Raw genomic sequence first — 72,089 nt, 5'->3', positions numbered from 1 at the left:
GACAGTAAGCTGATTGGTCTGTATTTTTTAAGGTCCTTAGAGTCCCCTTTCTTGTGAATGAGGATAATGTTTGCATTCTTCCATGGTTCCGGTACCGTCGATGACACCAGGCACTGCGTATACAGGGTGGCCAGTTTTTCTAGCACGATATCCCCCCCGTCCTTCAGCAAATCTGTAGTTATCTGATCCTCTCCAGCTGACATATCTGCGGCCAGCAGGCTAATAGCGGGCCGCAGATATGTCCGCGCTGCTAAAGATGAAAAAAATAATTTTAACAACTACTAATTGAATATTTATTGCGGAAAATATCCGTTTGAGGTCTAAGATGTTGCGCATAACTGCATGGCTGATCACACAAGACCAGTAACATCATTCGACAAAAACTGTGAACACAACAACGCGGTTTCCCAACTACGCTTGCTCCAGCAAGCATAGTGGGAAACTGCGTAGGCTGATGCTTTTTTTTTCTTTTTTTTTTTGAAATGTATTCATTGAAAGTGACTGAAGCCTTTGGAGTTGTAATGGGCCCTGCATAATAATCGTTTGCAGATTTAGCGGCAAACAAGTAAGATGTCGCGTTCCGAAGCGTGTTGTTCTGCATATAAATATAAAGACACTGTTGGTTTTAGTCCAACAGTTGAGAACCTACTTCATGCAAATATAAGCTATCCATATATGTGTTCTTCAAATATTATACTCGCCTTTACGAACTTTCTGCCTTGCTGATCTTTTTTCAATAATTTCATTCAACTTTTTATTTTGTTTCCATATCGTGCTGCAGTGACGTATGTATTCCATAACACTTTTGAATATCATTGTCGAATTTTTAATGAACTTCTGAGATTTGCTGTTTGCTCCTGCTATGTTGCGTACGGGTTTCCTTGGCCTTTGTCAAGCTGTTTGTGTACAGATTTTAGCCCAGGCGGCCATTTACTTGTTAGAAAATATAATTTGATTTGATTTGATATACCTCCACCATCTCTATCTTCTACCCATGTGTCTTAGATGTCTATATCTGGATAAGCATATGCAAGTCTCTCATTCACAACCCTGTGAGCACCTTTGCCTGCCGCGACTTGAGCCATGTAAGCCTTACAGCCCTGGGCGTCGCATCGTGCAGTGTCCTTAACAGCCTCATTTGCGATCTATTTATCCTTTTCCAGCCTTTACATTTCAATCGCCAGGATAGCTATTCCTAAGAAGGCTGCAGATGTCGAGCTGAAAACATTTAAGCCTCCCCTGCCAATCAAAAACATGTTCCTACAAGTGGGCACGTAGCCACATAGGAAGGGATTTCAGAGACAGTCCCAGATTCTTTTTTTTTCATTATTGCTGCAAATTTGGTATCTTCCAATTATTTTTAGAAACATTTTGCCTTTCTACTAAAATCTATCAAAATAACAGTATAACGTGATGGAAGAATTTTCAATTCCGGCGGTTATTTAGAACGCAGGTTGCAATGAACTCGCTCTAAAGAGAATGAACAATGAAGACCAGTTTACCGCACGCTGTTACTTCTGAGTCCTATATTCATCACGATAGCGAAGCTTGTAATGGTTACATGCACGAAGGTTCTCGGAAAAAAAGCACAGCTGATGTAGTGCTGTACACCTTATGTTTCTTTCACGTTATTCTGCACTGAGTTCGAAGCATTTGCAATATCAGAGAGAAAAGGACAGGTAATACTACCCAGAAACTTTGTTAAGAACACTGGGCGTGATACGCCGGGCCGATGTAGCGAAATTAAAAGTGAAAGGTAATGTTTCATTTCATACCTTAATGTTATCGACGATAGTCTCATTGTAGGCGACGTCTTTATGGATGGCGATCAACAGATCCTTGTAGCCGCCGTCGGCCGGGTCGATCTCCAGCGAAGCTACATTTATCAGCAGGAAGCAGAACACAGCTGCTACAGGCAACCGGCCATCCATTATCTCTTTGTACGCTGCGAAAGGGTGCACAGAAAGCATGAATGCCTTGGCGATGTGCGTACCAGTGAGAATAGTGTATGGGGCGGCAGTCGAAAGTTTTGTAGAGCAGTGTGGCTTTTAAGCATTTCGTTGCATGATCATAGTGAGATTGTAGTGCAGGAGAGGGAGATTACACAAGAAGAAACAAACATGAGCTCTAACTTTCGACAAAGTTTATTAGTGCGAGAGCGCTTATTCGAATGGTCGGGGCCTATCAAAATCGTTTAACGCGTGTGCCGTCGCTCTGATTAGATAAGCTTTTCGTGAGGTCACAAGCATGCGACCTCGCACATGTCATTCAAACTCAGTCCGCTGTACCGGCTCCAACAAGGAGTTTCTCCTACGAGTCTTTTAAGCTCGCCAAACAACAGACACCGATGGACCTTCTCAGTCATCACACACCAAAGCCCAATATTGGGAGTCTGTTGGCAATATCCGGCCCTACACGAGCACATTGCCAACAATGTGTGTGTGTAGTCTGCATTCCGTTGGCAATGTTCGGCCCTACATAAAAATACCTCATTGCCAGCAAACTGCAATATTGGGCATATGGTTTTGGCCGCCTGAGATATATGACTGATCACTGCTTGACTATGATCACTTGTAGTAATTTCATGCGAAGAAACTATCGGCATAGATTCGCACTGATCGAGATCGAGTCAGGATACTCGGTTTCAGTAGTCGAGCGTCCTAGTCACTTAGCCACCGCTGCCTTTTTTTTCACTCATTAAAGCAGTTTAAAATATTGTTAAACTTCCTATATTTCACGCTGGGGCCCTCATGTGACACCATAAATAGGGATACATTTATGGCCACCGCTATCAAGCGCGCCGCTGTACCACAGCCAATCGGTAAGGGCTGTGGATACACCATCGCTATTTCACGCGCCGGCTACCAGATGGTGCGACATGTAATGCGGAAACTGCAGCGCGTAATGTTGATAACCGCAGAAAATTTGTGCAGCCACGCTTTCAAATGGCTTTCGAATCCTAGCCAATATTCTCAACGTCCTATTTTCATACTTCCAGCCCATTTACACGACAAATGCACACTATCACTTCTGCTAATACTACTGCTGCCTTAATATATAATATATAAATATATATAAAATAAATATATAACCGTAGTGACGTCTATCCCCAATGCATTCATCATTTCAGCTTCAATTATAAATTGCGCGGTCGTGAAGTTACTTTTTCTTATAACAGTTTCCTCAAGAAATGGCTTTCAATTTGTTGATTCGCACGAAAACCGTGGTCAACGAGAGATCATAGTCATCAACCCTTAACGAGAAGTGCGTACTCTATTAATCGCGCGTTTTGACGTCTCTTCGTCTGGTCGATGTACCGCTCCCCGCATTAAAGTGTTCCTCATATATGACACCTTCAATGCAAGTAACATACACCTTCTGCAGACGAGCCATACGTCCGCGTGCTCCATTGCTGTTCGCTTTTCGAACCTTACACAATGTGACGAAATTCTTTGGGGCCGAAAATACGACGGATGTTTTCGCCCGTTGCCCAATTCCTTTAGATACTGCTTTATTTTCACGCTGTGAAATTGAATCAACTGAGCTGGTTTTGGCGGACACATATGCAAGCTCAAGGCATACAAACTTCGCACATTCGCTAGCGTTAGAATTTCTAGCGCGACAAACTTAAATGAAATTTTCACAAGAGCCGAAGCAGAAAGAATCAGTGGTCTTGTGGTAGACCATTCACCTTGCATATCATAGGCGTCAATGATGCGATACCTAAGACCATGCACCGGGCGCACATTGCTTTTCGAATGAATACTGAGATATGAGACCTTTTTTTTAATTTATATCTTAACCTTATAGAGCTAAAATGTTTCTTCCTGCAAAGAATCCGACCTTGTCGGTGCTGTGGGCGGAAAACTATGGGCATTGCTCTAGCAGGTGGGAGTTTGCACGCGGGTGGCTTATCACAGACTGATGACGTCACGAGACCGGACGGCATGGAAGGAGTTGCCAACTCCGGCTCTTCTTTTGAGATAGGTTGGTGCGATGGGAATTGACTCCATGAGACTCTTGGATCATGTGTCAAGCATGCTATTCTTAGACCATGCAGCCACTTCCTTACCGCTTGGTTCAAGCGGGACTTTTTTGTTTACGTCGCTTGGCCTTCCATACATAGAGGCAGCCTAAGACTGTATGGTAACGATTATTTGGGAAATAATTGAGACATATATAAAAGATCAGAAAGAATGTGAGGAAAAATGCACATTCGTGAATAACGATCCTCAAGAGGAGAGACAGACGGGAGCGAAGAAAGCTAACACGCTATAACCTTAAAAGCTGAGCTGAAGGGTTTCTCTGCATTTTTATCTTTCGCGTTCTCTAACAGATGCGCAATTATCGTCAATAACGTTATAATTTCAGGTCATGTCGTTCAAGTGGGCCTGATAAGTATCACTGTTTGCATTACATCAGGAGCGCATGGGAAATATAGTTGGGCTCGTGAGGGCTTTAAAACATAATGAGAGTGGCCTCAAAGGGGGGGCGGTTGCCAGTTTTCATTAAAAAAGGACATCAAGTAGGGCGTATTAGCTGGGTGTATGTTGGGCGTACGTTGCTCACTGCATAAAATTTACCCTAGCATGAGAAGGCTGCGATTTTATTCAATAACTACTTATTCATTTTCGATGTGGAGTACCTGACCACAACCTCCCAAGTTGAGTTTAAGGTTGGGCCCAGTTAGGTCGGCAGTGACCATTGGGAAAATGGCAAAAACAATTCCAGTGAAAAGCGAATGAAGGAGTTGAATAAATAGAAATTTTCTAATCACCGTGATGTAAAAATATTTCATGACTAAAAACTTCGCTTAATGCAAGGTTGTAGGCTGTTTCGCGGAAGCAATTCTGTCTCCGTTTCGTTATCTAGTGATATAAGGGCTATTTTCGCGGCCTACTGCAGCTCACGTAACGCTACATCTCTGGTTAAAGAAATGTCAACTTCCCTAAAAAAGAAATGTTCCACGTTGGTCAAGAAGTAACGAGTGTATTCGAGCTCCGCCATTAAAGGCTTGATGGCACAGATTCAACTTACGTATCCAGGTTTGCGCACATGAATTTTCTTATCTGCTAAATCCCTACAAAATCCACATGTCCGTGGAATTGCATAAAAGGTTTGGGGGTGCGAACTGATTTCGATGAACAATTCCTAAAACGCGCTGGTTCCCCAGAACGGGATGTAGCTACCCTGGTGTAGCAACTTGGCACAGCCTCCTATGAATACTCCAATATATGAAAGAACCCGACAAACGTCAAAACTGCAGAGCTTTTGAAGGTAATCAATAATGCAAAGTGTCCGATATAAGGAAGTTTATATGGAAGAAATCGAGCATGCTCTAAAGAATGGTAGAAGTCTTAAAGCAGTGAAGAATAAATTAGGCATAGGCGAAAATCAGATTTAAGCGCCAAGGGACAAGGTGGTCATTCTGATCAATAATATGGACAAGATAATCAAAACAGTCAAGGAATTATATACTGACCTATACAACAGCAGAAGTAGGCAAGACAATAATTAGATTGACAGTAGCGGAGAGCAGCACTCAGACGTTCCGCCAGGAACGAAGGAGGAGTTTAAGAAAGCTTTAGACGCTACGAAAAGGCAAAAAGCATCTTGGGAGGATCAGCTCACTGCAGATGTGTTGACGGTGGAGAATAGACAATGCCTGATGACATTGACGGTACCAGAAGTTTGGAAGAGCGGTAACATTACATTAATACAAAGAAATGGGACGCTGAGCACTCGAAAAATTACAGACCAATAAGCTTAATATCCGCTAAGAACAGGGTATTCATTAATGCATTTTCTAATATAATCATTGCGACCTTAGACTTCAATCAACCGCAAGATCGAGCAGGTCCTCAGACAGGGAACTCTACCATCGATCATATCGATAGTATCAACCGGGTGTAAAAACTGCTTCGAATATAAGCTGCACTTATACATAGCATTCATTGATTGCGGAAGAACAGTCATGCTCGAAATCTCAGCAGCCATGCAGTCATTGCAAAATCATGGCGTAGAGCCGTATGTGAAAGTACTGGAAAATATCTATAATGGCTGCGCAGCGAACGCATTCTGCATAAAGAAAGTAATAAAATTCCCATAAACAAATGTTAAGCAAGGAGACACAATAAAAGCAGAACTGTTCACAGCTTGCTTAGAGGAAGTATTCAGAGACTTGGAATGGGATCAGTTAGGGATGATAGTTGATGGAGAATACCTCAGTAATCTGCGATACGCCGATGAGAGTACCTTGCAGCTATCTCAAGGGACACATTGAAATTGATGATTGACAACCTAGGCAGCAAAAAAGAAGGCAGAAATAATATTATGCAGAAGACTAACGTAATGTTCAATAGCCTCGGAAAGGAACAGATATTTACGAAAGGTAGAAGCATCGGAATCGGTAGGCGAATATGACTTTCTAGCACAGGTAGTAAGCACAGATTCGTACCACGAAAAGAATTTAACTAAGGGAATAAGATTGAGGGCGGAGAGCATCTGGCAAGTACTCGCTGATTATGACCAGCAGCTTATCGACACCGTTCAAGAGCAAAGTTTATAAAAGTTGCACCTTGCCGGTGCTCATCAATGAGTTGGAACTTGGAGCGTAACAAAATAAAGGTTCTACTTATTCTAGGACAACGCAAATATTTATGGAACGTAAAATGGCATAAGTGTAACGTTAGGCTATAGGATGCCTACAGACTGTTTCAGAGAAATAACTCGACCTAACGACATTCTAGCAAAATCAAAGAGTTGACATGGGCAGGACATGTATTGCGAAGCGATTTTGCTACATTCTAGCAAAATCAAAGAGTTAACATGGGCAGGACATGTATTGCGAAGCGATTTTGCTCAATGGCCGCTAAGGGTAACTAATCAATTCAAAGGAAAGGAAAGTTCTAGCAGAGGACCGAACAAAGTTAAGTGGGTGGATGAGGTTACGTTCACAGGGTTCAATTGGATGCAGCTATAGCACAGGACCGGGTCAATTGGAGGAATATGAGAGAGGCCTCCGCCTTTCAGTGGTAATAGTCCAGCAGATGATGATGATGACATTTATAATCATTTAGCTTGTGCTTCCATTACGTCCCGCATACGTATTCGCTTAAAGCCGTAAGCCACGACAATTTGTGACGGACTATCGACGTAGGCACAAAGTCCCGCTTTAACCAAGCCATATGAATGTGATTGCGTGGCCTAAGGGTATCCGATGTCTTTCTCGAGGTCCAGACGTCCGAGGTTCGACTCTATGCACTCCTTCGATGTTATGTGGTCTCCCGACACCGCACAACCAGCCGACAATCCGTTAGCAGTCATGTAAATAGCCAACTACCACCTGTCAGAGAGATTATTCGCTTATGACTCCACCAACGCTCTCGCCTGACTTTCGAAAGATTGCAGCGTTTGTCGAGGTCGGTTAAATAAATTCGGCTAAAGAAGAGTCGTATCAATTCAAACAGATTTGTTTAATCCTTCCAACGGTCGTTCAGCTTCTAGATGACGCTAAAATAAAGTTTTGATTTAGTTCGGTTTCGCTTCTGGACAAAAGTACGGCTTGCAATTCCGATTAAGGGTTCAGCTCTGACTTAAGTTCAGCACCTGGTCAGACACAAATATTTCTGAAATGATTTCGATTAACAGGAACTTTATGACGGCTAGGGTCGCGAACACGTCACTAAACAGGAGCACTTCGGAAGAAAGAGGGGCAGTTGCATTTTATTTTAGCTACAACTAACAAAGGGTGATTGAAATGAAATTGATATACTATTTCATGAAGCAAGTAAATAGAGCACTTCTGATTGAAGCTATCTCTAAATAGCGTCACGGCAGCCATGTATCTTTTGCCGGCGCCTGCCTCCTTTCTCCCACTGTATGGAAATCATTACAGGCGTCTCAAAATTCAAAGTGCTTTTAATATAAAGTGTACGTTAAATTCGAGGGATATACAGAGGTGGGCACGAGAATTGGAGCATTCACTTGTATAAAACTTCCTTCGCAAAGATAATGAAAATTAGTCTTTCGAACATAAGAAAAGTTAATTTGGTAACACATACCTTTCAAACTCTGGTGCAGACAAACTCAGCTTGCTCTGTGCGAATTCCTCGATGCCGCGCTTTTTAATCGTGACTCAGAAAGGGTTACTGCTGATCCTTGCTATATGAGAGCCAGATGACCCTTGATAACATTGTATTCTATGCAACCTCCGTGATAAATCAGCATAAATGACGACTATCGAATGTCTACGCACTCATGCGTATTCACGCCCATGGTACCCATACTTGCGTATAGGCAGACAGTTGCCATGAAGTGAAAATAGTTTTAAAACACAGTATCGTATACAGGCAAACACGTAACACATGTGCAGAGAAAGAAAACGAGCACTCAGCCGAATCTTTCCCACAAATGTGCCGATCAGCTAAGAGAACGCAATATTTCCTTCCGTGCATATTCAACCGAATAGTGTCATGTTTCAGCAGGGCGGCCTTTTCTCAATAACATCGGTCATACCGACTCAGCTCTATACGCCATTGCACGGACGTTTTTCGTATACATATTCAGCCGGATAGTGTCATGTTTCAGCAGCGCGGCCTTTTCTCAATAACATCGGTCATACCGACTCAGCTCTATACGCCATTGCAAGGACGTTTTCCGTATACATATTCAGCCGGATAGTGTCATGTTTCAGCAGCACGGCCTTTTCTCAATAGCATCGGTCATACGGACTCAGCTCTGTACGCCATTGCACGGACGTTTTCCGTACACATATTCAGCCGGATAGTGTCATGTTTGAGCAGCGCGGCCTTTTCTCAATAACATCGGTCATACCGACTCAGCTCTATATGCCATTGCACGGACGTTTTCCGTATACATATTCAGCCGGATAGTGTCATGTTTCAGCAGCGCGGCCTTTTCTCAATAACATCGGTCATACCGACTCAGCTCTATACGCCATTGCACGGACGTTTTCCGTATACAAATTCAGCCGGATAGTGTCATGTTTCAGCAGCGCGGTCTTTTCTCAATAACATCGGTAATACCGACTCAGCTCTATACGCCATTGCACGGACGTTGTCCGTATACATATTCAGCCGGATAGTGTCATGTTTCAGCAGCGCGGTCTTTTCTCAATAACATCGGTAATACCGACTCAGCTCTATACGCCATTGCACGGACGTTGTCCGTATACATATTTAGCCGGATAGTGTCATGTTTCAGCAGCGCGGTCTTTTCTCAATAACATCGGTAATACCGACTCAGCTCTATACGCCATTGCACGGACGTTGTCCGTATACATATTTAGCCGGATAGTGTCATGTTTCAGCAGCGCGGTCTTTTCTCAATAACATCGGTAATACCGACCCAGCTCTATACGCCATTGCACGGACGTTGTCCGTATACATATTCAGCCAGATAGTGTCATGTTTCAGCAGCGCGGTCTTTTCTCAATAACATCGGTAATACCGACTTAGCTCTATACGCCATTGCGCGGAAGTTGTATCGGTGGACAATTGCGAAATCGTCGTTTCTATAAGGGCACCTACTCTTCGAGCCTCAAGCTTACTGCGTTATTCATAGCATCACTCATGTTAGCGTTATTTAAAACCCCATATTTCGTCATTAAAAAAAATAATATTTAGTCGTCCAAACTTAAGGCCTATACTGAAAAAAGAGAAACAGGCTCTCTGGCCAAACGGCAGTAGATAAGCCTGAAAGTGCATTTTATATCAAGTTGTTTTGTGGTTTTGGGGGCTCACCTGATCCCTGAAGGTGAAAATCAGAGCACCAGATCACAGATCTCCGCGCCTTCGAAGTGATTTCTCAAATATCTTATACAAAGATCCAATGCCTTTTATATCGAACTTCCTCTCAATTTCATATTCAGCCCATCATCGGCAGTATCATCTTGCGATGACTTTTAAATTGCTTAACATAATGTACTTATTGTGAGAATTTTATATTCGCGCACTAAACGTTTACAAGGATATAATTATGGTTAATCTGCAAAGCAATTCGCAGCGTAGCGGCGATGAGCTCGTTCAAAAGCATGCACAACTGCGCCGCTCACACGCGGTCACGGGCGCATCTTGGTAGTTGGGAAATCAATCCCGCTGAGTTTGCAACTTTAACTTTACAGCAAACCTCTTGTGAGACAAAAGCGCACAGGCTGCATTTAGTAACAGGTCCACTCGTTTTCGAGTAAAGCATTGCTTTAGCCGAATCCTTGACTTCAACATCGGGTAAACTTTCTCCATACGTCTTAATTGGTTATTATTATTTATTTTGTATTTTTGACAGTAGTCATCCATACGTTCTTCCTACCCTTCTATCCGGTGATACATACGTGGGTGTCCTCTTCTGAAGGAATCAACTATCTCCAAATAACCCCAATCGGACAAAATGCGTCCCAGAATTTCTGCTTCAGCACCACTCATTGCACCCTGCGATTGTTCACGTCAATGCCGGATTACTGCCAACCGTGGTCATACGAAATAATTGCTGCCACTCGTGTTCTGTGACTGTCCCAAAAAAACAGCTATCTCCAGCCGCATACGCCTAATTCTAGTTGTCATGCAATTTCGAAAGCAAACAGTAACAGTCGGTTTTTTTCCGTGGACGCTGTACCTAAAGGAGCTTGCTCGTAGCGACGTGTTCTCTGGCTTCCAGATTGATCTTGCCAGCGCAGATGGATAATTTTCACCAAGCGAAGCAAGATGACTGCCGAACTTATTACGGAGCGTAGCCGTAGCATATCATGGGCACATTACAAGCCATGACTCAGAAGCGTTCGCACTTAGACGAGGAGAAAAAGAAATGACTAGAAAATTCTATGAAAAGGGAAGCGCACCTTTACGCTGAGGAAACAACAGAGTATGCCACTAAACGTGCTACGCTGATATATGCTCTTGGGAAAACGACATTCGAAATCTTGGCTGACATAACTAGCACCTGTGTTCAAAGCGCTATAGTGGCGAAGCGTGAACCCTGAAAACATAATTTAGGTAAGACGAAGCAAGTGAATATAAGGAAATGTTTGAAGTTGTACAACCAGTCAGCAAAAAGAAAGGTCCGTGCTTTTTTTCTATAGAGTGGAGCATCTTGTCCGGTGCATAAATTTGACCTTCAGCTTACCCACAAGGTCAAACACCACTTCCAACCCCTAGCAACTGCCAGCATTGCTTTGCCAGTCATGGGCGGTGAATCAGAGCTTACAATGCTGGGTATCGGCAGTATCGCAAACGAGAATGGAATCATGTAATACATATTATGCAGATCGTAAGAAAGCCAAATTGACAAGAAACGACAATGAAATCAAGAAAAGCGAGATACAAAATTATCAGAAGGGTGAGACGCTATAAGCTCTCAGTGAACAAGGAGGAAGTCCGTGAACCAAATCGCGCGAAGCGCATGGTAACGAGCGATGCTTCGTCAGATTAGGTTCAACAAGTTAAACAGTTGCTTTTTTATCTCTATCGCGACAAATAACGCAGAACTACGAATCCTCACAAGAGATACAGGTGCTTACAAAGTGGTGTATATTGTAACGGGTATTGCGCCAAACATCCAGGCAACGTCCTGAGCCTAGAAGACTGCCGAAGTCCGAGAGCGGTCCGAGCAGCGGTCTGAGCGCGCTTCCAGGCAACCAACTTCGTCTTCTACGCCAACAAGCAACCACTTCATCGTCTACGTCAACTAGCCACTGATTGTCTCTGCTTCGTCGTCAACTATAGTTTGTATCACTGCCCCCCTCCTCTGTAGCATCGACTCGATGCGACGCGGTGCTACTAGGAAGAAGTTAGCGAAAAGGTGCACAAAAGTGTCACAAGGACCCAGCGGCGTTGACGAAAAGTTCAGTCATGCACGATCATGATAGGGCTTCAGCCGAACCACGTGCACGACTTCAGGACGCTGTGGCCTTCGGGATGGAGCTGAAGCTACGGGAACAACGGCGTAGGTGACGTCACTGATACGGCGAACAATCTCGTAAGGGCCGAAGTATCGGCGTAGTAACTTTTCAGATAGGCCGCGATGACGAACAGGTGTCCACACCCAGACGAAGTCGCCCAGCTCGTAAGTGACGATTCTTCGGCTGATGTTATACCGAGCAGCGTCATTCGCCTGTTGTCGGTGGATTCTGAGGCGTGCTAGTTGCCTCGCTTCCTCATCACGCTGAACAAAGATGTTGGCGTCAAGTTCGGCGTCAGAGCCGCAAGAAGGACCAACTGTCATCATGGCATCCAACGGCTTGCTCACTTGGCGACCGAAGACAAGTTGGAACGGGGTCAGTCACGTCGTCTCTTTAGTGGCGGCATTGTACGCGGAAGTTATACAGGGCAAAATCGCATCCCAGGTGCGATGTTTTGCGTCCACATACATAGAAATCATGTCGGTGAGGGTGCGATTGAGGCGCTCCACCAGCCCGTTGGTCTAAGGGTGATACGCCGTCGCACGTCGATGGCTAGTGTCAATCAGAGTCATGACGAACCGGATTAGGCGACCCGTAAAAGCTGTTCCACGGTCAGTGATTACCACGGCGGGGGCGCCATGACGTAGGACAATGTTATGAACGAAAAATTGAGCAACTTCGGCTGCAGTACCTTTAACAAGGGACGCGGTCTCTGCGTACCGTGTTAGGTAGTCTGTTGCGACGACTACCCAACGGTTGCCAGACGAGGACTTCGGAAAAGGACCGAGAAGATCCATGCCCACTTGATGGAAAGGGGATTTCGGCGGAGCAATAGGCTGAAGAAATCTAGCGGGTTTGAATGGCAGAGACTTCCGACGTTGGCAGTCACGACATGAGCGTACATAGGCCCGCACCGATGGGAGTAATCTGGGCCAATAATACTTTTGACGTATTCGTGAAAGTGTATGGCTCACCCCCAGGTGGCCGGCGGTGGGTTCATCATGACAGGCACTCAATATATCTCGGCGCAACTCGGAGGGCACAACAAGATGAAACGTCTTTTCACTGTTAGCAAAGTTTCGCTTGTAGAGCACGTTACCACGCAGAGTGAACGTTTGAAGCCCACGATGAAAAACACGGTGAATACGGGTGTCGACGCCCTGCAGATAGTCGACGAGTAACGATGATGATGATGATGAATAGCCCCCAAAAAGGGAAAATCATCGGCCGTTTCTTCTGGACATATGGCGATGCGCGAGCGCGACAGACAGTCAGCATCTTGATGCTTTCGTTCTGATTTGTATACGACTGTTACGTCATACTCTTGTAATCTAAGGCTCTATCTAGCCAATCGTCCTGAGGGGTCTCTGAGGCTCGCGAGCCAGCATAATGAATGGTGGTCGCTTATAACGCGGAAAGGTCGGCCGTAGAGATATGGTCGGAACTTGGTGAGGGCCCATATTACCGCCAGACATTCTTTCTCAGTTGTTGAATAGTTGATTTCGAAGCGGGTAAGTGTTCGGCTCGCATAAGCGATGACCCGTTCTGCACCGTCTTGCCACTGAATTAGTACTGCACCAACCCCAACGTTGCTGGCATCAGTCTGAACGTCCGTTGCGGCGTTTTCGTCAAAATGGCCTAGTATCGGGGGATTCTGTAGGCGGCTGCGAAGCTCAAGGAAAGCGGCCTCTTGTTCACTTCCCCACAGGAACGGCGTGTGATCTCGAGTCAGTGTGGTTAGCGGTTCTGCGATGTGCGAAACGTCTTGCACAAAGCGTCTGTAATAGGAGCACAAACCTAAGAACCTTCAAACAGCTTTCTTGTCAGTAGGGTGCGGAAAACCAGAAACGGCAGCTGTCTTTTCAGGGTCCGGGCGAACATCTTTTGCGCTGACCACGTGACCAAGGAAGCGAAGTTCCTCAAAGCCGAAGTGACATTTCTCCGGTTTTATTGTCAGGTTGGCGTCTCGGAGAGCTTTTAACACAAGGCGTAACCTTTCTACGTGTTGGTCGAAGGTGGTCGAAAATATGACGGCATCGTCCGGGTAAACCAAACACGACTGCCACTTCAAACCGGACAGAACAGTGTCCATCATGCGTTGGAACGTGCCCGGTGCCGAACATAGGCCGAACGGTAGCACATTAAACTCATACAAGCCATCGGGTGTCACGAAAGCCATCTTCTCCGGGTCTCTCTCATCCACTTCTATTTGCCAGTACCCACTTTTTAGGTCTAGCAACGAGAAGTTTTGGGCATTTCACAGTCGATCGAGTGCGTCGTCTATGCGGGGGAAGTGGGTAAACGTCCTTTTTAGTGACGAGATTAAGTTTTCTGTAATCGACACAGAACCGCAGGGTGTTGTCCTTCTTTCTGACGAGAACAACCGGCGAAGCCACGGGCTTGTAGACGGCTGAATGACACCGTCGGAAAGAGTTTCGGTGACCTGTCTCTGAATCGCTGCTCGTTCCGTTGGAGAAACGCGGTATGGGCGTTGGCATACGGGGCGTGTGGTCTCGTCTGTTATTATACAGTGCTTGGCGACTGGAGTTCGGCTCACTTTGGAAGACGTTGCGAAGCAGTCTCCAAAATCTGCCATGACAGCCGAAAACAGATCCTTCTGAGCCGGTTATAACTCGGTGTTTATTTCGACAGGTGGCAGAACGTAACGAGGTCCAGTGTCGTCTTGAAGGGCTTCTTCCACGGAGCACAAATGTGGACACTCCGCGACGTCTTGGAGGAAGGAGATTACCGTGACTTTGACGAGGTGCTGAAATTCGTTCGAAAAGTTGGTGAGCAGAACGGTAGTGCAGCCATCCCGTAGGTGGACGATACCTCGGGCAACAATGAGACCCCTCTCAAGCAGCAGCGGGATATGACCCTCTGCCATGCCCTCAAAGTCATGAAATAGGTCATTCTGCATGCGCATTACGACACTGCACCGTGGTGCCACCGTGACATCATCCTCCACAATACGCAGAGCATGGCTACAGGGATCGCGGGGGCCGAAGCGTGCCACTGCCCGTTTAGTCGAGAATGTGACTCGTGCCCCGTGTAGGTCGATCATAGCACCGTTTGCCTGCAGAAAGTCGAGCCCCAGAATCAAATCTCTCGAACATTCGCGCAAGACAACTAATTCCCCGACGTAGACGAAACCGCAGATGCCAATTCGGGCTGTGCACCTTCCGGCCGGGCTAATGAGGTGACCTCCAGACGTGCGAATGCTAGGGCCCAACCATGGCGTCACAACTTTGCTCAATTCCTAGGCGAGGGCGCGGCTCAGCACTGAATAGTCTGCACCGGTGTCAAGTAAAGCGATCGTGTCAGTTCCGTCAAGTGTCACGCACAAATCAGAAGTAGCGTGTCGGATGCTGTCGCTATCCTGCCCCTGTGAGAAATCAGCGTATCGGTGTATCGGCGGCGGAGGATCTTCAATTTTTCCGACAGCAGCGGCCTTGCCTCCGGGGACCGCTGGAATTAGTTTTCCCGGTGTAGGCTGTGAGAACGCCGCCTCAGTATTGCTGGCGTCTCTGCGAGGGCTTGGGGAACGGTACCGCAGCGGAGATGACGATCCTGAGTCATAGCGCCTGTATCTCCCAGGCCTCTGACGGGCCGACAGATGAGTTTCAATTTCGAGCTGCCGTTCGCCGTTCCGTGGACAGGGCGCATCTGGTCCGAAGCCGCGAAGTCCCACTCGGCGATACGGGCATGCACGGTAAAGCTGACCGGCCTCCCCGCAGTGGTAGCAGATTGGCCTGCGGTCCCGCGTGCGCCACACGTCTGACTTGCGAGGGCGTGGAACAGGCACCGCAGCTTGAGCCGATGCGTCATACGGACTGATGTGGCTAACCACCGGTGTCCGGTCAATAGGACCACAGGCAGCTGCTTGACGTGCAACTAACGCGTACGTTCGTTTGTCGTCGACCCGTGGAGGCATGGTAGCGACAGGATCGTAGGCAGCTGCCTGACGAACAACAGATGTGTGCGTGGGCATTTCATCGACGCGCTGCAGTACGTTGGTGACCTGGAATTCATGAGCAGCCTGGCGTGCTTCATCTCTGATGACTTCGGTCAGTGATGTCACTGGCGCACTCTGAGGCAGATGGAAACGTTGGAGTTCCTCTCGAACAACCGACCGAATGAGGTCACGAAAGGCGTCCACACCGCCTCCATGGCACGAAGAAAAAACACCTGGGGCCAGGCTGCTCACATCTCAGTTGTACATCCGGGCCCGTTGTTGGAGCGTCGTTTCCATGGTCGTTGCCTCCGCGAGGAATTTAGCAACAGTACGCGGGGGACTGCGAACGAGGCCCGCAAACAGCTACTGCTTAACTCCACGCATGAGGTGGTGAAGCTTCTTCTCTTTCATATTGGTGTCTGCGTGCTGGAAAAGACGGGTCATGTCTTCACAGTACATGCGCACACTTTCATTTGGCCGCTGGTTTCTGGACTGAAGTGCAGCTTCAGCTTTCTCGCGGCGGTCGGCGTTGGGGAAGGTGGTCAGGAGTTCACGGCAAAATGCTTGCCAGGTGGTAAGGGCGCCCTCGTGGTTTTCGAACCTCGTACGCGCAGACTCTTCTAGGGCGAAGTAAACATTATTGAGCTTTCGCTCGTCACTCCAGCCGTTGTACCGAGCCACTCGCTCGAAGGTCGCCAGCCAATCCTCACCGTCTTCGAAGACGTCGCCGTGAAAAGATGGTGGTGTTCGCGGCGGGTGGCACAGGATCGGAGCTGAGAGCCTTGGATCAGTGGCCATGTCGAGGTGGCTCGAGAGTTGCGGCTGCGTGATCCTCGTAGGGGTGGAAAGGGGCCCAACTTCAGGCGACTGTCCGCGGAGGCGGCGACTGAGTCGCTGGTGAACCGGTGTCATATCCGTCGTGAAGCGTGTAAACGTGGGAAAGCGCACCCAGCACCTCCACCAGACTGTAACGGGTATTGCGCCAAACGTCCAGGCAACGCCCTGAGCCTAGAAGACTGCCAAAGTCCGAGAGCGGTCTGAGCAGCGGTCTGAGCGCGGTTCCAGGCAACCAACTTCGTCGTCTACGCCAACAAGCAACCACTTCATCGTCTACGTCAACTAGCCACTGATTGTCTCCGCTTCGTTTTCGACTATAGTTTGTATCAATATAGAGAGAGTAGTCTGCCAACCAACTAGTGGAAAAAGAATATTCGAAACAAAGTGTTCACGTTAGAAGAGGCAAATGCTCTAGCAATACACAGAGAGAATGGAAACATAAATTCACGTGACATAACCTGTCACGCAGTATAAAGAACTCCTTTCACGATAAGAGGTCTATCACTCCATAAGTCTATCAAAGATTGTCTTTCCCCTACAGGAGATTAGAGAGAATGGAGCGCTTATTTCTCGGAGTAAACGAAAAATGCCCCCGCTGTGGAAACTATAGGCGAGAGACACGAATGCTCCGACTCCGGAAACGCCAATGCTTCAGATGATCGTGAAGTAAAGCACCAATATTGTGCTATCAAAAGAGGCGTTACAAACTTGTGTACGTAACGACGCAGTTCACAAAGGAATCAAAGAACAATGGCCGCAACGCGTTGTGCGTCCGTTCAGTCGAGTTCAATGTAGACACCTGTACCTGTCATACAGTGGAGTTTTGCAAGCAATGGCCTTCACCTAGAGACTCAAATAGATACTTGCGCGTGGTTGACGGGCTTTCAGGCGCGATCTATGATACCAGACAATCAGGAGTGGCCTAGCGCGGTAGACATGGAGAGATACAGTTGTCCTGTTATCTCTGTGAACTAGCCGCTATCAACCAGAAAAAAAAAGCAGAGGGCAAGATAGCAGGTGCACGTGTAATGAGCAGAGTGAGAATACGAAGTTTAGAAATACAGTGGAGACTGCTCTCTCCGTACAAAGAGCCGCGGAGGGTAGAAATGTAGTTTAAAGTTTATATGGCTTAACGTCGGATATCGGCGCAGAATGCGCGGGCACCTTTCTTGTCGCTTTGAATTAGAAAACATTTTCCGCCGAACCATGCAGGCCACAAGAATGAAAACGAGGCACAGACGCCTGTGTCTCGATTTATGCTTTGTGCCAGAAGGCTCTGGTCCAGTGTACCCGAGCTCGCGGCAGTCGCCAATGGGCTCTTGTACTAAAGAGCCCACCTAGTGATTGTGATAGGTGGCCCCGGCCACCTTCAGCTTCCTCCCTACAATAAAGTTTTTAAGACAGACAGACAAGAATATAATCTATGATAAACAGAAACTGGAAAGACTTGGGAAGCAGCATAGAACCAGAGCTTCGCTTCTTGATTGTTTAAAATCCATGTAGGCAGCAAAAGTCAAGGAAGCACGGAATAACATTTTTAAACAGGCTTGAAGCATTCATGAGCTCGGACAAAAAATTCTAGAGAGCACTTTGGACCACTAAAACGCGATGCGGTGAAAGCCATTATAACGTGGTGGATCGCAGCCCTCCACTACGGAATTTCTATCTCCCTTTCTTCTTTCATTCCCACCTTTCTCCCTGCCTTTACGGCGTGTGTCCGTGGAGAATTGTGACCGATACTGCGCATTTGCTATCCTGTAAGTCAATTTAAAAGCCGCTGATTCGTGCTTTACTAACGCCTCCTAAACATCTGGGTCAGCTTCTGTTTGCTGTGTGGTTCGGCGCTCAAAGAAGCGGCAAATGAAAGGCGCCGCACGGACACCTGGATCGGACGTCCGGCAGCGTCAGCTTCGTATATGCATAAATCGCCTGGTGACGCCATGACTTGTCGTAACGGTACATCGCGCGCCCCTTGTCGAACACAACCAGGGCTTGAATCCCGGTCTCGGCGGCTGCGTTTCGTTGGGGGCGAAACGGAGTGGCGTCCGTGTGCTTTGCGATGTCAGTGCACGTTAAAGAACCCCAGGTGGTCGAAATTTCCGGAGTCGCTTTAGGACGATAGCCTGAGTCGCTTTGGGACGTTAACGTCCCAAAGCGACTCAGGCTATGAGAGACGCCTTAGTGGAGGACTCCGGAAATTTCGACCACCTGGGGTTCTTTAACGTGCACTGACATCGCACAGCACACGGACGCCACTCCGTTTCGCCCCCATCGAAACGCAGCCGCCGAGACCGGGATTCAACCCGGGAACTCCGGCACAGTAGTCGGGCGTCTTACCACTGCACCAGAGCTGCGGAACAAATGATAGTGGGATTCCGCGAGTGACAGATATTGCGCCTTTCCTCTCCAGTAAACGAATTATAGAACGGCGAACTTTGATGCGTTCAATGAAAGGGTTGGTTGGTTTGTGGGGTTTAACGTCCCAAAGCGACTCAGGCTATGAGAGACGCCGTAGTGGAGGACTCCGAAAATTTCGACCACCTGGGGTTCTTTAACGTGCACTGACATCGCACAGCACACGGACGCCACTCCGTTTCGCCCCCACCGAAACGCAGCCGCCGAGACCGGGATTCAAGCCCTGGTTGTGTTCGACAAGTGTCGCGCGATGTACCGTTACGACAAGTCATGGCGTCACCAGGCGATTCTTGTATATACGAAGCTGACGCTGCCGGACGTCCGATCCAGGTGTCCGTGAGGAGCCTTTCATTTGCCGCTTCCTCCAACGCCGAAACACACAGCAAACAGAAGCAGACCCAGATGTTTAGGAGGCGTTAGTAAAGCACGAATCAGCGGCTTTTAAATTGACTTACAGGATAGCAAATGCGCAGTATCGGTCACAATTATCCGCGGACACACGTACCACGCCGTAAAGGAAGGGAGAAAGGTGGGAGTGAAAGAAGAAAGGGAGATAGAAATTTAATGCCGTAGTGGAGGGCTGCGATCCACCACGCTATAATGGCTTTCACCTCATCGCGTTTTAGTGGTCCAAAGTGCTCTCTAGAAATTTTTGTCTGATCTCATGAATGCTTCAAGCCTGTTTAAAAAAGTAATTCCGCGCTTCCTTGATTTTTGCTGCCAACATGGATTTTAAACAATCAGGAAGCGAAGCTCCGGTTCTATGCTGCATCCCAAGTCTTTCCAGGTTCTGTTTATCATAGATTATATTCTTATCTGTCTGTCTGAAAAACTTTATTGCAGGGAGGAAGCTTAAGGTGGCCGGGGCCACCTATCAAAATCACTAGGTGGGCTCCTTAGTACAAGAGCCCATTGGCGACCGCCGCGGCTGGGGTACACTGGACCAGGGCCTTCTGGCACAAAGCATAAATCGAGACACAGGCGTCTGTGCCTCGTTTTCATTCTTGTGGCCTGCATGGTTCGGCGGAAAATGTTTTCTAATTCAAAGCGACAAGAAAGGTGCCCGCGCATTCTGCGCCGATTTGCGATGTTAAGCCATATAAACTTTGAACTACATCTCTACCTCCAGCGGCTCTTTTTCCGGAGAGAGCAATCTCCACTGTATTCCTCAATTTCGTAGTCTCACTCTGCTCATTACAAGTGCACCCGCTACCTTGCCTTCAGCTCTTTTTTTTTCTGGTTGATAGCGGCTTGTTCAGAGAGATAACAGGACAACTGTATCTCTCCATGTCTACTGCGCTAGGCCACTCCTGGTTGTCTGGTATCACAGATCGCGCCTGAAAGGTCGTCAACCACGCGCAAGTATCCATTTGAGTCTCTAGGTAAAGGCCATTGCTTGCAAAACTCCACTGTATAACAGGTACAGGTGCCTACATTGAACTCGAATGAACGAACGCACAACGCGCTGCGGCCATTGTTCTTTGATTCCTTTGTGAACTGCGTCGTTACGTACACAAGTTTGTAACGCCTCTTTTGATAGCACAATGTTGGTGCTTTAGTTCACGATCATATGAAGCATTGGCGTTTCCGGAGTCGGAGCATTCATGTCTCTCGCCTATGGTTTCCACAGCGGGGGCTTTTTTCGCTTACTCCGAAAAATAAGCGCTCCATTCTCTCTAATGTCCTGTAGGGGAAAGACAATGCTTGATAGACTTATGGAGTGATAGACCTCGTAGCGTGAAATGAGTTCTTTATACTGCGTGACAGGTTATGTCACTTGAATTTGTTTCCATTCTCTCTGTGTATTGCTAGAGCATGTGCCTCTTCTAACGTGAACACTTTGTTTCGAATATTCTTTTTCCACTAGTTGGTTGGCAGACTACTCTCTCTATATATACCACTTTGTAAGCACCTGCATCGCTTATGAGGATTCGCAGTTCTGCGTTATTTGTCGCGATAGAGATAAAAATAGCAACGGCTTAACTTGTTGAACCTAATCTGACGACGCATCGCTCGTTACCAAGCGCTTCGCGCGATCTGGTTCACGGACTCCCCCCTTGTTCACTGCGAGTCTATAGCCGCTCACTCTTCTGATAATTTTACATCTCGCGTTTCATGATTTCATTGTTGTTTCTTGCCTATTTGGTTTTCTTACGAGCTGCATAATATGTATTACGTGATTCCATTCTCGTTTGCGATACTGCCGATCCGCAGCATTGTGAGCCCTGATTCACCATCCATGAGTGGCGAAGCAACGCTGGCAGTAGCTAGGGGTTGGAAGTTGTGGTTGACCTTGGGGTAAGCTGAAGGTCAAATTTATGCACCGGACAAAATGCCCCACTTTTGCACTCAGTAACGTTTACTCTATAGAAAAAAAGCACGGACCGTTCTTTTTGCTGACTGGTTGTACAACTTCAAACATTTCTTTATAATTATTTGCTTCGTCTTACCTAAATTATGTTTTCAGGTTTCTCACTTCGCCACTATAGCTCTTTGAACAAAGGTGCTAGTTATGTCAGCCATGATTTCGAATGTCGTTTTCTCAAGAGCATATGTGAGCGGAACACTTTTTGCGGCATCTCCATCATTTCCTCAGCGTAAAGGTACGCTACCTCTCTCGCAAAATTTTCTAGTCATTTCGTTTTCTCCACGTCTAAGTGCGAACGGTTCTGAGTCATGGCTTGTAATGTGCACAGGATATGCTACTGCTACGCTCCGTAATACGTTCGGCAGTCACCTTGCTTCGCTTGGTGAAAATTATTTACCTGCGCTAGCAAGATCAATCCGGAAGCCAGAGGACACGTCGCTACAAGCAAGCTTATTTGGGTACAGCGTCCGCAGAAAAAAAACGACTGTTACTGTAAAGGCATATTTTATATATATTTTTTTTTTGGGGGGGGGGTAGCCCCACCATAATATATGTTAGTGTTGCCTTTGCAATTGCATTAAAACTAGAATTAAGCGTATGCGTGCTGGAGATAGTCGGCTGTCTTTTGGAACAGTAACAGAACACGAGCGGCAGGAATTATTTGGTATGGCCATGGTTGGCAGTAAACCAGCCTTAACGTGAACAACCGCAGGGTGCAATGAGTGGTGCTGAAGCAGAAATTCTGTGACTCATTTTGTCCGATTGGGGTTATTTGGAGATAGTTGATTCCTACAGAAGAGGCCACCCAGATATATATCACCGGATAGAAGGGTAGAAAGTACGTATGAATGACTACTGTCAAAAATAAAAAAAAAATAAATAATAACAACAAATTAAGACGTATGGAGAAAGATTACCCGACGTTAAAGTGAAGAATTCAGCTAAAGCAATGCTTTACTCGAAAATGAGTGGACCTGTTACTAAATGCAGTCTCAGAAGAGCTTTGCTGCAAAGTTAAAGCTGCGAACTCAGCGGGATCGATTTCCCAACTAGCCAGATTCGCCCGTGACCGCGTGTGAGCAGCGCAGTTGTGCATGCTTTTGAACAGAGCTCGTCGCTTCCGATACGCTGCGAATTGCTTTGCAGATTAACCATAATTATATCCTTGGAAACGTTTAGTGCGCAAATATAAAATTCTCACAAGTGCATTATGTTAAGCTATTTAAAAGTCGTCGCAAGTTGATGCTGCGAATGATGGACTGAATATGAAACTGAACTCATTTTCATATGAATATGAAAATGAGTTCGATATAAAAGGCATTAGATTTTTATATAAGATATTCGACAAATCACTTCGAAGGCGCGGAGATCTGTGTGAAGAACATGTGATAATTTGATAACTGACGAAGAAAGAAAACCACGTTTGGAAAAAGAAGAAGAGGAAAACGTGGAGGTTGGCTCGAGGAGCGCGAGGCACGAGCAGGAGAGAACAGGCGAGCAGCGGAGCCGATCGGCTGTCCAAGGAGCTCGGAGCGGCTAGTCTTCTGCCAGGCCTGACCCGGGGATCCAGACCTGGGGCCTGCCGGCCGTATCCTGTCCTGTTCTCCTATTGTCCACGATTCTCGCAACGGTGGTCGGCCCGGGAGTGCCACAGCGCCAGCTCTTCACTGGCACGAGCGTTCGGCGCCGTGCTGAGCCCAGGCACGTCGGGGAGGCCTGACGCATCGGCTGTGGAAAGGCAACCCGAGGCCTCTTGCCTCTACTGGGCCCCGTCCGGTGGCCTAGCCTCCCGCTGGGCTTACGAGGCCTTACTGCACCGACCCTGCAAAATTCTGACCACCCGGAGCGTCTGCACCGGCTTCTCCACCCAACGAACTGGTGACTATTGACAATTTAGTGTTTAGCCTTCGTCCTACTTGCTTGTCCTACTCTCGTCCCGTCCATGTGTATACATAAAATTATTCGTCGTATCATCGTTAGATAGGTCGGTCTGGTTATCTATTTAGATTGCTGTCTGTGAATAAGCCACAGAACAAGGTGGCCAGAAGATTTAAAGAAAAGAACCTCACAATCTGTCATCTGGCGCTCTGATTTTCACCTTCAGGGATCAGGTGAGCCCCCAAAATCGCAAAACAACTTGATAAAAAATGCCCTTGCAGGTTTATCTACTTACTATGCGGCACGGGCAGAGGCTCTTTATTTTTCTTTCTTTTTCATGCCTCAACATAATATGTGCTATTTGGCCAGAGAGCCTGTTTCTCTTTTTTCAGTTTAGGCCATAGGTTTGAACGACTAAATATTATCTTGTTTTAATGCCGGAATATGGAGTTTTAAATAACGCTAACATGAGTGATGCTATGAATAACGTAATAAGCTATAGGCTCGAAGGGTAGGTTCCCTTATGGAAATGATTTCGCAATTCTCCACCGATACAACTTCCGCGCAATGGCGTATAGAGCTGAGTCGGTATGACCGATGTTGATGAGAAAAGGCCGCGCTGCTGAAACATGAAACTATACGGTTGAATATGTATACGGAAGTAAGTATTGAGTTCTCTCAGCCGATCGGCACATTTTGTAGGAAAGATTCGGCTGAGTCCTCGTTTTCGTTCTCTGCACGTGTGTGACATGTTTGCTGGCAAAAGATACTGCGTTTTAAAACCATTTTCCCGTCATGTCAACTGTTTGCTTGTACGCAAGTATGGGTACCATGGGCGTGAATACGAATGAGTGCTTAGATATTCGATAGTCGTCATTTATGCTGATTTATCACGGAGGTTGCATAGATCACAATGTTATCAAGGGTCATCTGATAACATAGCATAGCAAGGTCATATAGCAAGGATCAGCAGTAACCCCTTCTAAGTCACGATTAAAAAGCACGGCATCGAGGAATGCGCACAGAGCAAACTGAGTTTTTCTGCACCAGAGTTTGAAAGGTATATGTTACAAAATGAACTTTTATTAAGTTCGGAAGACGAAAATTTTCATAATTTTTGGGGACAAAGTGTTTTACAAGTGAATGCTCCAATTCTGGCACCCATCTCTGTATATCCCTCGAATGAAACATACGCTTTAGATTAAAGACACTTTGAATGTTGAGACGCTTATAATGATTTCCAGACAGTGGGAGAAAGCAGGCACGCGCCGGAAAAAAAAAAACATGGCTGCCATCACGTTATTTTGAGACAGTTTCAATCAGAAGTGATCTATTTGCTTGCTTCATGAAATAGTATTTCAATATCATATCAATCGCTCTGTGTTAGTTGTAACTAAAATAAAATGCAACTGCCCCTCTTTCTTCCGAAATGCTCCTGTTTGGGTAACGTGTTGGCGACCCTAGACGTCCTAAAGTTCCTGTTAATCGAAATCATTTCAGAAATATTTGTGTCTGACCAGGTGCTGAATTTTAATCAGAGCTGAACGCTTAATCAGAACTGCAAGCCGTACGTTTGTCCAGAAGCGGAACCGAACTAAGCCAAAACTTTATTTTAGCGTCATCTAGAAGCTGAATGACAGCCGGAAGGATTAAACAAACCTGTTTGATTTGATTCGACTCCTGTTTAGCCAAATTTATTTAACCGACCTCGTCAAACTACTCTACAATCTTTCGAAAATCAGGCGTGAGCGTTGGCGGAGTACTAAGCAATTAATCTCTCTGACAAGCGGTAGTTGGAAATTGATACGACTGGTAACGCATTGTTGGCTGGTTGTGCTATGTTGGGAGACAACATAACATGGAAGGAGTGCATAGAGTCGAGCTTCGGACGTCTGGACCTCGAGAAAGACATCGCATACCTTTAGGCCACGCAATCACATTCATATGGTTTGGTTAAAGCGGGACTTTGTTCCTACGTCGATAGTCCGTCACAGATTGTCGTGGCTTACGGCTTTAAGCGAATAAGTATGCGGGACGTAATGGAAGCACAAGCTAAATGATTATAAATGTCATCATCATCATCTGCTGGACTATTACCACAACAGGGCGGAGGCCTCTCTCATATTCCTCCAATTGACCCGGTCCTGTGCTATAGCTGCATCCAATTGAACCGCGTAAACGTAACCTCATCCGTCCATTTAACTTTGTTTCGCCCTTTGCTAGACCTCTCCTTCCCTTTGAATCTATTTTGTTGCCCTTAGCGGCCATCGGTTAAAATCTCTTCGCAATACATTTCCCACCCCTGTCAATTCTGATTTGGCTGGAATGTCGTTAGGTCGAGTTATTTCTCTGAAACAGTCTATAGGCTTCCAATAGCTTAACGTTACTCGCATGCCATTTTAGGTCCCCTAGATGTTTGCGTTGTCCTCAAATAAATAGAACCTTTACTTCGTTACACTCCAAGTTACAGCCCATTGAGAAGCACCGGTAAGGTTAAAGTTTTATACACTATCCTTTTGAGCGGTGCCGATAAGCTGCTGGTCATAATATGCGAGTACCTGCCAGATGCGCTCCGCCCCAATCTTATTCCCTTAGTTATAATCTTTCCGTGGTATAAATTTGCGCTTACTATCTGTCCTAAGAAGTCATCCTCCTACTACTTGCGATGCTTCTATCTATTGTAAATATCTGTTCCTTTCTGAGGCTGTTAAACATTACGTTAGCATAATAATATTTGGGCCTACCTTTTATTTATTTTTTTGCTGTCTACATTGTCAATAATTAATTCCACTTTGTCCCCTAATATAGCTATGGCAAGGCAGTATCATCGGCGAATCGCAGATTGCTGAGGTATTCTCCATCAACCCTTATCTCAATTTGATCCCGTTCGAATTCTCTCAATACTTCCTCTCAGCAAGCTGTGAACAGTACTGTGAATATCATGTCTCCTTGCCTAACACCTTTCTTAATTGGAATTTTATTACTTTCTTTATGCGGAAGTGCGTTTGCTGCGCAGCCCCTATGATATTTTTCAGTACTTTCACATACTCTACGCCATGATTTAAGAATGCTTGCTTGGCTGTTGCGATTTTGAGCACGACCATTTTTCCGCAACCAATGAATGCTATGTATAGATGCAGCTTATGTTCCAAGCATTTTTTACACCCGGTTGATAGTATGGATATGACTGATGGTAGAATTCCCTCTGCGAGAACCTGCTCAATCTTTCGATTGATTGAAGTCTGAGGTTGCCCTGATTATTTTAGAGATTAAATTAGTGAATACCCTGTACTTAGCGGATATTAAGCTCATTGGTCTGTAATTTTTCGAGTGCTCAGCGTCCCATTTCTTTGTATTAAGATAATGTTACCGCTCTTCCAAAATTCTGGTACCGTCAATGGCATCAGGCATTGCGTATTCTCCGCCGTCAACACATCTGCAGTGAGCTGACCCTCGAAGCTGCTTTTTGCCTTTTCGTAGCTTCTAAAGCTTTCTTAAACTCGTCCTTCGTTCCTGGCGGAACGTCTGATTGCTGCTCTTCGCAACAGTCAATCTAATTAATGTCTTGCCTACTTCTGCTCCTGTATAGGCCAGTATATAATTCCTCGAGTATTTTGGTTGTCTTGTCCATATTATGCACCATAATTACCGCCTTGTACCTTAGCGCTTAAATCTGAATTTCGCCTATGCCTAATTTATTCTTCACCGCTTTAAGACCTCCACCATTCTTAAGAGCTTGCTCGATGTCTTCCATATAAACTTCCTTATATCGGACACTTTGCTATATTGATTACCTTCAAAAACTCTGCAGCTATGACGTTTGTTGGGTTCTTTAATATATTGGAGTATTCATAGGAGGCTGTGCCGAATTGCTACACCAGGGTAGCTAAATCTCGTTCTGGGGACGCAGTGCGTTTTAGGAATTGCTCATCCAAATCAGTTCGCACCCCCAAACTTTTTATGTAATTCCAAAGACATGTGGATTTTTAGGGATTTAGCACATAACAAAATTCATGTACGCAAACCTGGATCCGTAAGTTGAGTCTGTGCCGTCAAGCATTTAAGGGCGGAGCTCGAATACCCTCGTTGTTTCTTGGCGAACCGGGAATATTTGTTTTTTTAGGGAAGTTGACGTTTCTTAACCAGAAATGTAACGTTACATGAGCTGCGGTGGGCAGCGCGAAAATGGCCCTTATAATACCGGGTGACAAAATGGAGACAGAATGGCTTCCGCGAAACAGCCTACGCCATTGCATTAAGCGAACTTTTCAGTCCTGAAATATTTTTACATCAGGGTGATTAGAACATTTCTATTTATTCAACTCCTTCATTCGCGTTTGGCTGGAATTGTTTTGCCACTTTCCCAACGGCCACTGGCGACATAGCTGGACCCAATCTTAAACTCAACTCGGGGGGGGGGGGGGGGGGGGGGGGGGGGGGGGGGGGGTTGTGGTCAGGCGCTCCAGATCGAAAATTAATAAGTAGTTAATGAATAAATTTTTAGCTTTCTCATGCGAGGACTGTAGGCGAGTACAAAGTTTATGAAGCGAGCAACATACGCCCACCATACACCTAGCTAAAAAGCCTTACTTGATGCCCTCTTTTAATGAGACCTGGCGAAAATAGTTGCCGCCTTCCCTTTGAGGCCAGTCTCATTCTGTTTTAAAGCCCACATGAGCCCAACCATATTTCTCATGCGCTCCTGATGTAATGTAAACAGTGATAGCTATCAGGCTCACTTGAATGACATGACCTAAAATTATAGCGATGGTGACGATAATTACGCATCTTTTCGAGAACGCGAACGAGAAAAATGCAGAGAAACCCTTAGCTCAGCTTTTAAGGTTATAGCGTGTTAGCTTTCTTCGCTACAGTCTGTGTCTCCTCTTGAGGATCCTCGTTCGCGTATGTGCATTTTTGCTCACTTTCTTTCTGATTATTTGTATACGTATCAACTATTTCACAAATAATCGTTACCATACAGTCTTAGGTTGCCTCTATATATGGAAGGCCAAGCGACGTAAACAAAAAAGTCCCGCTTGAACCAAGCGGTAAGGAAGTGGCTGCATGGCCTAAAAATAGCATGCTTGACATATGATCCAAAGGTCTCATGGAGTCAATTCCCATCGCACCGACCTATCTCAAAAGCGGACTTCGATTTGGCAACTCCTTTCATGCCATCCGGTCTCGTGACGCCATCAGTCTGTGATAAGCCACCCGAGTGCAAACTCCCTCCTGCTAGAGCAATGCCCATAGTTTTCCGCCCACAGCACCGACAAGGTCGGATTCTCTGTAGAAAGAAACATTTTAGGTCTATAAGGTTAAGATTTAAATTAAAGAAGGTCTCATATCTCAGTATTCATTCGAAAAGCAATGTGCGCCCGGTGCATGGTCTTAGGTATCGCATCATTGACGCCTATGATATGCAAGGTGGATGGTCTACCACAAGACCACTGATTCTTTCTGCTTCGGCTCTTGTGAAATTTTCATTTAAGTTGGTCGCGCTACAAATTCTAACATTAGCGAATGTGCCAAGTTTGTATGCCTTGAGCTTGCATATGTGTCCGCCAAAACCAGCTCAATTGATTCAATTGCAAAGTGTAAAAGAACTCAATATCTAAATGAACTTGGCAACGGGCGAAAACATCCGTCGTATTTTCGGCTCCAAAGAAACTCGTCACATTGCGTAAGGTTCGAAAAGCGAACAGCAATGGAGCACGCGGACGTATGGCTCGTCTGCAGAAGGTGTATGTTACTTGTATTGATGGTGTCATATGAGGAACACTTAAAGACGCTGAGAATATTGGCTAAGATTCGAAAGTCGGGTGAAAGCGTGGCTGCCCAAATTTTCTGTAGTTATTAACCTTACGCGCTGCAGTTTCAGCATTACATGTTGCGCCATCTGGTGGCCGGCGCGTGAAATAGCGATGGTGTATCCACAGCCCTTGCCGATTGGCTGTGGTACAGCGGCGCTCTTGATAGCGGTGGCCATAAATGTATCCCTATTTATAGTGTCATATGAGGGCCACAGAATGAAATATAGGAAGTTTAACAATATTTTAAACTGGTTTAATGAGTGAAAAAAAAAAAGGCCGTGGCGGCTAAGTGGCTAAGACGCTCGACTACTGAAACCAAGTACCCTGACTAGCGCCAGTGTGAATCTATGCCGATAGTTTCTTTGCGTGAAATTACTACAAGAGATCATAGTCAAGCAGTGGTCAGTCATATATCTCAGGCGGCACGAACCATATGCCCAATATTGCAGTTTGCGTGCAATGCGGTATGTGTGCGTAGGGCCGAACTTTGCCAACGGAATGCACACTACACACACACATTGTTGGCAATGTGCGTGTGTAGGGCCGGATATTGCCAACAGACTCCCAATATTGGGCCTTGGTGTGTGATGACTGAGAAGGTCCATCGGTCCCGGTTGTCTGGCGAGCTTTAAAGACTCCTAGGAGAAACTCCTTGTTGGAGCCGGTACAGCGGACTGAGTTTGAATTACACACGCGAGGTCGCGTGTTTCTGACCTCACGAAAAGCTTATCTAATCAGAGCGGCGGCACACGCGTTATACGATTTTGATAGGCCCCGACCATTCGAATAAGCGCTCTCGCACTAATAAACTTTGTCGAAAGTTAGAGCTCATGTTTGTTTCTTCTTGTGTAATCTCCCTCTCCTGCACTACAATCTCACTATGATCATGCAACGAAATGCTTAAAAGCCACACTGCTCTACAAAACTTTCGACTGCCGCCCCATACACTATTCTCACTGGTACGCACATCGCCAAGGCATTCATGCTTTCTGTGCACCCTTTCGCAGCGTAAAAAGAGATAATGGATGGCCGGTTGCCTGTAGCAGCTGTGTTCTGCTTCCTGCTGATAAATGTGGCTTCGCTGGAGATCGACCCGTCAGACGGCGGCTACAAAGACCTGTTGATCGCTATCCATAAAGACGTCGCCTACAATGAGACTATCGTCGATAACATTAAGGTATGAAATGAAACGAACTTTCACTTTTCATTTCGCTACATCGGCCCGGCGTATCACGCCCAGTGTTCGTACCAAAGTTTCTGTGTAGTATTACCTGTCCTTTTCTGTCTGTCATTGCAAATGTTTCGTACTCAGTGCAGAATGAAGTGAAAGAAACATAAGGTGTACAGCACTACATCAGCTCTGCTTTTTTTCCGACAACCTTCGTGCATGTACCCATTACAAGCTTCGCTATCGTGATGAATATAGGACGCAGAAGTAACCGCGTGCGGTAAACTGGTCTTCATTGTTGGTTCTCTTTAGAGCGCGTTCATTGCAACCTGCGTTCTAAATAACCGTCGGAATTAAACATTCTTGCGTCACGTTGCTGTTATTTTGATAGATTTTAGTAGAAACGCAAAAAGTTTCTATAAATAATTGGGAGATGCCTTCCTATGTGGCTACGTGCCTACTTGTAGGAACATGTTCTTGATTGGCAGGGGAGGCTTAAAGTGTTTTCAGCTCGACCATCTCCAACTTCTTAGGAATTGCTATCCTGGCGATTGTATTGTAAAAGCTGGAAAAGGATAAATATATAGCAAATGAGGCTGTTAAGGGCACTGCACGATGCGACTCCCAGGGCTGTAAGGCTTACATGGCTCAAGTTGCGGCAGGCAAAGGTGCTCACAGGGTTGTGAATGAGAGACTCGCATATGCTTATCCAGATATAGACATCTAAGAAACATGGGTAGAAGATAGAGATGGTGGAGGTATATCAAATCAAATCAAATTATATTTTCTAACAAGTAAATGGCCGCCTGGGCTAAAAGCTGTACACAAACAGCTTGACAAAGGCCAAGGAAACCCGTACGCAACATAGCAGGAGCAAACAGCAAATTTCAAAAGTTAATTTAACATACAACCATGATATTTAAAAGTGTTATGGAATACATACGTTATTGCAGCAAGATATGGAAACAAAACAAAAAGTTGAATGAAATCAATAGAAAGAGCTCAGCAAGGCAGAACGCTCGTAAAGGCGAATATAATATTTAAAGTAAGAACACATATATAGATAGTTTGTATTAGAATGAAGCAGAATCTTAACTACTTAGGACTAAAAACAACAGTGTCTTTATATTTATATGCAGAACAGCACGCTTCGGAATTCGACATCTTACTTGTTGGCAGCTAAATCTGCAAACGATTTTTATGCAGGGCCCATTACAACTCCAAAGGCTTCAGTCAGTTTTAATGGATACATTTAAAAAAAAAAACTGCCTACGCAGTTTCCCACTATGCTTGGGAAACTGCGTCGTTGTGTTCATAGTTTTTGTCGAATGACGTTCCTGGTCTTGTTTGACCAGCCATGCAGTTATGCGAAACATCTTAGACGTCAAACGGATATTTTCCGCAGTAAGTTGTAGTTAAAATTATTTCTTTTTTTTTTTCATTTTTAGCAGTGCGGACATTACTGCGGCCCGCTATTAGCATGCTGATTATGACCGAAATAAAATGACAGTTATTCGTCTCCTACCGTTTGCCTACCTTTTCGCGCTCCGTCAGCTGTATTAAGCTAACACGACGAACTTCTCAATGTGTCTGTAGGAATGCTTACGCTTAGGAGCAACTTCTGCGGGTAATATATAATATAAGCATGCCTGAGTGAATGGCAGAAATGGTGTATCGCCACCCATAGGTCCTGCTTCAGTCTTCTTCCGAATTCCTGCATCGGGCAACGAACGGACGTGTGTTCTTAAAACACGTGACCATCCACTTCCCGTACACGTGGCCCAAGAGAAGCAGTGCGAGACTCGTGTCTGGGAACTCCTTCACAAAGAGCGACGTCCGCTTTCAGCTTCCAGCGTCAGCTCACGAAGACCGGCCGTTCACGAAACAGACGCGGCCCTGCGGCCAACCGGGAGATTTTATACAGATTCCACCTGCATTCATCGCGGGACTGAAGGCATCGACCATGGCGAAGTATATTAATCCAGGTACGCTTGTGTTTAAACAAAGAAGCCAAAAGGCTTTTTTTTTTTTTTTTTAAAGCCGGTGAGGTTGCATGGTGCCTTTCTTACGAAACGGAGGCAGGGTCCGTATTCTGAGTTTGCGTCTTTATCGGTATCTCACTTAAATTGAATAATCTCATTGGTGGAAATGTCGAAGTCGGACGTTGCCACCACAAAACTTGAAATGGTGGAGACTTCAGGTTCTGGCATTTCCATCAATAACATGATTCCATGTCAGGGACATAGCGGCACTTTCGATAACGACGCACACTCGGAATACGGACCGCATTTTGATTATTGGGCAAACGAACGGCACCATTTGTAAGCTTCCAGCTAATAAACGATCACCTTGAGTCGTCCGCTGCCAGATTGTTAGTACCCGCGTACACATTTTCATCGCTGGTGATTCGTGAAAACAGTGAAAGCTTACATGGGCTATGAAAGCGTCAATCAGCAGAAGCTAGAGGCAGAAAAAAAAATTAAAAGGGGAGACGTTATCCAAGCAATCACATACGCTAACTTCCAATACTTACGAACCAAATCTTCCTTGCTGAAGTTTACAATGAAAAACAAAAAAAAAATAAGCAATGTCTTGTACATATTCATAGGAGTCGACAAATTGGTTTCCACCTTGCTTTCAAGAAGAGCGTTGCAGAGCAAGCCTGTTGCGGAGACGACCCAGCTCAATTAACGGCTTTGCAGAATACTTTGACGACAGCTTATAACTAAAATAGTTATATCTTGAAACACTGTAGTTTATATGTTTGTTTTTAATCACATTTAAGAGCGAGAAGATATAAATTACTTTCAGGTGTTTTTCTTGGCACGTTAATTATTCATTGCTCCAACTAGATTGGCACGACCAGTGCAGCTTAATTGTAATTTTATATAGAAGCTCTTCCCGGGCCTGTAATGTAAGGTGTAATATTAAAAAAAAACTAAAATGGGTCGCCTCATATATGAAAGGCAGCCCATTTCACACATTCTTTCATTGTGATCAAGAGGCCCGTATTTGTTCCGAAACGTCATGTTTAAAGCATTTTTTTTTCGGTATTTGACGAGTGTATGTTTTATTCGGCCACTATGTCTGTCCCTCGACAGACACGATTTTGTCGAACCCTCAACTACACTTGCAAACTATGTGAGCAAAACTCACATAATAAGGGCGATGAAGTGGAGAGAAATACGATTCTCTCTAAAACATGGAACATCTTTCTCAACCTGTTAGGCCCGGAAAAGTATAAGACGCCATGTGACATAAGGCTAGCAAATACTAGGCGCGCGTACGATGAAGACGACGAGGACTTCATGAAAACGTAATAGAAACATACGTGGGAGATACCTCGCCTACATCCCTCCCCGATTACAACAGAATTCCCAGCGAAGCAGCAAACATCACGGAGGTTGAGATGAGGGCAGGAACCGTGAGACTCAAAACGAATTCGGGACCAGACGGGGTAAAGAACAAAACGTGAAGAAACATAGACGGCGACTCCATTAGGCACATAACGGAGTGTATGCAGGAATGCTGGGAAAAAAGCGAGTTGCCACAGCAGTGGAAAACAGCAAAAATCATTCTAATACCAGAATCCGGGAAGCCTCCCCAACTGGCAAATTTAGAACTAACCTTCCTAACCTCCTACGTAGGGAGATTGAGTGAACACTCTTAACCAGACCAGACTAATAGGTTTCATGGGGCGGAACAGACTGTGGCCAAATGAGATGAGCGGCTTCAGACCTCACCTTTGTACGCATGACGACATGCTCCAAATTAAACGCGATATAAATATAATAGACTCAAAATCAAAGGACGCACAGACAAACTTGGACCTAGATCTCACGAAAGCTCAAGATAATGTGGAATATGAGTCAATGCTGGAAGGACTGAACAAGTTAGACGAAGGTACCAAAACACACACGTACACCAGGAATTTCTTGACGGGCAGAACTGCTCGCTTGAGATTTCAAGCTTCAGAATCTCCCCCCACCATTGAACTAGGAAGCCAGGGCACATCACAGGCGTCTGTGCTGCTCCGTTTTCAACGTGACCATGATAGAACTCCTCGGCAAAGTATTAAAGCTCGAGGGACTGTAATTTAATATGTACGCCTACGATAACCCGCTATGGGTCAACCGGGACAGCCGCTGGACAGTATAAGATCTGCTTCAAATCGCCACTGACGCCATTTTTACTTTGCGGCCAAGAGAGGATTGGCAGGCCAACCACCGTCGTTGGCCTGCCAATCATCTGCGCCGTCGTTGTCAACTTGTCCTCTTTGTCTTGTCTTTGTTGCGTACGCATATTACTGTCCATCATGGTTCACCAACTCGCCCAATCAGCCGTTCTTCTACAACCACAAAAATTTCGAACTCTTTATATATAGTTCGAAGCAGCTAAGGGGCAATGCACCCTCGGATAGAAACATTGATGTGGATGGTACACACGTAAGAAAGGTGGAGCAAATCAGAATCCTAGGCCTGATCCTCCAGTCGCATTGTCGCAATGTCGAGAATATCAAGAGGCCGGAGCGTCACATGATGCAGACTCTGAGTCTAATCAGGCTAGTGGCCTCTAAAGATTGAGGATTAAAAGAGAAAACTGAAGACGTAGCTTAAGAAAAGCTGTCGTAAGCCGGATAAGCTACGCAACACCGTACCGTAATTTAAAAATTGCGGAAAGAGCAAAAGTATATCCCCTAATGAGGAAATGCATCAGGAAAAGTGCTAAGACTATCCATATGCATACCCATGAAAGAGATGCTAGCTCTAGGAGTGCGCAGATGATGTACAGAACTAGCTGAGGCCTTGCGAACCTCTCAAATCGAAATACTCTGGGCAACAGAGACAGCAGGAGTTATCCTGTACAAAGTTGGAATTCCCCTCGTGTCAGAAGACATGCATCCGGCGGAACACAACAAAGGCAGAAGGCAAAACAAAGCCAAGGCTCTAGGAATTATAATCGGAGAAATTTCGGAAGGTGCGATAGCCTAGGTTGATGCCACCGGAGGTTGCGATGGCATCATGGTGGCAGCTGTCGTCAAAGGCCGATGTTACGCCATGGCGGCCGCCATCTGGCGCGAGCAGAGCATTGAAGCTGCCGAAGTTGCGATAGCGTTGGCTAGCTTATGAACGGAAGCACAACAAGTAATAAGTGACCGCAAAACGTCTATCGAAAATTTTAGTAAGGGGAGAATCTCTCCCGCTGCGGCCCAAATGTTAGACCAGAGAACGTTGACCAGGAAAGTTCAGATAATTTGGACATCGGCTCACGCAGCCATCACCGGGAACAAAGCATTCCACAAGTTGGCTTGAGTTCTCTACCACCGAGAAACGAGGACATACTTTGGCGACCGAGGGAGCGGAGAACGCCTGCTAAAATATGGAAAGATTACGCAGCATTAGAGATTGAAACGCAGACTGCCCTCCCCCCGCCCCTGGAGACGATTGCAAACTTATACGTGGCCGCGCCCGGTTTTCAGGTTAGGTATTGAAGGCCTCGCCTTCAGAACAAGGGTCCGCGAGCCATGGCCTCGCCGGTTAGTGACAATTAGTTCCAGTCTCTCTTAAAAACACTGCTTTATTTCCGGACAAATGCAAAAGCATTTAATAAAAGGAACAAACAAAAGAAACGCCACTGCGCTGGAGACATGATGTCGACCAGCACGACAATGCATTGCCAAGGATAAAACCGAACGAGGGTCAGGGCTTCACCGCGGCAAACAAAACACACTGCGGCGCGAACAGGGCGAGCGATGGCGCCAAAGCACTAGCTGCGGCCCAAGCGACATTGCTTCTGTCGTGTCAACAGCTCACGCGAATAAGCCTAGGCCATTTCTACAGGCACTCCTTCCATCTTCGTGCCTCTGGTCTTCTTTCCGTCGTCCGTCCATGCCCGGATGGCCCGTGACGCTCGCTGGCCGCCCAGCTTTGGCCTCCCCGCCAGGGCAAAAGGCCCCGCGCCTTAACAACCCGCCCCCAATATCAGCTGTTCACTCATGCGCACTAGCGCTGCCCGCGCAAAAGCAATACAAATAGGAAAATGCGCGCTTTGTTAAAAGCACTGAAAGGGGCTGCGGAGCCCCACAGGATAAATGCAAAAACTGTGATGAGAGAGGGACTCTCGATCACATAATTTTAGAACGTTAACACTCTATCGAGGAAGCGCCCAAAATAAATAGTAGAGCAACCTGGAATACCTTGCTGCGTAGTTGGGACCCTGAGCTCCAGCTTCTAACCATCTGCTTTGAGGAAGAGGCAGCCGGGACACAAGACCTCCAGGCGCCAGCATCTGAAACGGCACCATCCCCATTCCCCATAAGTCTGCGAGCCAGGAGAGTCCAGGGGGGCTAGCCATATTCTGTCACCAATAAACGTTTTTCTATTTGATTACTGCACTTTGAAAACAGTCATACTGACACTGGCGATAAGCCTAACCGCTCTACTTCGCTGCCCAGCAGCTTGTTGCCATTTGTTTATTAATGCAGTTTGCCACATAAGACAGTTATATGAAACTTAAAGGATAAAAACGAAATTCCTTAGGGAGAAATGACATTAATTGGAGGTTCTACCAACTGCGGTAAGTTACATGCTTATGGCATCCTTTTTCATCGCCATTTCATCCTGACAGCCTACGTATTCGTGCACGAATGGGCCCACTACCGGTATGGCGTGTTCGACGAGTACGGAAGCCAGGACGACGACACATTTCCCCTCACCTATTGCGACGATAACAAGGTGAGTGCCGTTAAAAACGTGGAGACGAAAGCAAGTCTGTGGTAAAAAAGTTGCGAAAACATACACATACAAGACCTTCTGAAAGACGGCATACAAAAGGGGAGCGGCAAACCTGGTACGATCTTTATTAGGGTGTCTTTTTTTTTCCGATTTAAAGAATCAACAGCCTCAGTTATCAACCTAGAAGTAGGTCATTATCACGCAGAAGCAATGTACTAGCGTTCTTCTGCTGATGACAGTCTTAGAGGCACTGATTTCATATATTTCGGAGTGAAAACCGTGAACACTCACTAAAACTACACTTGTAACAAACCACGTCTGCTGATATGTTCAAATATACCGCATTAACAAATAAAAGGCTGGTTGCGCAAAAAGACGAGTGCAAATTTTTTGCGTCGCAAACAATTTGCTACCTGAAACAAAGAACTTTTCATTAAAACGTGACGTTGAACTTGAGTTTGGAAAGAACACTAGCCTATCTTGAAGATTACTTTTCTGATATAACCGCCTTCTCCCAGATGATTCTGGATGATGATACAGCCCAAAGACCATAAGATCATCAATAAACCTTCCAAATGTCGCGTCAGAACTAAGAATACGCTGAAGCGGAGAGATGACCTTTTTGTTGTTCTCCGGTTAATGCAGACACAGCTCTGAAAGCCAAATATCGCTATAAAGTGCCCTAATATCTATGCAGGTTACAGAAGGTTCTCTACCTTCTGTAACAAGCAGCGTATAGCTTAAAAGTTTAACCTTTATTGTGAAAATAGCAGCCCTGCTTCTGCAGTCGAGTGATTCAATAGTTTGTAGTCGACACATCGTCTTGAAATCGAAGGCGCTCGGTTGAAACATCTTATTATTCTTATTTTTTTTTCTTTTCCATCATACTCCAAGGTGAGGCTGAATTCGTGCTCTCAGAAGATTCGCTTCCGGGCCACGACCAAAAGTGGTGAAAAATGCATGATGTACACGAATTGCCAGCTCTCCAAAAACTGTACGGTGGAGATCATGATGCCAAGTAAGACCCTCGTCGAGTCATCCATCATGTTCATGCCGTACCAGAACAATGTAAGTATATCTTGCAATGCATCTGCAGCCACGACGCATTGGCCAGAGACATTGTGGCCGTCCTCCTGATACATCTATCGTCGTTTAATTATTCAAAAGGATGCCAATTAGTTAATGGGTATTTGATTGGGTAATCGGATTACGGGAAAGGTGTACATAACTCTCTTTTATAGACACGTGACCACCAGTCAGATTTTGTTTGAATGTAGGAAGTCTGCGCGTAATTTCAAGTGGGCAGCCAGTCTTCGAACGTCAGCATGACGTTTTTCTTTTTCAAGGAGGTGCCTGCATTGAGGAAGTGAAATGAAAAGGTTAGAGCAGTAGAGGGAACTTACCGATTCATTAATATTTATAGCTTTCATCTATGCAGGATAGTTGTTACATAGACTGCTTACGACGGCCATTTCCAATTCCATTACCTATTCATGACACCGGTTCCTACAGATTTAAACTGTAAGATTGCGGAGAAGGATCACGTTGACAGTCTTTAGTTCGGATTGCCTACAGTTAGCCCTGCTTTCTCTCGGGAGCGCCCAGTAACTTTGTCCAAGTGACTTTTTTCGAAGGGGAGCCGACCAGCTTTGTATTTTTGGCCACAACAGATAAGCCACTATCTCCCACAGCTCACTCTATTGTCCCCTTGTTGCTGCCGTCATCACATCCTGTTCAACGCTGCGCTAGTGCTTCGGGATGCAAAGTGTCAGCCTGAGCATCAGCGTTTGCTAATGTATGACGAAAAATTCCATCTAAACTTTTTCGGATAATTGGGATGTTATCCTCACGTAGCAACTGTCCTGTGAAGACACTTTACCCACAAGTTAGGTGTGCCGCGAATGCGTGGCCTACATTAAAGGGTTTCCTTTTTAATATGAAAAAAAAAAGAAAACAAAAAAATCCTCGTGTCGATGGAATTGCATAAACAGGTTTGGGGTGCGACCTGGTGCCGGTGAACACATCCGGCAACGCACTCCCTCACCATACCAGGAGTTGGCCACCCTGGTGCAGTAATTGGCCACAACCTCCTATGATAAGCTCCATAAAATCCCGGCCCTCAGTCACCAGCGGCTGCGGAACAACTGACCACGGCGGCGGTCAGACCTGTGACGCAGCAGGGGTGCTAAGAAAGCCTGGCTCCGCTGGACAGGCCGCCATTGGAAACTGACACTGGCAACGTGTAACGCTAGAACCCTAGCTAGTGAAGCTAGTTTAGCAGTACTGTTAGAGGAACTAGAGGGCATGAAATGGGATGTCATAGGGCTTAGTGAGGTTAGGAGGCCGAATGAAGCATATATTGTACCGAAGGATGGGCATGTATTGTGTTATCGAGGTTTACCAGAGAGGCGACAAGTAGGAGTAGGTTTCCTTGTCAATAAGTATATAGCGGGTAATATAGATGAATTCTATAATATTAATGAGAGGGTTGCAGGCATCGTAATTAGGCTTAATAAGCGGTATAAACTGAAGGTTGTACAGGCCTATGCACCTACATGTAGTTATGATAAACCAAGCAGTTGAAAGCTTCTATGAAGATGTAGAATCGGCAATGCGAAAAGTAAAGACGCAGTATACTGTACTAATGGGCGATTTCAATGCCAAGGTAGGGAAAAAACAGGCAGGAGACAAGGCAGTAGGTGACTATGGCATTGGTTCTAGGAATAGCAGGGGGAGTTACTAGTTGAGTTTGCAGAGCGCAATAACTTACAAATCATGAATACCTTCATCAGCAAACGGAAGAACCGGAAATGGACAAGGAAAAGTCCTAACGGACAGACTAAAAATGAAATCGACTTCATAATGTGTTCAACCCCCGCCATTGTGCAGGATGTAGAGGTAATCGGGAAAGTGCGATGCAGTGACCACAGGATGGTGAGGTCCCGAATTAGCCTAAATCTGAAGAAGGAACGCAACAAATTAGTAAGAAGCCCATCAACGAATTAGCGGTGCGGGGAAGGGCAGAACAGTTCAGGATCTCGCTGCAGAATAGGTATTCAGCTCTAACTGAGGGTGGCGACATTACCCTAGAGGCAAGGAACAATAATTTCAGAGATATCATTACTGAGTGCGCGGTAGAAGTAGGTGGTAGGATAGTTAGAGAGGATACCGGTAAGCTGTCTAAGGAGACGAAAGATTTGATTAAGAAACGCCAGAGTATAAAAGCTTCCAATCCAACAGACCAGATCGAATTGGCCGAGATATCAAAGCTAATCAATAAGCGCAAGGTGGCCGATATAAGGAAGTATAACATGGAGAAAATTGAGCATGCTGTAAAGAACGGGGGAAGCCTTAAAACGGTAAAGAAGAAATTGGTCATAGGCAAAAACCAGCTGTATGCGATAAGGGACAAGGCGGGCAACCTCATCACTAATATGGACAAGATAGTCAAAGTAGCCGAGGAGTTCTATACAGATCTCTACAGTAGCCAAAGTAGTCAGGACCGTAATGAGATTGGCGGTAGGGAAAAACAGCCAGACGTTCCACCAGTGACGAAGGACGAGGTCAAGAAAGCACTAGAAACTATGAAAAGGGGAAAATAAGCTGGAGAGGAGCAGATAACTACAGATTTGCTGAAGGGCGGGGGGGATATCGTGCTAGAAAAACTGGCCACCCTGTATACGCAGTGCCTGGTGTCATCGACGGTACCGTAACCATGGAAGAATGCAAACATTATCCTCATTCACAAGAAAGGGGACTCTAAGTACCTTAAAAATTACAGACCAATCAGCTTACTGTCTGTTACGTATAAGGTATTTACTAAGGTAATCGCTAATAGAATCAGGACAACGTTAGACTGCAATCAAGCAAATGATCAAGCAGTGTTTCGGAAACGGTACTCTACTATCGATCATATCCATACCATCAATCAGGTGATAGAAAAATGCTCGGATTATAACCAGCCCTTATACATAGCATTCATTGATTACGAAAAAGCATTTGACTCAGTTGAAACCTCGGCGGTGATGCAGGCATTGCGAAATAAGGGGGTAGACGAGCCGTACGTGAAGGTGCTGGAAGATATATATAGTGGCTGTACAGGAACCATAGTTCTGCATAAAGAAAGTAACAAAATTCCCATAAAGAAAGGTGTTAGTCAAGGAGACACAATCTCCCCAGTACTATTCACAGCTTGTTTAGAGGAAGTATTCAGATACTTGGAAGGGGAGCAGTTAGGGATCAGGGTAGATGGAGAATACCTCAGTAATCTGCGATTTGCTGATGACATTGCCTTGCTAAGCAACTCGGGGGATGAACTGCGACTAATGATTGATGACCTAGACAGAAAAAGTAGAAAGGTAGGCTTGAAAATCAATATGCAGAAGACTAAGGTAATGTTCAACAGCCTCGGGAAGGAACAGCAGTTTACATTAGGTAGCGAAATACTGGAAGTAGTAGGCGAATATGTCTACTTTGGACAGGTAGTCACCGCAGATCCGGACCATGAAAAGGAAATAACAAAAAGAATAAGATTGGGATGGAGCGCATTTAGCAAGCACTCGCAGATTATGACTAGCAGCTTACCGGTATAGCTCAAGAGGAAAGTATACAACAGTTGCATCTTGCCTGTACTCACCTATGGGGCTGAAACGTGGAGGCTAACCAAGAGAGTTCTACTTAAGTTGAGGACAACCCAGAGGGCTATGGAACGAAAAATGGTAGGGGTAACATTAAGAGATAGAAAGCGTGCAGAGTGGGTCAGAGAATTAACTCAAGTTACCGACATTCTAGTGGAAATTAAGAAGAAATGGACATGGGCAGGACATGTAGTGCGAAGAGAGGATAACCGATGGTCGCTGAGGGTAACAAACTGGATTCCAACGGAAGGAAAGCGTAGCAGGGGGCGGCAGAAGGTTAGGTGGGCGGATGAGATTAAGTTCGCAGGGGTCAAGTAAATGCAGCTAGCACAGAACCGGGTTAAGTGGAGAAATATGGGAGAGGCCTTCGCCCTGCAGTGGGTATAATCAGGCTGATGATGATGATGATGTTTTATATGGAAGGTAACCTTCTCATCAATCGCTGATAACATGAAGACTCCTTTTCTTAGGCTTTGTTATTGTGGCGGGCTCAGGAGTACTTTCATCAATTTCGATGAAATTTTGGCTATGGAAAAAATACGGGACATTTAAGCTCCTTCTTTAAACGTATGACGCGATAGAGCTTCGTCGTTAGCGGGCATATACGTGACATCAAAGAGGAGAGCAAGTTGATTTTTATTTCAACTGAGCACCCCGAGTTGGCAGCTGCTCTAAAATTTCTGATATAATGTGGCGTCGTTAAGGAGCACGAAGCTTCCAAGAATCAGTGCTTAGTCATGCCAGCTGCCAGCTAACACTTGCAGCGCCTTGCAGGTGATTGCTCACAATACTGAGGACAATGACGACGTCAGATTTTCTGAGTAACGCTGCTTATGCGTATCGCTAGGAACTTTCCACAGGTTAAATGCTTTTAAGTGATGTTCTTGGGAAGCATAGAAATTTTTTTCTGGTATTCTGTTTTGCGTGGGCCTTGAGTAAAGGACCTGATTTGTCATTCTTCACACTGAAAGTTTGGCTTGACATACGGTTGCACTTATATATGTTGTCAGTTTCAACCCATGTCTCTAGCTATCCTCTGATATGATTAGATGTATAATGTAGGCAAAGGCATGTTGTATGCCATAACACGAAACTCTACTACGAACGACAACATCACAATCACTCACAATCCCAATCGATTACATTACAATCAGAGACTTTCGTAGGCATAAACTTTAGTCGCTTCAAATCTCTATATTAAGATGGCCTCCAACATGACCAGCAGATGTATACTATAAGCAACAACGAATCGTATGGCACCACCTCTCTCTAGGACTACAGGTCTAGGACTAGGAACTCCCCATAGGAATAACGGTTGTCCCGCAATTGTTATGCGATATTCGGGAAAATTGTCATACTATGGTGTTCGGGCAGTGGGAAGTCTCACATAAACTGCACAAGAATGAGTACGTACGTGATTATAGAAGCAACAATTAAGAAATCCAGCACCATCTTGCAAGAATGAACAAAATGAAAGAAAATGCGGTAGATTTGACGGATTAACTTAAATTTTTATCTGTGGTCTTGAAAGCTTCAGGTATTGAGCATGCACCAAGATATGACACAGAGGGACATTTGAACCGACCTCTTTAATTATCAGTGGTATGCTTCGATCGGAGTGCAATGCAAGTGCATGTCTATGGAGGGTGAGTGTGCACGGATGGCTAAACGCGCAAGTGGAACCGCTTACGGCAACTACTAAATTTTTTGCGTCAAACCCCCAAAATAAGGAGTAGCTTAAGTGTTCCTCAGTTCTTTCCTAGGCTCGCGTGTTAGAAAGACATTTGAACCAAGTGGCCCACACTCAATTTGTACTGCACCAAACACTGTGGACTATTCATTCTGAGCAATACAGACCCATGTATGAATAAATTACTGCCTCTCCAGTAAAGGAGAGTAGATGCAAGCACTAAATGGTTACTGACATGAGACTGTGGTGCCACACTTGGAGACGACGCCGAAGCCATTGTCCGCCCGCGCAGCGCCCCTCTCACCCTGGAGTGCTCCTCTTACCATTGAGTGGCACTCCTTCAAAAGCTCCTCACAGGCCACAGAGGAAAATGAAGTGTTTGGTGCATGTAGTACCTTCCTTTATCATGGCGTTACTAGAAATATCAGAATAACAGATTGTGTGGCTAGCTGGCGGATGGGTTGTGTGAGATAGAGTTAGGTCATGTGCTTGAGTGTTAAAGCTCAGTCATGCCTTGTATGCGAAAAAGAAAATTTTGTTTCTTCTGTTTTTATTGGCAGCTATCTGATAATACGCGCCTGTGTTGTGGTCTCTTTCTATAATAAAATATTGTGCCTCATTTTCTGGGTTGGCATTAATGACAAACTGAAATTCAGCGTGTTTTAAATAAACAGCTTGGACGACATCTCATAAAGCATTAAGAAGAAACTGAAAAATAATTTTTTTTAGCTGTACGAGGGAGGAAAACGCGACCAGTTCACTTTCGTTCGGTGCTCGAATGTGACCGCTTCGGTGCCCGGACGACGACTCCCGGATTTGGCTCATCGTGACCACAAGGTCATTGTCAACGACAGCTAACAGCATTTGGTGCTCAGTAACGCAATAGCAGGCTCAAAGGAGCCTTAGGCACGCCGGTTCAAAAGTAGCCTATGCAGGTCCAAATACAGTTTCTTGTAGACACTGATCAGCCCGCAATATATCCATCTGCCAGTCTGAAACAAGAGGATCCAGAAAGCTGCACGTGCCACAAATTTTGCAGACACAACATTGCTTAGGCATTCGCCTTAATAGAGTAATTTAACGATACTGTCCACACGCAGCTCAGCTCCTGTAAGATGGAGTAGCGCAACCGTACTGGCCAGAAAAAGTGTCTACGCGCAATCTAAGTATAAATAACATTGGGGAAGAGTAAGGGCCGGCAATTTCATGCTGCATCAGAAAACGTGTGCCAAGCAAGATGCCGCCATCTGACCGGTGCTATTCCTTGCTTGCTCACATGAGGTATTGAGAGGAGAGCACTAAGAATAGCTAGAATAGACCTTTATGTGCAGTACCTAAGTAATCGCTGATTCGCTCGTGACATCGCTTTGCTAAGCAACGCAATGAGCGAACCGCAAAACATGACCGAGAAACATTACAAGCAAAGCGAAATGGCTCGGTTCAAAAGGAATAAGCACAGTACAATAACGTTCAACAATCCAGGAAAGGAATAGCAGTTTATGACTGGACGCGAAGGGTACTTATGAGCAAGTAGTGACCTTACATCAGCATGACGACAGTAAGACACTTAATACAAAAGTGTAATTGGGGTATTTAACTAAACGAATTCTTTATTTCCAAAAGGCAAGTGTAATACCCGTACTTTCCCGATGCTTATCTTGAAGGAAGGATGGTAAACCATAAGGAATACAGTGGTTATTATTTTGAGGAAAACGCAGCAAACTCTGAAAATAATATAATGAGTGTAGCATTAAAAGGAAGTGGTGGAGCAGAGCTCATTAAGCAGCACACGCGATTAATGAGGTCCTAGTCAAAATCGCGAAGACGAAATTGGTTGGACATATAATGCAAAGGGAGGATAACGAATGGTAATCAGCGATAACCAACTATTATAGGTTCCAAGGGAAGGCAAACATAGCAGCAGGGAGGCGGAAAGATAGCTGGGCGGTTTAAAGACAGCTGCTGGCACGGGACGCATTTAATTGCTGGAATGTGGGAGGTGCCGTTTTGGATTTATTCCTGGATTCTAAAAGACGGACGGACGGACGGACGGACGGACGGACGTTAGCATGTGTCTAATTTGTCCTTCGCAGTAGTCAAAGCCGCCAAAGTTCCAGCATAATATTATTCGTGAGTATTGAGAAAAAACGTGCGGTCCCAAAATGTCCGTCGCGAAGCACCAGGGCTCAGCATTCAGGCATCTAGCCGACTGGTTGCAGATATCATTAGTCGTACAGTGATGAACACTTGCAAAACCTCCTCGCGTTAGCATATTTTACCTGACTGCGATCCTTATTCCAGATCAGCCAGTTTTGCGACTCCAGCACAGGAACTCGCAGGCACAACCGCTTCGCTCCCAACAAGCAGAACAGGCTTTGCCAGGGCAAGTCCACTTGGGAGGTGATCAGCGCCAATGAAGACTTCAAGAAGTAAGTTGTCTCTTTTTTTTTGTCTTTAAACCAAGCAATGTGGTAGTGGATGTGTCCGGCAGCTAGAGCAACGACATTCGCAATTAAAATGTACTGAAGTCGAGCTCCCTTACTGGGAGTCGTAGGTCGCGGTGCACAGACAGTGATCACTTAGCCATTAGGCAGTGACTTTGGCATGGACATATCTATCAGAGAATATATTTCTTTATTTTTATCTATTCATTTCCTGTGCTGCCGATCTCAAGTTTAGACCATAGCACATGGTCTTTACATTTATAATATCTAACAAATTGTCATGAAAGGAGTCAAAGCAGCTCTACAGAAATACGGTATTAGGCAATTAATACAGTACAGAAAAACTAAAAATGTCGTGTTAACTCCGCACAGACGATACACATCACAAAAAAAAAGTCGCTGGAATCAATAAAAAGTTCTGCTCTCTCTCTCTCAAGAAGGAAAACCATGGGATAACATGCCGTCGACTTAGTGAAAGGAACAAGAAAAAAAAGGAAGCGAAATTCGTCACCGGATCATTTCTGTTCAAACCATGGAATGCAGTTTGGAACAAAAACTTGAAAATGAATCAGCGTAACAGATGCATGCAGGCGATTTCATTCGCTTGTTGTTAGCGGGAAGAAATATGTGACTTTGACATTAATATTCGGTTGCTGTACAGGCTTGCTGATTTCTTTAAGTCTCGCTTATGTGATAGGAAAATGTACTGTAAGAAGTCGATGCTAATGGCGTTATGCAGTAACTGATAGAAGTATTTTAATCTCGACAATTTCGCTCTTGCTCATAGAGTTTCGAGTCCAGATATTACAGCCAGTTCGGTGGTGAATCCGTTCGGTTGTACCTGTTGTAAATGAATTTTCGTGCATTACGCTGCATTCTTTCAAGCCATGAACTATTACTTAGAGACTGGAGAAACCAAACGGTGTTAGCATATCCTAGTACAGACCTAATAAAAATCCTATAGGATAGGAGAATTAGTTTGTGCAAGGGAAAGTAGAAGACATATTATTAGAAAACATAACTTGTGTAATGCAGTTGAAGCGATATTATTGATGTGTTCACCCCATCTAAGATCGTTGAACAATGTGACACTTAGATATATGTGCTCGCTTACAAAGGTAAGCGGATTGTCATTTATTTTATTCACAAAATTAGTAGGCTCTATTTCCCTGGTTACTTCTTTGTTTTGACGACACCTTCCAGTTATCGCACCAATCAGCATTTTGTTTCCTGTTGAGAATGACATGATCTTCGAGGATTATATCTCTGTATATTATGCAATCGCCAGAAAAAGAGTTTGATCTTACAGTAGACCGTAGCGGTAATATAACTAATAAAGATATGGAGCAAAAAGGGTCCAAGAACCGAGCCTCGAGTAACTTCGGATGTGAATGGTACTGATTTAAATTCGACGTGGTGTAAAAGAAGAATTGTGACCGTTACTGCAAAAAAATTTATCCAAGCCAATATTTCCCATCACTAACGAATCCTCGTTATTTTGCGATATGTTTAGAATGACACACGCAATCGAAACCTTTAGTGAAATCGAGTAACTATATGTAATTTGGGTGCAAATATAATAAATTAAAGGGAGGTCATGTGCTATTTTTGTTAATTGAGTAACTGCTGACAAACCGCGGAGAAACCCATGCTGATGATGTGATAATAAGCTATGATGTTCTAAGAACACATTTAGATGCTTGCAATTATAGACAGTGATACTGGTCTAATATTTGACACTAATAATGTAAAGAGTGCTGTCTGATTTATGAATTGGGAATACCTTGGCCATTATTCAGTCATCTCAGTTCAGTTCAGACGTTCAGTCGTGTCCGACTCTTCGTGACCCTATGGACCATGTCACGCCAGGCTTTCCGGTCTCTCACCATCTTCCTAACATCACATAACTTCATCTGCAGTGCCTCGAGGATGCCATCTAACCATCGCGTTCGCTGCCTACCCCTTCTCCGGCGACCCTCAACCTTTCCCAACATCAAATCTTTCTCCAATGACTCCTCTCTTCTCATCAGATGACCAAAGTAGCTGAGCTTGAACTTTAAAATTTGACCCTCCAATGAGCAACCAGGGTTTATGGTCGACAATATCGACTGATTTGATGTTCTGGTAGTCCAAGAAACTCTCAAGAGTCTTCGCCAGCACCACAGTTCAAACGCGTCAATTCGGCGGTAAGCCTTTTTCCCAGTCCAACTCTCGCAACCATACATCACAACTGGAAAGACCATAGCATGAGTTATACGGATCTTGGTTGGCAGACTAATGTCTCTGCTCTTTACTAGGCGGTCAAGGCTAACCATTGCTTTCTTTCCCAGAAGCAGGCGTCTCCTAATTCCATGGCTGCAGTCTCCTTCCGAGGTAATCTTGGAACCCAAGAAGAGAAAATCTGCCACAGCTTCCACTTCTTGTCCATTGATGCTCCAGGACTTGATAGGGCAAGACGCCATGATCTTTGTCTTTTTAATGTTCAGTTTAAGCCAAAATTCTCACTCTCTTCTTGTACACGCATCAGAAGTCTCTTGAGTTCCACTTCACTTTCTGCCATTAAAGTGGTATCATCCGCATATCTAAGGTTGTTGATGCGTTTTCCAGCAATCTTCACTCCAGCTGAAGACTCGTCCAGACCGGCCTTCCTCATGATGCACTCTGCATATAGGTTAAATATGCAGGGCGACAGTATGGAGCCTTGCCTCACTCCTTTCTCTATCGGAAACTAATCAGTAAGACCATGCCCAGTTCGGACTGTGGCCTCTTGCCCTTCATACAGGTTGATGAGGAGACAGATGAGGTGAATTGGAACTCCCATCTCTTGGAGAGCTTGCCACAATCTGCTGTGATCTACATAGTCAAACGCTTTTGCATAATCAATAAGCAGAAGTAGATGGGTTTCTGGAACTCTCTTGCTTTTTCCATGATCTAGCGAAGATTGGCAATTTGGTCTATAGTTCCTCTGCCCTTGCGAAACCCAGCTTGCACGTCCGGAAGCTCCCGATCCACATACTGCTGCAGCCTACCTTGGAGGATTTTCAACATCACCTTGCTAGCATGCGAAATAAGCGCGATCGTGCGGTAGTTGGAACAATCTTTGGCACTGCCTTTCTTTGGGATGGGGATGTAAACTGACCTCCTCCAATCCTGTGGCCACTGCAGGGTTGTCCAAATCTTCTGACATAATGTATGCAGAATGTTAACAGCGTCATGGTTGAGGTTTTGAAGCATCTCAGCTGGAATGCCATCAATTCCGCTAGCTTTATTCTTAGCAAGGCTGGCTAAGGCCCATTCAACTTCACTCTTCAGGATGCCCGGCTCGAGATCAGTAATCGCAACTGTCTTATGTTGGGTTTGCACTTTCGGGTCCTTCTTGTACAGTTCTTCTGTGTATTCCTGCCACCTCTTCTTTATCTCTGAGGCTTCAGTGGGGTCCTTGCCTTGTTTGTCCTTTATCACGCCCAGCTTAGCACAGAAGCTTCCTTTGATATCTTTGATTGTCTTATACAGAGCTCTTGTGTTCTTTAATTGGCTGTTGTCCTCAACTGCGTGGCACTGTATGTTTAGAAAGGCATTCTTATCTCTCCTTGCTATTTTCTGAATATCCGCATTGAGAACCTTGTATCCTTCTCTTTCCCCCATAACTTTTGCCATCCTCCGTTCCTCAGCTATTTGCAAAGCCTCTTCAGATAACCAGTTTGCTTTCTTGCATTTATTTTGCTTTGGAGCTACCTTAGTAGCAACTTCTTGTATTATATCACGAACATCGGTCCACATCTCTTCGGGCTCTCTGTCTTCTAGATCTAATTCTTGATATCGATTCCTCATTTCCACAGCATATTCTAATGAAATTTGATCCAGATCATACCTGAAAGGCCTTCTAGTTTTCTGCGTTTTCCTCAATCGAAGCTTAATTTTGGCAACAAGAAGCTGATGATCTGTGCCACAATCGGCCCCAGGCCTTGTTTTTACTGCTTGTATAGCGCTTCTCCATCTCTGCCGGCAAAGAATATAATCGATCTGATTCCTGTACAGACCGTCCGGTGAAGTCCATGTGTACAGGCGCCTCTTGTGCTGTTGAAAATGAGTATTCGCTATTGTCAGGTTGTTTTCCTGACAAAACTCTACTAGCCTCTGCCCAGCTTCATTTGGCTCGCCAAGACCATAATTCCGGATATTTCTTCACTCCCGACCTTAACATTCCAGTCTCCTATGAGGAAAACGACGTCTGATGATGGGGTGCGGTCTAAACGGCATTGTAGGTCCGCATAAAACCTCTCAACGTCAGCTTCTTCAGCAGCAGTGGTCGGTGCATAGACTTGGATAACTGTTATGTTTGAAAGGGCGACCTTGGATCAGAAGTGAAATCATTCGGTCGTTTTTGGGGTGGTACCCTAGCACTGCTTTGCCCATTCTTCTGTTTACTGTGAGAGCGACCCCACTCCTTCTCTTGGATTCGTGCCCACAATAAAAGACATAATGGTCGCCGGAGTTAAATTCTCCCATTCCGGTCCACTTGAGCTCGCTGATACCCAAGATATCAATGTTCAATCTGTCCATTTCTCGCATGACGACATCCAGTTTACCTTGCGTCATAGATCTTACATTCCATGTTGCTATTTGATATATCTCCTTGCAACATCGGACTTTCCGGTCGCTTCCCGACACATCCTTTTGGCTTTAGCCCAGCCACTTCCTTCGTCCTGGAGCTACTAGGAATCGCCCTTTGTTCATCCCCAGTAACATGTGGTACGCCTTCCAACCTGGGGGGCTCATCTTCCGGCGCCATATCTTTAATGGTATTGTGACTGGCCATAGGGTTTTCTTGGCAGGAAATACTGGAGTGGGTTGCCATTACCTTCTCCAGTGAATCACATTTTGTCAGAACTCTCTGCCGTGACCTGTTTATCTTGGGTGGCCCTACACAGCAGAGCTCACGACTTCATCGAGTTTCGCAAGCCCCTCTGCCACGACAAGGCAGTGATCCATGAAGGGGAAGAAGAGTTTAGCTCGCCAACAAGTATCCCCAGGGCTTACATGGGATCGCCTAGGCCGAGCCCCTTCCTAAGAGCTAAGTCCCACAAAATGGCGGACACCCACGCCGGGGACCGCTCTTGTCCCAGTTTACGTCTGGTCATCGTCGAGCTGAAACATATCCTGCAGCTCTCCCAGCGCTCGTGGCGGACTTGTCAACTACTGCCACCGCGTTGGTCGTGCTGTGGGTCGCACCCACGTGCTCGGGCAGGCGGGATCGCAATACCCGTGGTGCACTCCCATGACGTGCACCCCTGCCAGACGCCTTCGCGCCCCTGACTTCGGTAACTCTCTTCGTGCTGCGCGCCACGCGAGAGCCCGATTCTACCAAATTTTGTTAAGCGTCTTGGATTGGACGCCGGACCCGTTGCAAAACTCTTTGGGACCTACCGCCTACGTACCGGAAGCGCGAGTGGAGGCTTCATCCTCCACCCCTCTGGTCTCACAGCGGTACTACTGACAGGCTCTCAGAGGGTGCTTGCACCAGTTCTGCTTTCGCTTCGTCGTCACTCTCTTAGCCTGCTGAGACGCCCGTAGGCCTCAGTGTTTCCCAGGACGTCCCTGGCATACGCCGGAGGGGGAGTGAAGACAGTCTCTAACAGCGCCCCTTTGCCTCCTCGCGGGCTGGGTAACACGGGGTTGCCCCTACCCCTGATGACAGTAGTCAGCGGGGATTCTCCAGCGGCGTCCCTACATAGAGACTTAGCCGGCACAGCCCATCCCTGGACTAAACCGGCGGGTGGACAGACTCTTATTTCCCGCTACGAGGAGTGGTCACCACCAACTCCAGCGGCTTCCACCTTGGATTACAGGGAGTTGGGAGCTCCCCAGCCTTATCCCTAGTCCCGTGTATCAATAGGGTACATCATCGGTAAAGGCTGTCATTCGGTGGGCTCCATAGTAGCAGTTCCTAAGCCCGAGAATCTACCCCACTTTAGTGGGGTAGACTTCCTGAGAGTGCACAAGGCTCCGAGGTTCCAGTCGGCCGTCTGAGCATTCACCGGCGTGGCCTCTCTCGATTACAGGAGCGCGCCATTGCTCCCAGCCTTATCCCTCAGGGCTTCATCGCCAATGGTTGCACCCCTCTCGGTTACAGGAGGACGCAGCCCCTCCCAGTGACCAACCAAAAGTCAATCCACCCATCATCGGGAAAACTGCCTTAGTTTGCTCGATGACTAAATAATGCCACCAGGCTAACCTGTCCCTCTTCATCAGGTCACAGCTGAGTCCTCTCCGCTTCCACGGAGGGCTCTCGGGTCTCTGCTCACCCGTGTTGTAGTCCCGCTCCAGCCACCCAGAAGCTTGGATTTACGGGCCCGCGCCAGACATGAGCCTGGCTATGGGAGGAGACTTACACAACACAGCTCCGTCCCATCCAGTCATCTGGCAGTCTATAAAAAATAAGGGATTTACGATAGATCAGGCCTAGGAACCTTTTGCATGGTTCGGTATATTGTGTTAAAATGCATTTGTAATTTCGCCGAATTTCGTCTAAACCAGTTGCGTTCTTATTGTCCAGCCCAAGTAGGAGGTTAATAATGCCAGCGTCGGGGATGATGAGGGGATTAATTTTTGAAACGTCGTATAGTTCTATATCTGGTGCAACACAGTTATCCACAATAAATATCGAGTGAAAGAAATCATTACGTGCATTTGCAATTTAACCCGTTCCCCGGCAGATAGAAGAGAGGCATGACTTTTATCGCTGCTAAAGTGTTCCCAGAACAGTTGCGGGTTATTGACAAGGAAATAAGGAAGCTTCAATAGAATGTAGTGTTGTTTGGCTTTTTCGCGTTTTGTTTAAAAACTGAAATAGCCTTTGCTAGCTCAGTTTTTTTATTAGTTGGTGCTCGTTTCGACTTGATGTTCTGTTGAACCTTTTTAACAAGACGTTTTGCTTGAATGAATTCACGAGAAATCCATTTTGTTAGCATTGGGACGAAATGAGATATACTGGGGTATAAAATATTATTATATATGAGCTAAAGAGCATGGGTTTCAGTATCTATATTCGACGAGAATGCAGATAAGGATGTCATTATCAGCCAAAAATTTGAAGAACGTGGAAAACTGTCTAAACCACGTTGCCTTCGTCGACGACTGCAGTGTACCCGAGCCGGACATGACTAAGAGCATCCATGTGACCTTCGACGAGACTCAGCATAAAGAAGACCTGCCTCAGCGTGTCGTGCTTGTACTCGACGTCTCAGGCAGCATGGATGTAAGCGTCGTAATTTTAAACTAAGAAATTAACTCCTATCGCATCCTAGTTGTGTAATTTCTTCATGTCTATCAAGCGCGACTTTAATGGGCGGGCATTATAAAGCACTGTCTGTCGAAACAAATATATAGCTAAAATTTCAAAGCTTATATGTCTATCGGAGGCAAGTCTCCACTACACTCTGTGACATTGATAATAAATACTTGACGAGCAGCAGTCGGATTTAGAAAGATTGTGCCTACATTGTAGATCATTTTTAATGATTTCAGAGATATCACACCTAACCATTTCACAATTCTGTAACATCTCTGCTACTCATTTATATTTAAGCTTTTTGTACGCTACCGACAGTTCTAACGAACGAACGATGCACCAATTCTTTGTTTCTCGCTCTCATTCGCCCCCTTTTAGGCTGCTCCCACCATTCATTTCTCTCTCTCTCTTCTTTGTCGTGACCTTCATTATTAATTTTCTAACCTCACTTATTTTCTCTAGCCTGATACGCTGCTCCTAAGTGCTTTTTTGGGGGGGGATTCACGCAGCCCCCAGATGAGCAGCAGTTTTTTTTTTTTTTTCGTGCTAAGCGTTGCATATCAAGCTGAAGTCAAGGCTTTCGTGGCAATTCGAGCTAGAATAAATCTATATCTAATTCCAAGTCACAGTTTTGTTTTTATTTTCTCTATATATTACCTTCATTATATTGCTTACTATATCTAGATGCGCTGTCTTTGTCGCCTATTAATCATTCTCGTTATATTCTAACTCTTCTCCCTATACGTACGCTGGCTGAATACGCTGATGTAAAATTATTGTCCGTTTTATCAATACATTGGGAATGAAATATTAAAATTTCAATCGATTTAATCAATAGCCAAAATATATTATGCCAGTTTGAATCAATCGATAAACGTATACATCTCAGGGCTAAGGAAGATAAACGTGTGTGTCACAAAACTTATGATTTCGTATGAAGGGTATCTATACAGTTACAGGTTTGGGCATCAAAGTGCCGACGTATCAGTATAGTCAAGTGCGCGAGGCAACTTTGTGGTGCACCGTTAACTCCAGGTTATAGTTGAGGTTTCGTGAAGTATGGCTCCTTACGACGTGATGCTCAAAGGCTCTTCACTGTTTCTTCTGTGGTCGATAGCTCACAGCCTCGGGTGCTGCTAAGAGCACCATCGCCTCGGGTGGTGTTGCTCTTGATCTTGTCAAACGTTATCTGTCAGACAGAAAACAGTGTGAAAACGTCGTGTTCGATTACAAGGGTAAAACATGGTGTACCTCATGGTTCTATGTTTGGACCTTTGTTGTTCATTCTGTTTATAATGACATGTGCAATTTGCCTCTTTCACCGACACTGGTCATGTAGGCTGTTGACGTAAATATTTTTTTTTTCTCCGAACAAACCGTAACCCAATAGAACGCTGTCCTAATTAATTATTTGATCAAACTTGAAGATTGGCCGCATAAAACCAGATTAACCTTGAAAGTTAAAAAGAATAAGTACATTATTTTCAAGCCCCATAACATAGCCTGTGACACTGAGCTAGTCCTAAATTTTCAAGGTACAGCTTTGCAGCTTGCGACATCAAATTTTTAGGCGTCTGGTTGGAAGAAACCATGTTGTGGAACAACCAATGTTAGCAGGCTGGTCGTAGAACTAAGTAAAGCAGTTGCCTGTTTCTACAAGCTTAAAGAATTACTTCCAGCGAGGCTCAGAAAAGCAATATATGTTGCTAATTTCTACTCTCGTCTTTCATATTGCATTTTAGTTTGGGGAGATACAACCATCCATATTTAAATTAAACTCGAGCGACTTCAAAAAAAGGTGTCACGAATTCTTGAGAACTTTTTATGGAAATCCTAGTCAGCTATTTACTGATCCCTTGTTTACTAAACATAATATGCTTAAAGCAACTGAATTATACGATTACAAACTGTCTCTCAATGTCCAAAAAATAACATTCCAAATTATACACACCGCCCCTTGCATGCTTACAGCTTACGTAAGGAACTAAAGCCAGTGCCACATACACGAACAAATTATGGCAGGTTCACTATTGAGTACCGCATACCATCACTTTATTATAAACCTAAAACTCACAATGACTTTACACATTTAGACACGAATTAGCAAATTTTCTGATGAGGTAATGAATATTATTGCGATCCAAATAAAAGCACTGACCAATAAGAACTGGCACCACTCCTCGACCGACGGACAACTGATTGGTTTTTATTCGATTAACTTTTGTTCACGTCATAATGTGCTAGCGTGTATTGGGTTTTTAATTTTATTGAATTTAAATATAATATATTGAAATATTGTTGCATAACTCTTCAGGAAGTGTAAGCACTGCATTTGCTATTTGTTCATGTCTGATTTCTGCTGTGTGTATAATTGTATATCTACAGCGTGGTGCTGCCTGTAGGCCCTCAGGCCCAGCCAAGCTGTTTGTGATAGCTTTTTGCCTGGGGAACCTCCAACTTGTAGGTTGGAAACAAAGTCGATTTGGAGTTTGAAACCACAGTCCACTTTTTCAGTACTCATGGGATGTACCTTGAATTTTTCGGGATCTAGCCTTTCTAAACCAAATGCATATCTGCGTGTTGTCCATGGAACAAACGCAATCTTGTATCCACACTACAGTGATCGGTAAGATGACAGTTTACCAACACTGAAATTAAGACATTTATTTTAACTTCTGTTTCTTACTCTAGGACGACAACCGGATGGAGTTTCTGCAGAAGGCTGCTGCACGCTACATTGATGACATACCGGACGGGTCATTGCGTCTGGCTATTGTCACATTCGAAACAAGCGCCGCGGTACACCACACACTGATGCCTGTGAATGTCAACACCAGGAAAGGATTTTTGGACGCCGTTGAAAGGCTCACCGCAGGAGGCAGCACCTGCATTGGCTGTGGCCTGGAAAGAGCTTTAGAGGCAAGACTTTTTTAAGAATTTTTAAGTAGCGCTAATCTTTTCTGCGAAGGTGGGGACAGCTGCACTATGGGTGATATGTATGGCCTCGTCGTTGAAGGGTCCATCATAATAGCCATCACAGTTAAATGTTGTCCACACGCACGCACGCACGCACGCACGCACACACGCACACACACACACACACACACACACACACACACACACACACACACACACACACACACACACACACACACACACACACACACACACACACACACACACACGCACACGCGCGCACACGCGCGCACAAATATGCACACACGCACACACACAAATAAGGCTTTAAGTGTAGCCCACTGCACTGCTTGAAAGTGGTCCCGAATCGTAAACCACTACTGCTAGAGGTTTAGTGCAGAGCAGGGTTTTTGAAACGTATTTTTCATCAAGAAGCACCCATCAAGAGGTGACAAGAAACCACACCCCGTCCCTCCCTCCCCCTTTGCCATCACAAACAGGCGATGTTGCTTGTGAATCGCCCCATACTAGTTCTTCCTGTAATATAGAATTTTTTTTTTTGTAAACATTTGTTTGTTTTTTTGCTTTTGGCAATCAGCTTTTTTAGTAAATGCCCATCTCTCAGACCTTTAAATCAAAGACAAGGATACCGAAAACTATACTTTTTTTCACAAGCTGTTTGCCGCCTACGAAAGCTGCAAAACACATGAGCCAATAAAGATAGCACGCATTGCATGACTGCTTTGCAGGGTAACTTGCAAGTGAAAAGCGTAGCTACTAGGCCATTCGCTCTGTACCCCATGCGATGAAAGCTTTGGCGCGATTTCGATCAAGTGGGTAATCCCTATGCTTGTGGCCCTTGGCCAAGAATTAATATCTGTATTGTAATGAATACTAGACGTTTGTTTCTTGTTCTTTACCATTTCATGATTAATCTTCTCCCTGTCAAAAACGATCTAAAATAATAAAATCAATGTCAATGCTTGACACTTATTATCTGGAAAACACGTTGCCATTTTCATCCTTAATGCGAACGCAGTCGACCTGCAGCCCTTATCTGCGACATTAGCGCAGAAGGCTTGTTCCTGTCGCCACCGGCTAGTCGACTGGTTTTCAAGACAAAGGCACAACCGATAACTCTGCCCCCTCGCCACCGTTATCCCTCGGCACTTTTTTAGGCTTACTTTAAAACTTCGCATTACTAATAATTATTACCCTCACTAACACATTTGCGCCTGTTGGGACGCTGAAATCGGTGCACTCTTTACTTTTGTTTAGACAAATTTGTTTCCTCCTCGACATTTTTTGAATATCGGCTGAGGCGTGCAAAACATATAAACGTATGCCGGTTCAGTCATTCTGTGAAAGGAGCCTTAGCGATGTCAGTGCACGTTAAAGAACCCCAGGTGGTCGAAATTTCCGGAGTCCTCCACTACGGCGTCTCTCATAGCCTGAGTCGCTTTGGAACGGTAAACCCCCCACAACCAAACCAAACCAAACAGTAAAAACGTATCCACTCTATAATTGCAGGTACTAACCACACCTGATGAGACTCCGGAAGGCGCCATAATCCTGCTGATGAGCGACGGCGAAGAAAATATTGCTCCCAATCTGGCCGACGTTACGCCGAAAGTCGTGGCAACCAAGGTTGAAGTAAACACTATGGCTTTAGGGACCACGGCAGACAACAAACTTGAGAAATTAGCCATTGCTACCAAGGGAAAAGCGTTCTTCTTCGAGGATCTGCAAGGAAATACGGCGCTTAAAATTGAAACTGCTTTTGTGGAAGCTTCGACTAGCCAGGCGGACGAAGCTTCTGGAAGGTACACAATGGTAGGTACTCATACTATTTCCGTGACGCGCATATAGAGGGCATGATTGAAGGTATATGACCAGGTATTGCATCAAAGGAAAAAGAAAGAAATGACAACTGTCTCTATATACTTTCTCATGGTTCGCACCTGTCGATGAGGCAAATCATCAAGCCCTAGTTTAGGAGATATAACGATTCTGAAAGAACACTTTTTGGAATTTATGCCTAACACTGTAAATGATGATGACGGTTATACATACCTGCTATGCTGTCTGGCACTCATCACGAGTGGAAGGTAGCAGCAATATTGAAGCAGAAAGTTTTGACAGCGTGGAATTTGTCTTTTGTTAAAGGTAACAGGGCCAAACGAAATGGCTCTATATATTTCGTCCCGTCAGCTATTCGCTACAGAACCGAAGCTAAAGCTTGACGTAACCAACCAAGGAACGCGTAACCTCCGTGTTATCGCGATCACGTTACACTGTCGCTTTTCCATATTGCTTTTTGTAGAAAGGAAAACAGTTGCCCGTTTCAATGATGAAAACAGTTTCAATGATGGCGCAGGTATTGACACGTATAAATAAATAAAATGATGCTTGAGCTTCCGGTTACGAATAGGCACCTTTAACACCGCCTTTTCATTCGGAGTAGCCACTCTTGAACACAGAGGTAATATCTGAGAGCTGGCGCTCACCTTACTGCGGTCCTGAAATAGTGACATTTGTATTTCTCCTTTCCCTTCTAGGTCATGGACACCTCAAGTCTTTTCGCAGGCAGTCTAAATGAGAATTTCGTATTGGACAACAGTTTGGGCAACAACACTGTCGTCCTCATTCAACGCGTGCAGCCTGAGAGTGCTTCCGTCAGAGCATGGCTCATTGATCCCAACGGAAAAAAGTGCCGAGATTGCCGTGTGGAGGACAAAGGCTTTATAATGACTATATTAATACCAAGCCAGGCAGAGGTTCGAAATTATTTTATTCAAATATTTTTTTGTCTAAATCATCATATAATGCAAAACTCTAGCCGGAGCTTGTGTCTCTAATTAACGGCTACAATACTGGAATGAGAAATTGATAATGTGATAAATATTTCTAATGATTAATTGATTCTTTAAAACAGATCATTAGTTGATAGAGTGCATAAATGAACTAATGACACTTATTGGTTGATTCAAAGGCAGGGAAATGGACTCTTCACGTGGAAACATCAAGTCGCGACGAAGTAGACGCCAACATCCAAGTTAGGTCTCAAGCCAAGGACCCAAATGAGCCTATCCGGGCAACCTGCCGAATGTCTAGTATAGAAGTAGGAAAAGCAAACGAAGCAATCATTCTTACCGAGGTGAGAAAGGGAAAGAAGCTCGTCCTGAACGCTGACGTCACTGCAGAGGTCACCAGACCCAATCGAGCGCCCAAGGTTATATTTCCACTCAATGACAAAGGCCGAGGTAGGCATGTGTTATCTTTTGTCCTGCTTTCCCCGTCTTGGGGATGTGTTCTAGAAGCAAAGCAGGTGATCCCTGGTTTATGTAAGAGGAGTATTTCGAAAAACCCTTCTCTATTCATTAAAACAAAAATTCTAAAACAGAACAATGATAACCACTAACGCTCGCAAGCTGAGCAGGTCCTGTTTTTTTTTTCTCTCCATACTGTCTAATAAACACAAAATACCTGGCGAATTTGATCACCTGACACATTTTACAGATTATGCTCGCGGCCTCTATGTGGGAATAAGGGAAATAAAAGGGATCGGCGCGTATATTTTTGGCCCTTTTTACATCTGTTTTGCTCGGAAAATTTAGTTCATCTCGTTTCCGTACATTCCCATAAAATGTAAGCGACGTGCAGTACAGTGGTCGTTCCGTTCATTGAAATTCACAGCCAGCTTAAAGGGCGTGTTCAAAAGTCTGGTTTGGGAATATTTATTTATAGGCGCTAAGTGAGAATATCCCTGTAAGCTACGATTTACTAGTTTGTCTCGCTATGTAACTGAGGGGGCAGACCGCAAAGGGTGAATAATGACACAAACAGGCAAATCAGGACAGTAGGTCTAAAATAATGCACAGAAATCTAAATTAATTTTAAACAGTTTCGGAAGAAACAAGAAGTTTCACAAGCAGCGACTCGCTGCAACTGTCAAATGAATACGTCTACTTAGGGCAGATAGTTGAAGCTGATCCAAACCATGCGAGTGAAATAACCTGAAGCATAAGAATAGGATGCAGCGCTCTGGCAGGAAATTTTATGTCGTGACTATCAGCTCCCTGGTATATCCCCCAGGAGAAGCGAGCTGAATCTTACCGTTCTCACCTAAGAGGCAGAAGAGCAGAGGCTAACGAAAAGAGATCGAACTCAAATTGAGTACAATGCAGAGATATTAAAAAAAAAAGAAAACAAGACGTTCGAACGTTGCAATAAGCAGTTTTTAATGTTTCCATATTGCGCTGTTTTTCGTACTTGTAACCTCGTAGGCCTTCATGTCGTTCATTTTACTTTCATTCAAACCATTCTTGCGCCCTTGCATGCTGCCGCCACAGATCCGGACGTACGAGCAAATGATGGCACCTACAGTGGATATTTCGCTGCCTTCGTTGGGAAAGGCAGGTACGCCGTCACTGCACATGTGTCCAGCCACAATTCCATCCGACTTGTGGACCCAATGCCCGCCTCGGGCAGTACCTATGCCATCACCCCTCTACTCTCGCATACTTCGGGTGAGTTCATCATTCCATTTTTGAAAAAAATACCATATGCCGTAAAGTTCTACCGAGCAGATATTTTGGGGCCGGAATTGAGGAAAATTCTGAGCGAAATCTAATATCCTGTTCGAGCCCAGATATCTTTCACAATGTGACATAGCACAGAGGACGTTATTTATCTGGTGATTTGGCAATCTAGCTACCTGGCTAGACTTTCTAGAGTCGAAAAACCACTCGCCGCTTCGTGCGCAGTTTTCGTCGAGACGTGCAGACCGCCGATTTTACAAGCTGCCCTTATTTGTAGCAATAATGTGGCGAGCAAATGAACATTCCCTTTCAAGCATGCTCGCTACGCGCCCAACCACGGAGCCGTTATGTCGATTGCCTCGCCATCCGTCAGATGGAGCAGCTCGTGAAGCGCAATGCTCGGCTTGTCACTGCGAAAACTGTGCACGTGCCATGATGAGGTTTTTGGTCCATTACAAATAGTCTAGGCAAGTATCGATAAATCACTGATATAAAGCAACGTAGATCATAAGCTATTTAGCGAACTATATATATTTATACAAATAGGGTAGTTCATTTTGGGCAGTAAGATTTTAAGTTTGATTTGGTTTGGTTTGTGGGGTTTAACTTCCCAAAGCGACTCAGGCTATGAGAGACGCCGTAGTGTAGGACGTCGGAAATTTCTACCACCTGGGGTTCTTTAACGTGCACTGACATCGCACAGCACACGGGTGCCTTGCTTTTCGCCTCCAACGAAAAGCGGCCGCCGAGGCCGGGATTCGATCCCGCGTCCTTGGGAACAGTAGTCGAGCGCTATAACCAATGCGCCACCCCGGCGGGGTAGTAAGGTAGTAAGGTTTTAAGTCCGGCCCCGAAATATGCCAGACAGCATAACATCGTAAAACCGAAGGTGCTCGTTTGGTGTAATTAATCTCAATAAAGTGTTGCATTATATAAACGGTTCAATTCTGTATACGTTTTTGTTTAGGAGCCTTTCAGTATTCCTGAAGGAGATATTGTAGAATGGTAAGGCTTTAGCGTACTTAAAAGAGTGGGACGGGCGAAAGTTATTGCACACGTGTGAAAGTTTATAGAGGTGACGACGTGTAATGTACACCGCGAGAGTGTACCTGCACGCGGGGCTTTAGGTTTCACGTTGGCTACGACGTTTCGTACTCACTCCGTCGAGACATTGCTGTTTTCTAATCCGTCCTGCTTCGGCATTTGTAATTTTTGTCCGAGGTTGAGACATGCAAGGCAGGCCATTTTCTGTTGGCTTTCGCCATGTGAGGCAGTGTTTTCGCATTAAAGTCTGCGGCACAACGGCTCTATACAACGGCCGGCCTCACAGGTGCTGTGGCAACCAACGAGGCGACTATCATTACAGTTGCCATGGCAACTAGCTTGGTATCACTCAAACGTCTAAAGACGCCCGGCTGGATTAGCGCTTACGTGGTATTCACTTGTTGGGCATAGATACGGAGTCTAACGCACTGGGCTGATTATAATTTGGGGACAGAATAGCAAATATAAAGTATATTTGTAACGGTTAGAGAAAATGCGAGAGCGGAGTTGGTCACAGAGCAAACGATAGCTACCGGCATGCGAGTTGAAATTAGAAAGAGCAAAATAGCCTTAGGTAGCAATTAATGAGAAGGAAATGTAAGCGGTGGTGGTGGGAAAAATATTTATTGATTGTTTAGCCTGAAGTTACAGTCTGTACTGATGGGTCAGCACGATATCGCGTAGGGAGGCCAAGAGCTCGTGGCTCTCAGCGACTCTTATACCCCAGTCCACCAGATGCTTTTGTGCAGCCGGGTCCGAGCTGGACACCCCGATCTCCCATCGCTCCATGTCCGTCAGTTGCCATTCTGAGGGTGACTGGAGCTTGGACCAAATGTACAGGATAGGCTGAATTTCTGTTGCTCTTGAGGTGTCCCGCAGAGCGTGCCTACATGAAAGAAAAGGCTGATGTGGATACGAGTGAGGTGAAATGGAGATGGAGATGTGTGAGACTGGAGCTTGCGCCAGGTCACCTGCTTGTGTTTAGACAGATTTGGGGGAGGTATTGAAGCCGTTGCTCTCTGTTGTGGAGAGAAGAGTTATAATTAACGGGGCATTCGCTAAATTGCCTGGGTCTGCAGCTGGCCCTGCTGGACGTGCGCTTGAGCTGCATTTTGGGCTGCTTCCTTTCCAGGGTAGCCCGAATGAGCAGTTACCCATAGAAAGTGTGAGTCTTCCTTCAAGCGAAATTGCGGATTGCTGTTTTTGAATCAATAAAGATTAGTGTGACGGTGCTTGAGGAGATTGACAAGGTAACTGCAGCTTCCTCTGCCTGTAAAGAAGATGGGGCTTTAATTTAACCGGGAACTAGGGATGGTCGTTAAGCGTAACAAACCAATGTTCACAAAACGTAACAAAGTGGATTCAAAGGGAATACTTGAGGAGCAGTTTCTGCCGGCTCCACAGGAGCGTGCAGCTAAATTTACGGAAGTATCCTGCGTGTTACAGCAGATGTGGTTAGGATAACCATGATGATAATGAATATAGCAGAAGGATTTTTAGAAACGTGAGCGTTAACAAGACCTAGTTGCCCCTTACGCGAAAGCATATTTTACAACCCTTGCTACTGCCCCTTCCTGTTTAAATGATCTGGGGTTCACGGAAAGCCTTTAGCGGCGTAATTAAATGCGTTTTCTTTATCATCGTAATATTACATGTGCGCCTTTGAAATTGAATGTTTCACTTTACAATCCTTTTAGAGCGGAAGCCCTACTTCGTGCTGCGACTTTTAATTTCGTTTAGCTGGTTTCTAATAAACTTCACCCAAGTGCGTAGAGGTGTCTACTGATAAGTGACACCTTGCTTTCCCCTAAAACTAGCTTAAGCAGAAAATATGAAAAATCATGGAATGTAAAGACAGTGTTGTAGATATATTGTGTTTACGCTAAGGCGAAACTTGATGTCCCTTCTAATTCAAAAGGTCGAACAGCGTAAATCTTCCTAAAGCATTCAAAACATGCCTAAGGAGCCTAGTTTCACTCCATCCACAGTGTGGCTAGTTTCACTCCATCCACAGTGCGGCTTGTTTCACTCCATCCATAAGTCCTGACCCCCCCCCCCCCTCCCTTCGCAACCTTACCCCTGTTTTCATTCTTGTGAAAAGAGGCAATGCTCCACAGTTAGCATTGAAAGTGGCTCTCGAATAAAACATTTCATACTGCAAGGGAAAACACGTTTAAGCTTTCGCTATCTGAATGTCCCCACACATACACTGAATAAAATCTCTGCTTGCCTTGCTTCACGCTAGCGTCACACGACATATGAGCTGAAGGAAAACAGAAACAGGTTACAGTAGCCCAGTCACAATAAAGACAGGCAATTCGGAATAAATGCAGATATATGGTGAAAATAAGGCGGCGATGACAGGCCTAGCATACATGTATGGGAAACCTTTCCTGTATCTAACCTGATCTGCACTGTTTGGACAGTCAGCATGCCAGCTAAGTTTTTGTAGCATACAGGGGTTGAGCTTGAAAAGCTTGTCGGCTAAACTTTGCGGAAGGTGACCGTTTTGTGGTTATTCAGTGTCTGGTGCCTCTTATGTCACGAGCCCCATCATGCTGGGCAAGAAGGTTATAAAAATTGCTTAGTGGTGGCTAAGCGTAAGCCGAGGAAGCGGAATCAAATCCCAACCGCGTCGGCCGCTCTTTGGTGGAGACGAAAAGCTAGGTTCTCCTGTACTGCGTGATGTCAGTGAAAGTATCTCAGGTGGTCGAAATTACTCCGTAGCCCTACTCTACGGCGCCCCCATATTCTGTGTCACTTTGAGATGTTTAAGTGCACAAATCAAATGAAACCATCTTTTCACAGGGTACTGATTTCTGGGAACCACTATGCGCAGATCCAGACCTTGATGATGACTATGAGTACACGATGGACGACTTCATTATTGTCAACAGAACGGACGAAGGGAAACCCGGAACTTCTACTGATGGGCAAGACGGCGGCCCCTTCGCGACGGTGGCGTCAGGAGGATCTTTCGATGTGACGGAAGAAATTCTGGAAGAACAGCTGCCTCCATCGAACATCCTGGACCTTAAAGTGGTCTCAGAACTGCCAGGAGATAACGACACTCTTTTGGTGACGCTCACATGGACGTGGCCTGGAGCCCACTTGACGTCCGGGAACGGTAAGCATCAAGGGACACAGCTTGAATGGATACAGAGTCCGGAAATGATATTAGAAGCAATTTTTATGAGACACCTTTAAATAAAAAAAAAATCAATATGTGAAGAATTGATGGAAGAAACGTACAGGGTTCATTGCTGTTAAAAATTTTAATTTTCTGTTTAACAGCTTGAGTTTTTCGTGCCAGATGCCATGTATTATTGCAGGAGAAGTACACATAAAACTAATTTCTCATTCATTATAAGACCCCTGTGTATGCGGAACCAGGGCTCTAAAAATGAACATCAAGAGCATAGCCTAGCTTTTATAAAAGAAATAAAGTCATCAAAGAATGAAAGAATTAAAAGGATGAAACGAATCTTACGTAGAGAGAGAAAAAAAAGGTAAAACCATGCGGGAAGAAGCGGCGAGGCTAAAGCAAACATACGTGATATCAAATAAGAATTAATCTTTCTGTTTTACTGAAAAGATGTGACACCAAAACAGACAACACTCAGAAAGAGACAGACAGGAGGGGCGCCCGTTCTGTCTGAGTGTTGTCTGTTTTGGTGCCGCCTGTCCTGTCTGTCTCTTCTTTTCTTTTTGAGTGTTGTCCGTTTTGGGGACACATTTTATCAAAGGAACGTGCACCAACTAGCCCCCGGCAAGTGTTATTGTTCTGTTTCAATACTGTTAGCTAAAGAATTTGCTGAGGTAGCAATTACGAACGAAGATTGCTTATGCGGAGATGATGGATTGTTCCAGCAGAATCTCATACACAGAAACAAGCGAGGCATTATCGATATAAGTATTTCTTCAAAAAAGTACACGCAACTACACGCTACATTAGAATTCGAAAACGCTTAGGAAATTCGCTTGCAAATGCTGGGAATGGGAACTTGTCATGCAAAATACATTGGGGCCGATCAATGCTTAAAATTAACTTCTAGACAGGAGGATAAAACTGCCGCGGCAATAGGCACTGCCACTGTGCCTCATTCTCATTCAATAACTTAGGAAGGAAGGGGAGGGGCTATCCTTTTATTGCTTAGAAAGGAGGATAAACTTTATTTCCTTTGTTAGCTAGTAGTAGGATATGGAGAGGGTACAGCCCAATCAAGTGACAAAGAGCTCGCGGCGCTCGGCGAGAAACGCGAGAGATTGTTTTAAGTGCCGCACCGTAACGTCCTGTCAGCTTATGCAGCATGTATATATTATTTATGCTTATTGTATGGGCTAATTAACAATATGTTTCAAAATAAAATCATAACAGAGAATGGAGACAACGTGAAACAATGTAACCGCGAAGCATTGCTAAATAACAATCGGCAAAGTTAGGAGGGTGTGCTATAACGCCTATTACTACGCGTACGCTAGAGATAAAATGAAGCTTTAAAGCTGGTGATGTTGCATCAATCACAGTCACTAGAACATAATCAGAGGGATTACATTGAAAACGTAGCTCAAAATGGCATTACTCTTTAGCTGCAAAGACTGAGTTAGTAGACATATAGACTATGCCAGTCACTATACTAAGCCTTACCTATCGCGATTGTCATGACTGACCTGACAGTCAGAAGGCTGTGCTACACATGTAAATATATGACAAACCTTTGCACGCATACTGATTCAAACGGAGGCTCGCGAAGACTTGATATTCACAAGGTGCCACTCTTTCGTGTAAGGTCGTCCTGATTTGTCATCAAATCACTTTTTGTTTACACACCTTTCAACTGCATTCTTTTTCAGCTTCTCTAATAGAAATCAGAGCTAGCAAGGACCCCGGCAAGTTGGATTCGGACTTCGAGAATCAAGCAGAGATCAAGAAGCGTGACATCGCCCAAGGCAACCTTGACCCTCTCCCGTCCGAGGCCGTGCACAAAGTGACTCTTTCTCTGCCACGAGCATTCGCCAGGACTCGGCCAGATGGAGCTATTGAATGGAGAGCCTATCTGGCATGCCGGGTCGCCAACAGTGGCGGGTTGAAGTCTGACACATCGAACGTCGTTAGGGTGGCTTACATACCTCGTTCAGTGACGACTTCTCTGGCTACAAGCACAGCCGCTACGACAACACAGGAAATGACAGACGGAACGACAACAGAGGTCATCACTACGGTGGCAAGCACAGCAGTGTCGACCACCACAGAAAGTACGACCAAAATGCCTTCTTTCGCTACTGTGGAAGCCTCTACATCTGCGCATGGTACCCAGGGTAACCAAGAGTCGGGTGCGTTTCTGCCTGTACGGATGTGGATCGTGATAGGCAGTAGTATTACTGGCGTTATCGTAGTTGCTATTGTGGTTGCAGTCCTAATCAAGAGAAACTCAAACAAAAGAATGGATGACTCCTACGTTAACCGATCTTTGGACGTGCAAGGGACGACTTCGTCGCTGTGAACAAGGTGGTACGAAAAGAACTGGGAATTTCTGAAGCGGATCTGAAGGCATTTGCGCCTTTGTTGCAGTACGTCAATAAGTTGTGGCTTTATCGAGATTTCTTTCTGAGAGTGGGTTCTTCGCCAAATAAAATTATAATATCTTCAAAAAATATTGCTAATATAGCAAATGTTAGGAAAACGTAAGTAGCGCCAACTGAACACATTATCTGATTGAGGTAGCAAAGGGGATTGAAGTTCATTACAGTTGCTTTCAGTTGCCTAAATAGCTCGATGTTCTCAAATTCGGCTCGACAATTCTTCGGAGAAGGGGTGGTGCCACACATCCAGAAAACAAAAAGGGGCGGTAAATTATGTTTGTGTATTTATGACGTTAGTTTACCATTCTTTTATTTTGAGCACCTTGGTTCGCAAACGGGAGGACAATAAGTAAACACGGAAGAACCCAAGTAGCAGCTGAAAAACGGAATAGACTCGATACTCTATGCGATACACCATGCAGGATATGAAAGTTTTGTGAAAAGGGCTGTGTTGAGACCTTAGGTTGGCAATGTCAGAAATAAGCCTAAATTCAAGAAGGAACGGAAGAGATTAGCACCTTAAAAAGTCCAGGCAAGACTAGAATGCGCAAAGAAAAAACGTAAAAGCAGTATCTCGCGGCAGAACTTATATTCCTGATATTCGAAGCCCAAGAAAAATTAGACTGCACAAAGAAAACGCGTAAATTGAGGATCTCGCTGCAGAACTTATTATCCTGATATTCGGCTTAGTGTTCACGAAATGAGCAGAAGCAGTGTTAATACTATGATTAGCGCGATACCTTGCAAAATTAGTACGTAGGCATCCTGAGACGAGAGTGATCAAGGTCGGCCGTCGTGATGTGCTCAACGATGTGCTGATCACCCAACAAGAATGGATGACTCCTACGTTAACCGATCTTTGGACGTGCAAGGGACGACACAACACAACAACACTGTTGATTATCATTAGAAGGAGCTTTTAGTCAGCAGGATTGTGATCAGCGGAAGCTTCTGGTCAGCAGGAGTGTGATTAGCGCGGTCGTGAGGGGAAGGAGTGACTAGATCCACATAGGTATAGAACAGCTGCGTTCCATGAGGCTAGTTTCGAGTTCGCCGGAAAACCAAAGGGTTCTGGTACGCAATTCATAGTCCACATACCGCGACAGCCCGCTCTCACGGTAAGAAAATTAATACATTTTTCTTCAGCTGTCAAATGAGACGTTAGTGGTGCAGGAGAAGGACTCCTCGACGTGTACTGTAGAACGAGGCTGTAAGGCCGCAGTGAAAAGCGACTCGCACGTGGAGTCGCGCTGGCGGTCGAACCCCCCACGCGCCGAGGCCAAGGAGCGAGCGCTGTTGTTGTTTTTTCTCCTTTTCTCCCCTTTTCTTGAGCGCGGGCTCGCAGGGCGGGCGGGAGGCCTGGTTTGTTTCGTTCCCTTCACTCCGAGGCGTTACTGCAGAACGGGGCGGTACCACTGCATCGGCACACACACATAACTTCTTCATAATTTGTTGACTCTTACAAAGGTTTGCGAGGATGAGAATACTTAACAATTAGCCCACTCGTCCAGCAATCAATTGTATGGCACCGCACGTACTCAAGAAGTCAATTCCCAAGATTGCGTCGCCTATAGATCGAGGCTGCACAGGGAATTTCTTGCCCCTGGAACAAGTTTTACAGCAACTCATGCACAGCTAGGATGCAAAATCTCATAACATAAAAGTCACCAATTCTGTCGGAAATGAACGTTACTTTGTGCAATAAAAGATTCCTAAACGCTAAACTCATGATAGAAACGGTATCGTCTGTGTCTACTAAAGCCATTACGGACAAGCCGTCGATAAGCACATTAAGTTTGTACTTGAATATGTAAACAAATGGAGGAATAACAGGCAGCAGCGCACATTGTCCAGTCATCTCACCTCCATCGACCGCGCTAGCTGTTTCCGCACGGACACACGCACGCGCGCACACACACACACACACACACACACACACACACACACACACACACACACACACACACACACACACACACACACACACACACACACACACACACACACACACACACACACACACACACACACACACACACACACACACACACACACACACACACACACACACACACACAAATGTATATATATATATATATATTTTGAAAGAAGGCAAGGTCGTGAAGGCAAGGCAAGGTATGCCGTGTCAGCGTTTAATCTGATGGAGAAAACCCAAGCGCGCGCCGGACCGGCGCCGCGGGACGATGATGGTATGTACAAGAGCAAGATCATGGTATGTACAAATGAAAGAAGATCCGTGGAGGAGGTGGAGGAGGAAAAACATTTATTATGTAAACTTCCTTTTTTTCCTGAGTGGAGCCCTCAGTCCAGGGCTCCCATGTGCCGCCTCAATCCTGCAGGCCCGCCAGAACAGCTGGCGCTGGTCTTGCGGTTTGGTGCTGATGAAGCGGTCTCAGAAAGAAATAAATACACGTCAGTCCATAAGCCCATGGGCCACGGCAATCCTCTCGGCCCGCTCGATTAGCCGGCGTTGTTCGGCCAGCTCCGTGCGGGACAAGGCATCTTCCCAAGATGAGACGGTGGGGTGAGGTACAGGTGGAATGCCGCCGGGTGGCTTTGGACAGGCCCAAACAATGGTATAGTGTAGGTCGGTGTTGTTGGCAGGTGGGGCATTTATCTGGGTAGCGGGTGGGGAAGAACAAATGTTTGTGGTACAAATTTGTATACGTGTGAGTCTGCAATTGTCGCCATGCCACAGCTTCGGCCTTGGTGAGTGTTGGGTGCGGCGGTGGCAGAGTTCTTCTTTGTGTGCGGTAATATAGTGTAATGTGGGTGTAAGACTGTGGAACTGTGCTGGCGTCCTCTGTGTCTACTTCCCCCTCCGCTTCCGTCGACAGCGCCCGGAAGGTTACTGCTCGGGCGAGCGCGTGCGCACTCTCGTTGCCAGGAAGGGAGGAGTGACCAGGAGTCCAATTTTAACAATGGGAAAGGTATGATAGTTTATAGTTGAGAGCACGCGTGAAGCCTCGAAAGATGTATTCTTCGCGAAGGCGCGACACACAGCTTGTGAATCTGTGATTATTGTGTATGTCGGACTGGTGGGATGTTTGTAACATGTGTCCATGTGGTGTATGAAGGTGAGTGCTACCGCTATGGCAGTCTCCTCAGCCGTCGTGCTCGAGTTCCTGCCACGAACGGAGCCCGTAATCTTAATTGAGCCGTTGGCGTCCGTAACAGCTAGCGCCATAGCGTCTGTGCCCGATGAATACCTCGCCGCGTCGACATATAAAAGTTTGGACACCTCTGTACTGGCGCAGGAGTGCCTTGACTCTAGCGGTCCTACGACCAGTGTGGAGTGCGGGGTCCATATTCTTTGGAACTGGTGCGACCCTGATTTTAGCTGCCAGTTTGGGCGAGATGGCATGGTACCTCTGTTGCAGCGGCGTTATCGGCTCCGGGTAGCCTAGTCTACGGAGAACAGTCCGGCACACTCTAGTGTCTCGGAGGCGCGTGAGTTGGCCGTTCCTTTGGGCTTCTATCAGCTCTTCTGCGGTATTGTGGAGGCCAAGCTGAAGCAGGCGATGCGTCGAGGTGTACATGAGAAGTCCGAGGGCTGTCTTTACTGCCGATCGTAGAAAGATGTTCAGATTATTGAGTTCAGTTCGATTGAACTTGTGATAAGGGGCGTGAAACGTCATACGGCTGATTAATAGCGCCTGCACGATTCGCATGGTATCTCTTTTCTTGAGCCCCCCCCCCGTCTGCTGGAAATACGGCGGATCAAGTGCGCCACCTGCGCGAATTGCTTCTTTAGCAGCTGTATAGTGTAGGTCGCTCTGCCGTTGCTCTGCAGATACAGGCCCAGTACCCTTAGTCGATCCACTCTAGGGATGGGAATTCCTTCGAGATGCAAGTCGATTTCCCGGTTGACTACTTGGGTCCTCGCTCGTGCACGAATCACAAGCAGTTCTGATTTCTCAGCCGCGCATGTAAGCCCGCGCTCAGATGCGTACTGATGTGTCCTCTCAATTGCTTCTTGAAGGCTGTCTTGGATGTGGCCGTCAGAGCCTTTGGTGATCCATAACGTGATGTCGTCAGCATAGAGCGCATGATGCAGATCAGGAATTCTTGACAGCAGCGGAGGAAGTCCTGCCATCGCCACGTTGAACAATGTGGGCGACAACACCGAACCCTGTGGGGTGCCTCAACCAGTGAGACGTATCGGTTCAGAGCGTATGTCTCCGATACCCAGGGTAGCAGTTCGATCCATGAGGAAAGCCCTAACGTAATCATAAGTTCGTTGACCACAATGTGAACTCGCTAGTCCCTCCAAGATGGCATCGTGCGACACGTTGTCAAAGGCCCCCTTCAGGTCTAAGGCCAGGACAGCACGGACCTGGGTCCTGCCAGGATGATCGATCACTTCCTCTTTAAGCTGAAGATGAACATCCTGAGTAGATAGATGCGGCCGGAACCCGAACATGGTGTCAGGGAAGAAGATGTTGGTTTCCAAGTGTGGGTGCAGCCGCCGGAGCACTACATGCTCCATCAGTTTCCCAACACGCGACGTCAAGGATATGGGTCGAAGATTCTGAAGGGCGAGCTGCTTGCCTGGTTTCGGAATTAAATTTATGTCAGCATGACGCCATTCTTGCGGGAGTGTACCGGTCTTCCATACGTCATTATAATAACTGGTCAAGGCAGTTATTGATTCGTCGTCAAGGTTCTGGAGCATCTTATATGTAATACCGTCCGCCCCAGGGGCAGTGCTCCTTCTCAGGCTCGCGAGTACTGCTCGAACCTCTGATTCCGTAATGTCCTCGTCCAGGGGTGAATACTCATTTTGATGAGGGTAGTCTCTATATTGCGGTCTGGGACCCGTCAGTATATAGCGCGC

General features: G+C 45.5%; 3 protein-coding genes across 3 annotated transcripts in view; 2 read left to right on the top strand and 1 right to left on the bottom strand.

Moving 5' to 3' along the window:
* LOC146179261 (calcium-activated chloride channel regulator 3A-1-like) overlaps positions 1-8,147 on the bottom strand; it is a 45,168-nt gene extending 37,021 nt beyond the window's left edge. Inside the window, exons 1-2 of the mRNA XM_084578934.1 lie at positions 8,064-8,147; positions 1,776-1,945 (exon numbers count right to left, since the gene is read on the bottom strand). Coding sequence (XP_084435060.1) covers positions 1,776-1,931 — 156 coding nt within the window. The 5' untranslated portion in view covers positions 1,932-1,945; positions 8,064-8,147. The remainder of the gene's footprint in view (positions 1-1,775; positions 1,946-8,063) is intronic.
* A 22,057-nt stretch (positions 8,148-30,204) lies between these two features.
* On the top strand, positions 30,205-62,785 carry LOC146179260 (calcium-activated chloride channel regulator 3A-1-like). The gene is made up of 12 exons (XM_084580162.1): positions 30,205-30,360; positions 32,039-32,336; positions 36,979-37,085; positions 37,980-38,153; positions 45,714-45,841; positions 53,000-53,114; positions 55,839-56,066; positions 57,594-57,896; positions 58,622-58,840; positions 59,056-59,326; positions 60,416-60,592; positions 62,781-62,785. Exons 1-12 carry the CDS (start codon positions 30,205-30,207, stop codon positions 62,783-62,785), a joined length of 2,181 nt encoding a protein of 726 aa, XP_084436288.1.
* A 1,549-nt stretch (positions 62,786-64,334) lies between these two features.
* On the top strand, positions 64,335-67,407 carry LOC146179259 (uncharacterized). Its single transcript, XM_084578933.1, has 2 exons — positions 64,335-64,775; positions 66,503-67,407. Exons 1-2 carry the CDS (start codon positions 64,520-64,522, stop codon positions 67,150-67,152), a joined length of 906 nt encoding a protein of 301 aa, XP_084435059.1. The 5' UTR covers positions 64,335-64,519; the 3' UTR covers positions 67,153-67,407.
* The last annotated feature ends 4,682 nt before the right edge of the window (positions 67,408-72,089 follow it).

The sequence above is a fragment of the Amblyomma maculatum genome, chromosome 9 (assembly GCF_055883805.1).
Source record: "Amblyomma maculatum isolate TAMU_Amacu chromosome 9, ASM5588380v1, whole genome shotgun sequence".
NCBI classification, from domain to species: Eukaryota; Metazoa; Arthropoda; class Arachnida; order Ixodida; family Ixodidae; genus Amblyomma; species Amblyomma maculatum.
Note: the sequence above shows the minus strand (reverse complement) of the source record. Positions and strands in the feature narration are given on the sequence as shown.

Excerpts from the sequence above, each read along its gene's own strand:
- LOC146179260 (XM_084580162.1), top strand. The coding sequence starts at position 30,205 with ATGGATGGCCGGTTGCCTGTAGCAGCTGTGTTCTGCTTCCTGCTGATA. Across the intron at positions 45,842-52,999 it reads GCCAATGAAGACTTCAAGAA|TGTACCCGAGCCGGACATGA; the intron begins GTAAGTTGTCTC and ends CGACGACTGCAG. Across the intron at positions 56,067-57,593 it reads GCCTGGAAAGAGCTTTAGAG|GTACTAACCACACCTGATGA; the intron begins GCAAGACTTTTT and ends CTATAATTGCAG.
- LOC146179259 (XM_084578933.1), top strand. The coding sequence starts at position 64,520 with ATGGACGACTTCATTATTGTCAACAGAACGGACGAAGGGAAACCCGGA. Across the intron at positions 64,776-66,502 it reads CCACTTGACGTCCGGGAACG|CTTCTCTAATAGAAATCAGA; the intron begins GTAAGCATCAAG and ends ATTCTTTTTCAG.